General features: G+C 38.9%; 1 protein-coding gene across 6 annotated transcripts; it reads left to right on the forward strand.

Moving 5' to 3' along the window:
• Positions 1-11,161: 11,161 nt before the first annotated feature.
• LOC131245322 (probable pre-mRNA-splicing factor ATP-dependent RNA helicase DEAH9) lies at positions 11,162-54,782 on the forward strand. Of its 6 annotated transcripts, none has more exons than XM_058244685.1 (23): positions 11,163-11,551; positions 11,658-11,802; positions 15,434-15,508; positions 16,221-16,310; positions 16,541-16,620; positions 21,610-21,679; positions 21,864-21,949; positions 22,902-22,971; positions 23,138-23,233; positions 28,546-28,651; positions 28,844-28,890; positions 28,994-29,077; positions 29,188-29,241; positions 32,208-32,308; positions 33,907-33,997; positions 46,074-46,238; positions 48,918-49,007; positions 49,617-49,688; positions 50,261-50,359; positions 50,966-51,052; positions 51,912-51,965; positions 53,160-53,239; positions 53,836-54,782. In XM_058244685.1, exons 1-23 carry the CDS (start codon positions 11,448-11,450, stop codon positions 53,990-53,992), a joined length of 2,103 nt encoding a protein of 700 aa, XP_058100668.1. In that variant the 5' UTR covers positions 11,163-11,447; the 3' UTR covers positions 53,993-54,782. The 6 variants fall into 6 exon arrangements, with proteins under 6 accessions (XP_058100670.1, XP_058100668.1, XP_058100669.1 ...); XM_058244686.1 differs by having other exon boundaries at positions 22,905-22,971; XM_058244687.1 differs by lacking the exon at positions 15,434-15,508 and having other exon boundaries at positions 11,162-11,551.
• Positions 54,783-72,089: the final 17,307 nt, after the last annotated feature.

Below are 72,089 nucleotides of genomic sequence, written 5' to 3' on the forward strand. Positions count from 1 at the left end.
GGGCAAAATTACAAGTCCGAAGACTCGGACTTAATGCCTCGGGACTCGGACTTGATACCTCGGGTCGCCGAAGGATGCGTCAAATCCGAGGCATGGTTCGCTAAACCGAGACAATGGTTGAGTCGGTTCGAACGACTTATCAGCGTTCCGGGCATGTGTCGGGCGGACCGCCTTGCAAGACCGACCGTCGCTAGGTCAGATCTCATCCCGGATATCTTGGGATAAGATCTCCGACCCCGAAGCTCACGGGATCGGATGATGGCTCAAGATGGGCACGATCCTATCTCCGTGATACCAGGAGAAGATCCCGCGCTCAATATCAGGAGGACCCCAGCAGCTATAAAAGGAGGACCCTTGTCACCTTGAGAGGTACGAAACAAATCCCTCCTAAAAACCTTCCAAGACTTTGAGACCCCGAGTCCAGGCCTGACTTTGGCATCGGAGGGTCCCCTGCTCGAGCCAGGGTCTCCTTTGTTTTCTTTCTGTGCAGGCATACAAGGGTCTAGGAGGACGAACCAGATAATCGCATCAACAGGTGTGATAGAATTTAACTTGCAATCAAGCATTGAGGTAGGCTAATATTGTATGTGACTAGAATGGAATAAGATCGTTTGCCTATTCAGTCACTTTCACGGCATTGCTTGACATAATCATACGACTATCAGACAATGAAGTTTGTCCTTTAGAATTTGGTTACACCTCTGCATTTTATATGAAAAGACTTGTTTCAATATAAATAAAGCAAAAAAGAAAATTCTTACGATCGGCCATAAAGAACAATTGCAGAACACATTTCTAGATAAAGAATTTTCTTAATGCTTGAATTGAATACAACATATGAGCATAAACTCAAATTACATTTAAAGTTACCAACTACTTAGTTACTGCTGCATATTACACTGTGAAATGTAAACGACTAAGGGTTTGCTTGGATTCATATATAAAGCGGGATTATATCGTATTATAAGGTTTGATGTGACGTTTGTAGCGTTTGGTTTAGAGTGTATATGCACAATATCCTATGTGCACAAATACATACTATTTTTAAAAAAAACGAAACAATATTATAGTATTGTCAAACGGCACTATTACTGTCATTACTTCCGAATCAATGAAATGTATTCGTTTCTCGAGAGACGTTTGCGATGAATGAATGAAGTTATCTCGCAGGGGAGAAGAAGAAATCTTCATACCAGCTATATATATGACGTATGTGGGTGTGCAGTAAAAGGGAAAGAGAGAATCGAAAAATAAAAAAGCAGAGAAAGCTTATGAGAGAAGAACACTGTAAACATCGTTGCAGGTTTTGCAGACTCTTTCTCTCTTCCTTTTGAAATTCGAGAATACAAAAGAGGGAAGAATAGAGAAGAAAGAACAAGAAAATGATAGAAGAAGAGAGATTTTGATTTTGGGTTTTTCTTGTTCTGATAGCAATGGTCGGATGAAGTAGAGTTTCGAAATTTAGAAATACAGCAATGAAGATAGGACTCCCCTGCACTTCTTTCACCTCCTCAATGAGACTATCATCTTCATCACACAAGGAAGATGATCTGGATGTATGATATTTTTTTTTTCTTTTTTTCTTGATATTTACCATTGTTAAAGATTTGGGGTCTCTATTTTTTAACTGATAATTGGCTTTTTTTTGGAAATTTGGGTAGAATTCTCAAATTTTTTTGACATTTTCCACATACATTTTGCAGAATGAAATTGTTTTTCTATATTCCAATATCTCAAAAAATAGTTCCTATTTTTTTTTCTTCCAAATTCCATTATCACATAGGGAAGATGATCCCACTTCGAGAACATGTGTTTTTTTTTTTTTTTTTTTTTTTTTGTTTTTTGTTTTTGCTCTTCTATTTTTATTTTTTTATATATAATTTTCTTGACATTTACTATTGTTAGGGACTTGGGGTCTCAGAATTCTCTCATTTTTCGACATTTTCCACATACATTTTGCAGAATGAAATCATTCTGCTATATTCTAATCATTGAAAAAATGAAGCTCTTTTCTTTCTCCCAATTCCATTCTCTTTGAAATTTTGTTCTTCTTTTCTTTGGTGGAATTTCCACATTTTCAAATCTTGGAAACTTCTTTACTGGGATTAATCTGAATTTTCAAAGCTAATGCCCCCTTTTCCTCCCTACAGTTGTTCCTTTTTCATTATCATTTTATTTTTTCTTTTTTTTCTTTTTTCCTTTTATATGTTGTAGTTTTACTTTCTAATTTTCTTCTACATTTTCAGAGCTCGAAAATCTTGTCTTTTTATTCAACAATATCATATCTCATTATGATGGATGGATAGGATTTTTCAATGGACGGATCGGATGAAGCATATCAACTGACGGTGGCCACCACCACCTATGAACTGGACAAGAATTGGGAAAAAAAAACAAACTGTACAGCGGTGATTGTATGAATGGACGGATAGGATTTTTCAATGACGATCATGTTGGACGGATCAGATCATGTTAGACAGATTAGATGAAGCATATCAACTGACGGTGGGCATCACCACCTATGAAATAGACGAGAATTTAAAAAAATAAATGAACAATCCATAAAGCAGATATGGTATGTTATATGTTTATACAATACGCCGGCCTAATATGTCGTATCCAAACATTGATCTGTACAAGATATTGTATACTTGCTCGCACAATTCCTCCTATCCAAACATTGATTATGACATGTTGATTTGGATGTATTGTGAAAACCATCCAACGTATACATGAACAGTACCCTAATACAATACAATACACCCTTATACACAAATCCAAATAGGCCCTAATAGTGTCAATTACACTAAGGGCGTGTTTGGCCGGGCGCTGGATATGGTATTAGATGGGATTAGGAGGGTTATTGCGTGCCATCCCATCCTGTCTGCGGTTTGGGATGGCGGGATGCATCTCATCTGCCACGCCCTCGTAAACACCGCCCAAGTCTAAGACAGATTCCGCCAATCCCGGGATGTAAGTTTTCACTGCTATGTGGGGCCCACCGAGAAATCAATGAGATATCCACTCCCTCCATCATTTTCACCAGCCTACATTCAGCCATGAACCTGTTTTGAGGTAGATATAAAACAATGAGTGGGGCACACCACAAGAAGCAGTGGAGATGTAAACCCATCCATTTGTGACAGTCTAAACACACTGCTGTATATCCCATGAGCTATTGCAAACCCATGGGATCAACGGACAAACACTGACACCACCATCATTACCTTAAAATCCATTCCATCCCTCCTGATCCCATGGGATCGGTCCGGCCAAATACGCCCTAAGGAATATAAAAAGCATATGATAATTGAAAGATAGATTTGTTTTGATTTTGTTTGGAATGAGACGCTTTATTCTATTGAATTTCCTTACTATTTATAGTCATAAACTGATTATCTGAATGCTTGGTCATGTTCTTACAGTTATTATAACCGTTTCAATATTACTGACCTTCTAGAGCCCCCCTAATCCTATCATCCATCCTATCATTGTTCTATACTTCCTTATTGACTTAACCATGTTTCGCTCGCCTACCCTTACTTTGTAGATGATGTGGCATTGCTCGACAAACGTCGGTTGTATCACCACAAAATTCTCTTCGTGTATCTTCACATATCTCAAATATACCATGCAACTCTCATAAAATTATATATGTCCCTCTCCGATTGGCCTTCATAGGAACAGACAGAAATAGGGTAGAACAACAGTAGTCGAAAGGCCTTTCTAAATTCTTCTTCTTTACATATCATTTTTTAGTACGTTTCTTCTTCCTAAATATTCTTCTTCTCCCTGTTACGTTTTTTTTTTCATGACTGTTCCTTTTCTCTAGACCAAGCTCTATTTTTTTTTGTCTCTAATCGATTATTGGACACATATTGGCTGCATATCTTTTATTGGTCACTCGTTCATGCTCCACTCAATTGCTCTTCGCATATTTTTTGTTTTGTCTACTTGACCAAGCTTCTCTGTTGTATTCTATTTCCTGGCTTCCCTCGACCGCTTAATCTACTTTTGGACACCTATCGATTGCTCTTTCTACTTCCGTATAGTTATCGGCCGCTTCCTTTGTCAACCAAGGTTAGTTCTGTCTTAAATACCCTCTCACTCGAACTTCTTAGTCACTTGAACTTTGGTTGTCTGATGATCCGTACGCATGCACTCATAAGAGGGTGAAACTAGAGTCCACCGGGTCGGGTGCGGTCACGCTGGACTAGGTTTGGCAGGGCTGGGCCAAAAATTCCTAAGTTGCTTCGGTTCAGGTTGAAAAGTGGAATGGTTGATCTGGTGGTCTGTATGATAGACCCGGGATGTCCAATAGTCTGCTAAGCTAAAACACCCGAACTATGCAATTCAGAGACTCTTTTCAAGTGTTAAGTTGTGTTAATTTACCATTTGCTAGCCTGGCCAAACGCAGTCTAACTCGATCAGACGCAAATTGCACTAGGGTTGAGTGTTGGATGTCTTGAGTTGGATAGCTCGGGTGCGGTTGGGCCTTGGGTTGAGTCCTCTCTCGAGTATAACTTGAATTATGCCCATAATCCAAATTGAATTTATCCCCGTGAATCATGGGCACAATTTGGATACTTTCATGTATGCAATGATGTAACATGGTTGACATCTTAAGACAACTAATGAAATTTTCAATAATCAGACTTGGAAATCGTTGAGTAATCTTATCTTGAGTTTATGATTTACCTAGTGTGGACCCACTATTTTTAAAATTATTATTATTTAAAAAAAAAAAAACTTTTCGTTTGAATTCCATATACAGTTTCCGAGTGAATGCATGTGTGCCATGAGACTTCATCATATCATTCTCAAACTCCCTTGGTCCTTTATTTATTTTTTATCTTTATCCAGAAGATTGCCTTTTACTCTCAAAAGCTGTAGCATGTGGCCCACCTGACCTTTGGGTGTTTCATTGACGTGGCAGACTTACCTGATGAACGGCTTTGATTTTCAATGCGCAGGCAAGCCTGAGTATGGGTATGTTAGGCGACTCTTAACATGCCAGGCATTGCAGGGTTTATTTATTTTTATTTATTATTATTTTTTTTAATTATTTAATTTCCTCTCCCCTCCAAAGTGTGGTGATTCTTGAGGTATATGCTACCGATCCAAACCATCCAACTCACGCAGCCCACTATAAACTGCGCCTCTTATCTTCTCCATTCTCTCCTGATCATTTCTTTACAAAAAGAAGGGAACACATCTCAATATTGAGAGGAACACATCTCAATATTGAGAGTTTCTAAGAGAAAATAGGGAAAAATAATAAACTAATTTTCTAGCTATCAAACTGACCTAATCAATAAACAATCTAAGTCATTAATCATAAGTCGAGAGGCATCTTAACCGTAGAATCAGATAAGTAATAAGACCCCTTCTACTTTTGTAGTAATTAAGTGAACCTTTACTCTTTTACCATTCATCTTTAGCTTTTGTGAAGTTCCAAGATCATGTAGACCATTAGATTATGCACGCTCACCTATCCAAGTCGCCCTACATTGGTATCAAACAAACTGAATGATCATAACTACTTATTATTTGATAATTACCCTCTGATCTTGGACAAATTTTGTCCTAATTCCATTTAAATGTTCATTTGATTGCCTCTAATGGTCCATCGGGATCATCCATTCAACATAATTTTGAGAGAGCCCATCTAGAAAGTTGTCCAATGTTTATGCGATTCGATTTGAGGTACATGTATGACATTTTGAAGATGTGTTTGCACCGCTCTCCTGGGTTGATCACCTTCATGTCCATGAAACCATCATTTCTCCTTGTCATGCGTTGAGTTGTGGCCAAGTCAGCTCACCAGCCTCGAAGTCCATGTCCATCAAGAGGCATTTGGAGCACACAACCCATGACCTATATTTATATATTATTGTTATTGTTGTTGTTTGGTTTTCTTACAAAATATTTTCTTTTGAAGGGTATAACTTTTTCGCATTTGAAGCAGTCTTTTTTTTTTTTTAAAATCATTTTGTTTTATGCAAGGATGTTTTTTGTTGATTGTGTTTTCAAAGTGATTATTATCATTGGGAGAGCTTTTATAATTTTTACCTGACTTTTTATGTTATGCTATTAACAATTTTGCTTTCTTTTCCATTTGCATATACTCTTAATCTATGGCCAACAAAGAAGGTTGGTTACTCATAGTTAAAGATTTTTTAGAACAAATAATCACAAATTTTCATGATGGTGAAATAGATTGCTAAGGATATAAGTGACTTGCATACGTTTGAGAATGATAGTCCCGGCAACAATAAAGTCTTTTATCACCACACAATCATATTATCTTATTCCCTCATTTTACAGGAATTATATCTTTTTATTATGAGTTATAGGTTTGCGTCAGTAACAAAATCATGGTTTTTAGCTAATTGATCATGTGTCATGTCCTTGACTATTTTACCGTTTTGGATGGTCTTGATGACGTGCTCTTTAATGAACACCAACATAATGGTTTTAGCCACTTCATCATCTTCCACTAATTTTTCATGTTGTTTGCCATAATTGTCACTTTGATTTCCTCCTAAGCTTGGCTTCTCATGTTTTAGCACATAACTTAGATTTTATAACAAAAGCACTCAACTCATCTTCTGTTTCCACACATTAAAATTCAAATCGTTGAAGTTTTCTACCTTAAATAATTCATTTGTCACTATCTTAGATGTAATTTTCTAAAGTAGAAATTTGAAAAAAGAAAAAAAGAAAGAAAAGAAAGAACTTCTATGGGTTCAGTGTAACTGACCATGTGTTGTCTCAGTCAGAGACCACTAATTTTATTTACTTAGAAATGTGCAGTTTGGGGATCCTGACGTGTACTCTTTCACTTCAACATGCTACTTTAAACGAATTTCGAATTGGAGCCCTTGTATGCCGAAACAAGTAGATGATTTGCAATGGGGCTGGCCGTGGGCGTGGGGATTATGTACCTGGATCTTAAAATAGGCTGTTATTGGGATTGTGCTTGACTTTGGATAGTGACTTGTGCTTAATAACGTCCAAGCTGGGATGGAAAACCAAACCCATCTTAAAATAAATGCCCTTGATCAATCCTTGGTGGGCCGGATGGGATTGATGCAATGGACCATATGAGCGAACTATTGTTGTACAAAAGCATAAGAGAAGCTAAGATGGTTTTTGTTTTCCTCGTGAGCAATGGTAATGTTAACCCATCATTCCACCGAAAAAGGGACCAGTGAAGTGAAAATAATTAAAAAAGCATTGTATATCTTCTCCCGCAAGCAACTTCTACCAATGGCCTATATTTTCAACTTGTACCTGACTCCTGCGAGATAAAGGGAACACTGACTTGAAAGAAAGCTTTGCTATTGACTCAAAAGCCCAATGCACGGTAAGGAATAGGTTTGGCTTTTGCAGCACATAGCACTCATGGATTGTGGGGGCGCGGATTAGCTACAAAAAGGTTGAGTAGCGAGAATGCTACTGAAGTGACGTCACCAAGTTCCATGGTCCCACCCGGATGTATGTTTTGTATCCATGCCATCCACCCATTTAGAGAGATCATTTTAGGGCAAGATCCAAAGAACGAGGCAGATAAAAGGCTGTAGTGGACCCCACCACAGAAAACGGTGGGTATAGTGATTCCCATTGTTGAAGCTATCCTAAGTCCCGCCATGATGTTTATTTGAAATCCAACCTGTTCAAAAGTTAAAAAAGACATAAAATAAAGGAAAATGCAAATATCAACTTGATGTAAAACTTTTGTGGCCTTTAGAAATTTTTAATGGTGAGTGTCACTGTCCCTGCTGCTGTTTTCTATGTTGGGGTCCACTGGAGCTTTGAATTTAACTCATTCTTTGGATCTTGCCCTAAAATGATCTCTTAAAATGGATGGACAGCCTAGATACAGAACATACATCATGGTGGGGCCCACGGAACTTGGTGACATCACTTTAGTAGAGTCTCGATGCTCAACCTGTCAGTAGCTAATCCGCAGCCTGAATTGTGTTACTCCGGTTAGAATGAACAAAGAAATCCGTGCGGTGAAGCCGGTGGGTGTAGTAGTAAAATGAGTTTATCAAAAAAATGAAATTTTCAAGAGTTAAAATTCAAATGTGCCACCATGAATTATCAATTACCCCACATGTGTCATATATGCCAAATGAGGTAATTTCCATCTTCATCATACCCCACACGTACCACCATGCCACGTGCAACTTTCTCTTGTGCCTCACATGTGCAAAGCATTCACTTGTGTTAATGTGCCACGTGTGCCACTGCATTTTCTCTTGTGCCTTGCCTATGCAAAGCATCCCATATATACCACTATTCATCTTCTCTTGCACCTCACATATGCCAATGTACCACGTGTCATCATCCATCTTCAATTTCTACAAATATGTCATGTGTTCTATTCTCCCGTGCACACAAATGCTCCACCTAGCTTCAAGTTATGACAATGTGTGTCATATGCTACATGTGTCATCGTATATCTTCAAACACTTTACACAAGCCACAGTTTAGTTTTAAACTCTCTACATGTACTACATATGCCATGTGTGCTATTATCCACTTTTAAGCATCCCATTTATTGGGCACATCCTAGTGACTAATTATAATTTTTTCTTAGATTTTTTTTTTTCTCTTTATTTTGCCAAATGCCTAATTTGAAAATTAGATGTTAAAGTTTTAGGAAAAATCTTATTGAAAAATAAATAAAGAAAACATTGTTTTCTTTTCACAATTTCTTAAAAATAAGATTTTCTAAGAAACGCTATTCCATTTCCCATGCTTTTTATGAATCCTAACAGCCCATTCTAAACCATATTTTCAAAATTGCAGATTTGATTACAAAATATATGTGCCTTGTTTGGATGGGAAGAATCCAAAACTCAGTTATGAAAAACCCACATCAAATCCACAACATGTTATTAATATTAGATGCAGGGTTTCATAAAACTGTTGAAAGATCAATTATTCCGTGCTTTTTTTGACATGTAGAGTCAAGGAAAATGAAATGGAAAAACAATAATTATCATCTGATAATTTCCATGATAACTAATAAAGAATGGATTCGAATTGAGTTCCTATTTAGATTACATTCCTCTTACAATGCGCAAATGGTTTATTGTGCCAAGAATTCCAGTCATGGAAAAATGCAATGATTGTTAGGTGGAATCCAACGTAGAAATAAATATATGGTTTTTGACAATTTCTAGACAATTGTTTTTAAAAGATTTTCCAAATTTGAGGGGTTTTTTTTTTTCTTGGGATACTGTCTCAACACAATAAAATTATTTAACATATCTATATCTATATTTGGCATTTGGTAGTGAATGGAGCTGGTACCTCCTCTTTTTTGTGTTTTGAAATCCAAGTAAAAAGTTCTGATTTTGGTGTACTCCAAATGAAATGTCTTTTTTTACACTCATTTTCAAATGTTGGAGAGTCAGGCTATAACAAAGGTGTTGCTAGATTACTAATCCACTATGCACATGGCACACTGATGATACATCAAAATAATTCAAGTATAAGATGCGTCGTTAAAATTACATTAATAGAATGATCCAAATCATCAAAACGTTGGACATCTAGATAGATGGTTAGAAAATGTGAGTTGCTTGCTTGTGATCCTTACATCCGTGGCCCAGACAAGGCTCAAAATTTACTCATTTTCTTTTTGCCAAAGGTATATATTTTAATTGGCTTATTACAATCATCTTATCAAATATCACACACACATACAATAATTTGGGATATGAAAGCTGATTTAGTTAATCAAATTTAGGTGTTTTGAATATAGTGGAGAATTTCAATACATTCTGAATACAAGCTCCCAAATATTTAGATTATAGTGCATTTCAACCCAACACAACTTAGGATTAAGAGACACATTAATTCCAATGTAATTGTGATTTAGATTCCACTGCCTTCCAAATCCAAACTCCCAAATTGACCAGTAGACTTAAAAAAGGAAGAAGATATTTTAAAATCCATTGATATTTTGAAAATATTGAGATAATAAATTGGAACATCTCAAGGTGCATAGTGTATTTTCTGCTACATCATTGTGAGATTTTTAAAATCTTGGCAATTTGCTACATTGGAAAGTAAAACTCTTAAGGGTCATTTGGATGCCAATGATTATTTTAGTTGTAAACGCATTACACCTAAAAGGAGTTCTAGGTGTAATCGATTTACATTCTATTTTGTTTGGCTTTTGTGGTAATACGTTTACAAGTAAATCAATTGTGTTTGGTTAGTACGTAAAGTATTTACAATGAATAAAGTACGTATTCATACATAGGTCCTTTTTTTTTTTTTTTACACACGCACACACACCCCACACACTCACACTATTGGAATTTCACAACCTATGGGTACTTGAACCCTTGACTGGGAGTTGAAACTCCTAAGAGTCTACCACCCGAGTAAGAGTAAGGACCCTTTCATACAAAGAGCTTGGGTGGTAAACCTTTCAAAATCTACAAAAATTATATGAGAAAAACTTTGATTGTTTTATTTTACCTTTCAAAATCTATAAAAATTATATAAGAAAAACTTTGATTTTTTATTTTATTTTATTTTATAGGGCCAGGGGGCCATTAAAGCATGCACACACAACAAATTGAATATCTTCCACCATCGTAATGGACTTCAAATGTAATCTAGAAGTTTTTAATAGTAGATGTCACATTCTTCCCTAATGCAGTTGATTTGATAATAGATAAGCTGTTTTTTTGAAGTCGCAGGAAAGCATCAGGAGAAGTGCATGATATATAAATTGAATATGCCCTGTGCATTATGGTGAGCCCCTACATCATGGGTGTATATTAACCATTGTGTTAATATATATATGCATGATATATAAATTGAATATGCCCTATGCATTATGGTGAGCCCTTACATCATGGGTGTATATTAACCATTGTGTTAATATATATATATATATATATATATATATATATATATATATATATATATATATATATAATATGCATTTTTATCTGTAAAGACTTCTAATATGAAACATGGCTTTTTATCAGGCTTTAGATTACAAATTAAAGATGTAATTTGTTTACATACCGTGAAGCATTTACATCCAAATGCACGCATCCAAACAACCCTAAATCCCTATACAACTTTTAATGACTTGAAGGGCATGTTTGGATGCCTTGGAGAGAAATCAATTCACTCATTTACGTGGAAAATCACCACATCTATCGCAAGGGAAAATCTCACTCACCGAGGTTCATCTCCTCGTTATTACGTATCATATACCCAATCAGTTCGTCGATTGGCCATATTCCCAGGAGATGAATGGTCTGCATCATCACGCTGCGGGACAGCAGAATCAATAAATCCAAGAAACCAAACACACTCCACATCTCATACTCTATCCAAAACCCCCAAGCCATCAGAATTTATATATAAAAAAACAAAAAGGGTAGAGGAAGGAAGCAAGAAGCATGGCTGAGTTCTGGAAGCCAGGGTCGGAGAAGCCTCGTATCCTCGAAGACGAAGAAGGCGGAGTGCTCTTCTTCTCTTCTCCTTATTCATCTTCTTCTTCAGGGTATTTACTCCATTCCTTCCCCCGGCTTCGCTTCTATCCCTGATTTTCCTCTTTATTCTCTCTATCTCATCCTTATTCCATCTGTTTCTATGGTTCGGATCGTCAGTTTTGGGTATTCGAGCATAGAGAAGCAGAGGCAGAGGCTCCCAGTCTTCAAGTACCGGACCGCCATTCTCTACCTAGTCGAGAATCACGCCACCACCATCGTCGTTGGTGAGACTGGCAGCGGAAAAACCACACAGATTCCCCAGGTCCCATTCTTTTCTTGCCATGATCCTTTTCCTTTTCCCCCTTCACTTCTGTTGGAGCATGTCCAGTTTTCTGTGTAATTATGTGAATATTGGAGCATTCTTTTAATTCATGGATGGATTGGAATCTTCTCTCCAATACACACTCAATGGTTTGTGTACAAAATCTCAGAAATAAAATGCAAAAGAAATAATTAAAGAAAGAATGGAATAATTGGTTATTTGAGTGAAGAACGACCTCCTAGTTTTGGGAGCATGTAATTGAATTCTGGTTGTAATGAGTTCTGTTTGATAGCATGAATTTTGAAAATTCTGGATTTCAGAAATTGTGTTTGGAAGCTTGGATTTTGACTCTCGGATTCCTAAGATTATTGTGTTGTATATTCTCAAGACAATGAACCTTATGGATTAATGGGTCGTTTGGATGCTGAAACTATTGTAAAATGTTACTTACCTGCAAGTGTGGTTTTTGGGGGAGGAAACTTACAAGTCAGTTTCAAATTGTAAGCAAGTTACAGGCAAATGTTACAAGAAATTTACATGGCTTGGAGCTATGTTTCCATTTACCTGTAAGTTATAAGTCAGCAGATGGGTTTTCAATTTCGAAAGTTGGAAGGGGAAACACAGTTGGAAGCAGTGAAGAAGCTCATTGATGGGTACCTACCTGGACAGGAAGCAGGTCCTCCCCCATTGAAGCTCTCTCTCCCTCTATAAAAGAGGTCCTCCCTCCCTCTCTCACCAGCAGATAACAAAATGCAAACCCTGAAAGGGGAAGCAACTAGATCAAAGAAAAGAAGAAAGAGATTATTGGAAAAAGACCCACCAATCTTCTAGCCAAATGCTAGAGACTGTGAATGCAAGACTTTGAGTTAGCTCAATAGTCCTCTAGCCTTGAACTACAGATCTCTTTCCCTCATTCAACAACTATTGTAGAGAAATAGAGAATTACTCAAAGAAAATATCAATCAACTTGTCTTATTCCATAGGCCGTATGCCTTATTTATAATTAGTCATTACAATCTACAATAAAACTGTAAAAGCTATGGAATCTAAAGATAGAATTCCTAGCTAGCCAAGATTTGAGAAAATAGGAAACTATCTAAATAAGAAATTACTTAAATAAGAAGAATCTAAGATTACTTCTTTCCTAATATAAAGATATTAAAGGAAATCGCCTATTGTAGAGATTTAAAAGAAATAGAAAGTGAGGATATTTTCCAATGTAGAAATTTGCCTAAAAATAAAAAGTAGAGATGATCTAAAAAAGGAAAGTGGGCATTTTCTTATGCACACGTGTGGAGTGTGCACACATGAGATGTGAATCTTTTCTTCAAATCTTGTTCAATAAGCTTGTGTGGCCATTTGGTTGCATCATACATCTCTCTCTCTCTCTCTCTCTCTCTCTATCTGTAATTGCACGCGGGCCTCTCTCCCTCTTTGTAGTTGTCCAGTAGTGTTTCACATCATTTTTTTTTTTGTTATTTGCATTGAAAACGGGATGGGCCCTGATTCGGTGAGGCTGTGACAGTGGGATCCACACCATCATCTATTGTATGGTCGATCCACACTGTCCATCAGTTTTCTAGCTCATTTTTGGGCTTGGGCCAAAAAATTAGGGCGGTCCACTCATCATATGGGTCAGTGTACAAAATAAAGTGGACCAATTTTTAGCATTCCATTTATTTTGTACAATGTTACACACTAATGAGCAGACCCGCTTGAGGACAGGGAATCCACAAAGCGGCTGGTGGGGCCCACTCGATGGCAACTCAAATTTCCTACACATTTGCCAAATTTGGAGGTTTGTCTGGGGGCTTGCATGTGTTTCTTCTTTTGAAAAATTGTAGGGCTCGGTGGTCCTAACAATGGTCCTCTGGACAGTTCATCTGATGGGCCCCATTGTTGATGGTCCTTAGCCCAAGAATAGCATCCCATCAGAAGATCCTCCAATTGGATGGCTAGAGTTACTTGTTAGTTGGGAATTTTTTCAACTCGTGGCCCAACTGGTGAGTCTTGCTGAATGGATGTTCTAGATAATACGTGGGCCCACTTTTATGGCCAACTTGATGATTGGTTTATCCTAATAATTGGCTCAACTATTAATCTAGATGGCTTAGGAAAACAGTGTACGTTTTGCTAAGCTTTCTTATGTGTCAATCAGGTGTTGAATTAATTCCCTACTCCAAGCTCTGCTTGGTGTGAATATACAACTCCTTACTTGTAATTAACTTACCAGTTATCCAAACACAAAAACCAACTTACTTGTAAGTGATTTACAACTTACATCCAAACAGGATTACTTGTAAGTCACTTATAATTTAAAGAACTTAAGGCATTTAAACGTGCCCTAAATGCTCTCAAATATTCTAAACATGACATATGTGTCAACATAAGACTATTATTGCACTGAGCCTATTGTAACTATGTCAGGTAATTCCAAGATTTTTGTGGCCAATAAAAGTAGGCCAACTAATTTTATAATTGAAACAAAATCCTATATTATTTTGCGAGTGGTTGTCAATTTTTCTTTTCGATGGCCTACGCTATATATATATATATATATATATATATATATATATATATATATATATATATATATATATATATATATATATATTCTTTTGGCTATTTTGGCCTTCTTTGATTGATAAATTCATAACCTTTAATTTTTTTGGTTCCCATAGCTTGGCTCATGTAATGATTGTATGGGCTTGATTTTTGTAGCATCTCATTATCATGGTGTGAATGCAAGTGAAAACATCCAATGGTGTGAATGAATGTGAATAACTTAAGAGAGGAGAAAATGGTAGTTATGTCAGTTGGAGATGGCCTCAAAATTTGCAAGCTAGGAGTCTACCAAGGAATTAAAAAAAAGTGAAAATCCTGGATTTTGTACCATCTTGGAATTGAAATCCAGGATTTTCAGGGGTGCCAAATGACCCAACTTTTATAAATCCTGGATTTCAATTCTCAACTAGCCAAAATCTAGGATTTTGGGGGGTTGCCAAATGGCCCCTTATTTCTTTTTGATTTTCAGGGGGCGTGTCTCTACTTAGCATATTGAAATCTCCAGCTCAATGAAATGTTCTTTTGTTGACTATGGGTCATTTGAATAATAACTGTGAAGTTAGAGCTTTGCCAAGGCCACATGTGTGTACAACACAGCTTATGTATACACTGCATATGTGCCATCATGGCACACCGGTACCAGATCCAATGTATTCATTATAGGGTACCACCATGTAGATCCTCTTGAGCAAGAATCAGCTTAGTCAACTTGTCAGGTGGGTCACATTTAATGAAACAAATGTACAACTGAAAAGAATTGGCTGAAATCTGCCTGCCCATCTAACTGTTTTTAAAATCAAATCGTGGCCAACCCGCCTAATTTACCAATCGTGTGTGTGTGTGTGTGTGTGTGTGTGTGTGTGTGAGCTTTGATAACGCTGTTTCTATCACATGTGGCGGCATGTACATGAGCTACCTTTGCACACATGTAGGGGCTTAGGAAAACCCATGAAGTTATATTGAAAAGAAGAGTTGTATGATTAATCAAATGCCTGTGATAAGATTCATTATACCTTCAAAGACAAACTCTGGCAAATTCACGTTTTAGTTTCAACTTGTCTTTCAGTACCTAAAGGAAGCAGGTTGGGCTGAGGGTGGGCGGGTAATAGCTTGCACCCAGCCAAGACGGTTGGCCGTTCAGGTGTTTTCCTCTTCCATGTTACTTTTCTTGAATCATATGTGCTTGTTGTTCAATTCCTGTTATCCATAATACCTATACATGCGACGATATGGGTAGGACACCTTAGTTCAGTATTTTAAATGAAGAAAAAACCATTTTGATATGGATCAACATACACTTAAGAAATGCACAATTGTATTATCTTTGGGGATGAGGCTGACAGGTGCATCTCTTTATTTTTCTAATTAGAGCGTGTATCCAGTAAAAAGCTTTGTAAGCTTAATGTACAAAGTGCATTTAAGTACATCTAAGTTCGTCTAAGGGCATTAAGTGCGTTTTTCTAAGTTAATCTAAGTACATTAAGCTCATCTAGGTGCATCTAAGGGCTTTGATTTAACGTACATTTAACGTCATGGGCTTAGACGAGCTTAAATGCACTTAGATGGACTTAGACGCACTGAGATGCGCCTAAATGAACTTCGCGCTTTGCACGTTCACTTAAGGTGCAAAGGTTTGTATTGGATCCGGGCTCTTATGAATATGTTGGATGAAATTTTCCTTCTACAAAGCATTGATGACTCTAATTCATTGAGAATTCAACTAAATGCTTATTTTCCGAACATTGGTGTGTGAATATTGAGTCAGTTATGTAACCCAAGTAATTTAAGATCTTCAATAAAGTTCTACTTGAGCTCTTTTCTTTTTTAGTATTTATGGTTCTATTTATGCCCAGTCAGTTGCTTCAAGGGTAGCTGAAGAGATGGGTGTCAAGCTTGGAGAAGAAGTTGGGTATACAATTCGTTTTGAAAATCTTACAAATCCGGTCCAACCTCTCTCTCTCTCTCTCTGTCTATTTTTCTTCAGTTTACGGGCATTCTTTGAGATGACATTACAGACAGTCTGAGACTTTCTATTTATTCAATGCCGCATGGGCATATAATTTAATTGTTTCTTTCAATTGATTGGGATTGAATCAAAGTAATGACCCTTTCTTGTGTTTAATGCTTTTAGCATGTCTTAAGTTTTGGAATTATCTTCTGTTTGGTATTGCAGGGTGTAACTATGATCAAATTTCTCACAGATGGTGTGCTACTTAGAGAAATGATGGATGATCCTCTTTTGACCAAGTATAGGTACTGGTAGCAGTTTACATTTGGAAGCCAATAATCTCTAACACCTTTTGTTTTTATACGATTCCCTTCTATTCATACCTACTATTAATGTCGGCATCTCATCCTCATCATCTAAACCTTGACCCAACTAATTGGGGTCGGCTAAACGGATCCTATTCCTCCATTTCACTCTTTCCAGGACAAGAATGCCCTGGCATGAGCTCGAAATGTCAGATGGTCAGGATTCATGATAAAAGTTGGTGAATTTTGATGCTGGCTGCCAACCTGACACAACTGTCCTCCTCTATCCAAGCTTCAGATTGACAATGAGAACACACAACTCTGCTACAATCCTGCGATTGCACACCCAAGTGCAGGTAGCGGAGTAATAAAGTACTCGGTAAGACAGAGGTCGATCCATTGAGGACGAGAGGGTTGGACACTACTAGAACTAAAAAATTTGAATTTTCCCGTTAGGCCGAATTTGAAATTGTGTAAAAACAATAAACGAACACTAAGGCGCTAGGGATGCGCTTTTAATAAATCCTTACTGTAATTCGTCAATTCAACATGATAACTCAATTGGAATCGAATAAGGATTCCTTCCAATCAGAAGATAAAACAGTTAAATCAATCTATAATTTGAAAACAATGTATGAATCTCAATTTATCGATCTCTCATGAATAACTAAGTAATTGATCATAGGTATTGTTCACAGCCCCAAGTGTAGGGTCGCGATGTAGTAATAACTCGGTGAGAACGAGGTTGAATTCACAGGGAATGGGGAACACGGTCTAGAACTAATCTAAATCTAATTTAGTTGGTCTGAGTTTTTAATCCAACGAGATAAAAAGAGTTTTGAATAATAAAGATAAAAAGACTAAGGATCTAGGAATCTACCTATAGTAATCTCAACATTAATCTACTTGATTCAATGGTAACTCAATTAGAATCAAAGTCTTATCCTATCCAATCGGATGATGAAGCAATTAAAACAGAATCTTAACATTGACTTAGCCACACATAAAGGAGTATTGTGATGATTGGAAGGGGTTCCATCATCCTACCATGCCCAGGAGACGATGGTGAACAACAAGATTTACCGATCTCACAATTTCAAAGGGAAAGAAGATATTCAAAGCTTTCACAACATCTATTGTAATTTGAGTCACAATAAATCATAGAAAACTGAAAATATTCCTTAAATCAAACTAGAGATCAATGAAGTTCAACATAAACTTGAATCAAAGCAAGATAAACATTAAAATAAACTATAGGTTTCATCTCTTAGCTAGTCTTAGCTAAGAGATTAGCCTAAGAAGACTAACATTCTAGAAGAAGAACAAAAAGATCAACTACAATCCGTGAAGAAATCGAAGTAGAAGAATGTTGTTGGCGCTCCACCTAGGCCTCCTATCCCTTTCCAAACCCTAGAAGATGATTTGGAGTATCCTAGGGACTCCTATTCATAGTTAGGGAACTCCAACTTTTGCATCGAGTTGGAGAAATCCGGAAACCGCCTCAAATTTACGCACTCCGTGTCGGCTCTGCGGGACGTGCGTAACGCCTTCGATGTCATTGACCGTAAGTCGAATCCGGAAGGCGCGCCTTTTTGCATTATGTAACTTTTCACGTCATCGAACCTTCCTTCGATGTCATCGAACACTCCTTCGATGTCATCGAAGGGTGTTCGATCAATCGAGAATGTGTCCAGAGTGTTCCAGTGAATTGCTCCAGAAATCTTCAAAAATCTCGATGTCATCGAAAACTGCATCCAATTTGTCCAGCAACCAAACTCACAATTTCAAAGGGAAAGAAGATATTCAAAGCTATCATAACATCTATTGTAATTTGAGTCACAATAAATTATAGAAAACTGAAAATATTCCTTAAATCAAACTAGAGATCAATGAAGTTCAACATAAACTTGAATCAAAGCAAGATAAACATCAAAATAAACTATATGTTTCATCTCTTAGCTAGCCTTAGCTAAGAGATTACCCTAAGAAGACTAACATCCTAGAAGAAGAACAAAAAGATCAACTAGAATCCGTGAAGAAATCGAAGTAGAAGAATGTTGTTGGCGCTCCACCTAGGCCTCCTATCCCTTTCCAAACCCTAGAAGATGATTTGGAGTATCCTAGGGACTCCTATTTATAGTTGGGGAACTCCAACTTTTGCATCGAGTTGGAGAAATCCGAAAACCGCCTCAAATTTACGCACTCCGTGTAGGCTCTGCGTAACGTGCGTAACGCCTTCGATGTCATTGAACGTAAGTCGAATCCGGAAGGCGCGCCTTTTTGCATTGCGTAACTTTTCATATCATCAAACCTTCCTTCGATGTCATCGGACACTCCTTCGATGTCATCGAATGGTGTTTGATCAATCGAGAATGTGTCCAGAGTGTTCCAGTGAATTGCTCCAGAAATCTTCAAAAATCTCGATGTCATCGAACTTCCTTCGATGTCATCGAAAACTGCATCCAATTTGTCCAGCAACCAAACTCGATTTTAATGTAATACTTTGATGTCATTGACCGGTAGTCAATGTCATCGAACACTAGCTTCGATGTCATTGACTGGTGGTCGATAACATAGACAGTGAAGTTTAGTTCTCTGAATTTCTGCACTTTGTACTTCGACTTCCTTCATTCTCCTCTTAGTTTCCTTGACTGTTAAAGTCTTAAAATCTTCAATCTTGGTATCCTAAGATCCATCCCTTGCCTTGGTGATTCTTGAGCATTAAATCCATGCTTTTAATATTCTTTTCATTCCAAGCTCTCAGATTCACCTTGCAAGGTAAACATGCATAAATATACCAATTAAACGTTATCATGTTTATAAGATCAAGATATAAATAGGAGAAAATATACAATATTTGATACTCAACAGTAATTCCAAGCATCTATTGTACCTGGAGTTAACAATTGATCAATGGATTTTACAGATCAATACTTTCACTAATACTAAGAATTAATCAAAATGATTTTAATTAATCAATCAAAACATAATCCTCGAATTAAAAATGAATTAGCAATAAGAATTCATCCAAAGGTTCACCCCGTAGCCTTGGCTAAGAGATTAGCCAACCAAAGCTAATAGAAAACTAATATAAAAAACAGAAAAACATAAAAAAAAAAAACAACTAAAACTGATAGATTGAAGAAGTAGAATGACATCGAAGACACCTCTCTCTCTCTCTCTCCCGCGCCCCCCCCCCCCTCTTCTTGATGCCCTAGGTATGCTAATTTGTGTTTATTGACCATCCTTAAATAACTTTGCTTCCTCCGACTTTGAAAATTCCGCACTTAGACAAAACCGCGTGCATCGTTGATTGATGTCTTTGATCGATTGAGTGCAATCGATGGACCGTCGATCAAATCGAAACCTCCTCCTCGATCAATCGAACATGTCAAAAAACGTTCAGCAAGTTATTTCAAAATTCCTGTTTTTCTCGATCGATCGAATTGAAGGTTCAAAAAGTGTCTAGTAAGTTTTCTCTCAATTTCGGAATTTCTTCGACCAATCGACTTCCTATCAACTCCAATCAAAGGTCTCTCGATTGATCAAAGTTTACGATCAATTGATTGAAATCTCTGATTTCTTCACTTTACTTCAATGCACTTGATTGACTATTTCCTCCATATAAAATGGTTGATTCTCTTGATCTTCAACACTTGGGTTCTTCAACTCCTCAAATCTCCATCTTCATCTTTTTTGGGCTTCTAATTCTTCACGAATGGCTCAGATTATCTCGAATTTCCAAATTCTTCTGCACATTGAAAATCACCCAATCAGACCAGTTTACCATTCATATGCAAGGGACAAGGATGCAAAATTGAGGATAAATATGTAATATTTAACAGTTATCAAACTCCTGTTGGCGGATTTTATCATTCCTACTTTTATGGACAAAGAAATATTCTTATTATAATTTTTTCTGACACACACTGGTGGTTGACATGTTTCTGGTGATATGGATAATCGACAATACAGTGTATGTATTACTAGAAAGTTACAATCTCAAACATTTGAGATTTAATCATCAACGGTGCTGCTCATCCTTTATTTCACCTGACACACTCTAGTGGTTGACATGTTTCTGGTGATATGGATAATTGACACTACAGTGTATGTATTACTAGAAAGTTACAATCTCAAACATTTAAGATTTAATCATCAATGGTGCTGCCCAGCCTTTATTTTCACCTACTAAATTGGTCTTTGTGAATGTTTGGGCCCCCACCATCACTGCCCTTTATTCATATGCAAGTATGAACCACCTAGTAAATGCTTAGGTGGCTTGATATCCACATCCTCGCAGGGACACTTCTCTCATATCATCTGTACACTCTTCGGAGCTTGACTGAAGCTAAGCTTGCCTGTGAGTACCTTCTCCTCACAAAATGGTGGTGATTGGTGAACTTAAATATGATATCTGCAATCACAACGTTATCACACTTGAGTGCCATTGAATAATCAATGGTCTGCATCATATGCCCAGTGAGTCACATGGCCACAAGATTATCACACCAAAACACCATTATATAATTAACAGTCTTCATCAAATCCCAATAAGTTGTATCAATTGCATTGCCTTACTAACTTTTGAGGTTGCTGCAGGGTACTCTATCTCATGGTGTGTGCATGTGTTCCATTCTGACAACTAGTTGAAACCTATTTTGATTTCTTGAGATGAGGATGACCTGCCCAGTCTACCTGCTAAATACTTTGTCCAGTTGATATTCGGTGCCCATAAAGTATACAATGATCTATCATTCCTTTTAAGTACTTGAGAATCTGGGTTGAAGAGGCTAACACTACTTGCAATGCTTCCTCTTTGTTCTGTCAATATGATCTCTCAGAGAACTTTTTGGTTTTGATTACTGGACCTTTGGAACTACTCTTATTTAGTATAGATGTATTACTTCTAATTTCTCCCCTATTTGGTTGGGACACATACTGGATAATCTTTTCTTCTCCTTCTTTTTCCTTTTGTCTACCTTCCAGTGTTATAATGGTGGATGAGGCCCATGAAAGATCTCTTTCGACAGATATATTGTTGGGCCTCCTCAAAAAGGTATTTTATTCAAACAACTCTGATAATAAATTGTGTTTTTGTTGTCATTAATGACAGCTTCAATATATATATATATATATATATATATATATATATATATATATATATATATATATATATATTGTCATTAATGACAGTTTGAATATTTCATATGCAAGCTAATTTACTAGCATGGATGTTCCAGATCCAGCGCCGTAGACCTGAGTTACGTCTAATCATTTCATCTGCAACAATTGAAGCAAAATCCATGTCCTCTTTTTTCAGTTCCAGGTTTTGTCCTCTTCACTAAATAGCAGTTAGATACTGATATCTGTTACTTTAAGTTGGTGTTAGGGTTTTGTTGGATTTTATTTTTATTTCTATAAGCAGTTTGTTATGAGGCTTTTTGAAGATGGTTATGTTTAGATCAATTTGAATTGCTTACCTAAGCCTGATAACAATCATAGTCTGTCATGCCCATCTGCAATTCTCTTTCTTGTGCTCCTTGTGCTAATATCCGATGATGTAAGATGTATCAGCAAAGTCATGTAGTGGTCGTTTCTAGCTGGGATGTAAATGGCTTGCTTTGTAAATTGAGCTTTTTGCTCCCTTTAATAAAAAGTCTTCACCTTTCAAAAATAAATAAAAAATCAGCCAAGTCATGTAGGTTCTCTATGAGTTGCAAGTTAAACAGGACTGGTGTTGGTTACCTTTAAAACGGAGTTGACTTGGCCCAGTCATGACTCGGCTGAGAATCCCAACCATGCCAGAGATGGCAATTTTGTAATTTAAGTTGTGAGGATGGAAGTGCCAGTTGGGAAGCTAGTAATTTTAGTTGCTACAATGGAAGTGTTAGTAATTTTAGTAAATTTTGGTGACTGTTCTCTCTCTTCTGATTCTTGGGTTTCTTTGTAATTCTTTTGTCTACTTTGGCCTTGATCAATAAATTTGTTACCCCCTGATGGAAGTGTTAGGGTGCAAGTACAATATTGCTTTCTTGGAATGACTATATCAAGGCTGCACCTATTTTTTGGAACACATAGTTCTCAGTAATCACAGAATAGTCACGAATGTATGCTGTTGTTTGATTGAGAGTTTGAGACCACTGTTGTTTACTCTGTGCACGCGTGTGCACATGTGCGTGCATGAGATTTAAATACTGTGATTTAGTCTTTGGCAGAGCCTTTGTAGTAGGTCACCTAGAATATTGATCTAAACTTTGTGTTTTCCTTCTGTTGACCAGCAGAAAGCGTCAACAGGACACAGGTGAAGATTGTGTACCTAGAACGCTTCCGGCCATACTCTCTGTTGAAGTAAGAGTTGGGATAATATTTGTACTTTCATCCATTGTTTCTTGTAAAGTCTCCCATCCTTTTCTTGGCGTTTTGGTGGCCTTTTACATCTTTATATTGCATTATAACAAAATCAGGATGACCTAAGTTTAAATCTAAGCTACAAATTTTTTTCTTGATATGTCAGGGTAGAGGGTTCAATGTACAAATTCATTATCTTGAGGAACCTGCCCCTGATTATTTGCAAGCTGCTGTTTCAACTGTGTTGGCAATCCACGATGAGGTGTGGCAGCTTGTTGGACTTATTTATTTATTTTTTAAATGTGTTAGAGCCTAAAAGCAAAGCATATCTAGACCAAACGTTCCTGACATCTGATACAGTTAACAGAAATAGCCTAACAGTTAGCTGCTCACATCACTTCATATTGTATATTGTTTACCATTTCAAGATATGCTAAATATTGTACTGTTCAGCACCAGTAACACATGATGGGGATCTTTAAGTTTGAAAGAGTGTGCACCTTTTCATTTTGGTGATATTTATATTCCCGAGTGCATCCTCTTTCTTCTTCTTCTTCTTCTTTTTCCGTTTCTTGTAGGTTATATTGTTTAAGAGAGGGATCCTTTCTGTGGTTGTAGCTTGATTGTTAGAGTTAGTAAAGATTTTGAAGGATTTTATTGGGAGTCCAAATAAGGTCTCTTTGGTAAGAGTTTGCAAGTACGAGGAGTCCTATCGGTCATTGGTGCATTAGTAGTTTTCCATTTTAGGATATTTGTGTCTTGAAGGATGTTTAAAGTTTAAAGGAATATTAAGTCATTAATGGTTTTCTATTTTGAAAGATTTAACTCTCAGAAGATATCTTGGGGATCTTTATTATGATAAGAAAGAGCTAGGCATAAGAGAATAAAAAGAATGGAGAGATTTAGGTGAATATATGTTTGGTAATTTAGGATTCTTTTCTTAATTTATAGTAATTGGGTTTGTGTGTGTAGATGCCCTATAGTGATGAGATTGGAATAGAAAAAAGTGTGATTTTTGGGGCAAATTATTCTATTGCAAAGGGATAAAACCATAAAAAAAAAATCAACAGCGTGTATTTAAAAAATCCGATTTTCCTCTTCTTTTCTTTTCTCCTCATTTAAATCCCCATGTCAAATTTGTATTAAAGCAAGTTTATCTATGGGCTTATTTGAGGAAAAGATGAAATTAAGGCTAATTTGGGTGAATTTGGTTAAGGGGATTGATGGATTTAGGTATTGGTAGAGGGGAATTAAGGTTTTAGATGAAGGGAAGTTAGAGATTTTGGGTCAATTAAGGAAATTAGAGATTTATGGTCTGGAAATTTGGAGAAATTAAGGAATTAGAGAATCTAGGGTTAGGGTTTATAGGTAGAGTTAGGGATGAGGAATCAAATGGTTTTGATGGGGGAAGCAAGGGGAAATCAATGAATTGACGGGTTGTTCATGCAGTCATCTTAGGGGCTCGCATATGTGGCCGTACAGCCACACGTGTGGGTCGTTGGCTAGAGTTTTGGGGTCCTCAATGATTGATTTCGATTGGGATTGAATTTGGATGATGTAAAGTTGAAGAAAAAGATGATTTGGATAGTTTTGGATAGGAAGGGAAGAAAGCTGAAGTTTTTGAAAAAAATACCTTTTTTAAAAAATAAAATAAAATAGAAAGGAAGATGATAGATAGAAGCTTCTCACATCCGTTGAATGGGGAATAGAATCACACTACACCAAGCTCCAAATCACATGAAGTATTCTTCAAATCGCATGAAGAAGAGAAAACACATCTTTTTTTTTTCTTCAAAATAATGGCATTAGGGCTCCTCACAACCCCCCCCCCCCCCCTCTTTTCTCTTTTATAGTCTCAGAGAAGACCTTTTAAAAAAAGTCACTCTTAAATAAGATTATCAACATAAAAGACACTTAATAAATTAAAAGTTATTCCTAACTCCCCAATAACACAAATATAAGCTATACAAAAAATAACGAAGCATGTAAACAATCTAAACAACTAAACTATTTCGTGGCCCATGAGGGTCCATGATCAAGATGTCTGATCATCGTGTCCACTCGATCTAATGGTCCAATGTGTTTATCAAGTTCCTATATGCAGCCTACGTGCATCTTCCCAGTGTACGGTCTTTGAAGATGCATTAAATGCATGTGGGGTCTTTAATGTGGTTAGGAATATGAATTAGGGCAAGTGGGCCCCATGTAATGGTTGTTTAGCTATAAAGAGACCGGCTTAGCCCTCTTCCGGTATGGTGCTCCAATGTCCTCATCAAAGAGACAATAGATACAACAAGCTAGGGTGTTGAGGGGGTGACCCAACTACATCCCAAGAAAATCCAAATTACATCCCTTTAGCTTTGCCATGGAAGAAGCCCATTCAATGATCAGCATTCTAGCTCTTTGGGAAGTTCCTTCCATCGTCTTCTTGGTATTGTCAAAACACCTAGTGTTCCTTTCTTCCCAAACCATGCACCATATAGCAAGAAGAGCCATTCTCCAAAGCACTTTCTTCGGATTTCCAAGCCTTGCTCCATGCCAAGCAAATAATAGCCAAGTCACCGATTTCGGATTAGACCATGCCATTTGGAAGCAACCTAAAATATCTGCAGGAAATTTTTGCTGCGTAATTGGAAAGGGGTAATTAAGCGCCTTGATCTTGTGAAATTTTCCCTACTAGGCAAATGGGTTTGGCACTTCGGCTCTGAGGAGTCCAGATTGTGGAGATTTGTCTTATCTACTCGGTACGACTTGTCCCAGATGGGTCAGTGGACCAAGGACTCTTTCCTTTATTGTTCCTCTGCCTTGTGGAAGGAGGTTGCCCATGTGGTTGCTAAGGCTTTCCAAGGTGGTTTGAGTTTTTTGTTGGTAACGGTGAGAGAATTAGGGTTTGGGATGATGTTTGGGGTGGAGAATTGTCCTTCAGATCATCATTTCCGACCCTAGCTAACTTCTGCCTCGTGGTGAACATTTATGTTGTTTATTGTTTCTTGGGTCTTGGTTCCAATGGGATTTGGATTCCTCCATCTAGGTAGAATCTTTTGGACTATGAAATAGATGATCTAATCAGTCCCCCTTTTCAATTGCAAGGGATCATGCTGTCTCTTGGGGTCGAAGATTCGTTGTTTTGGAGATATTACAAATTGGTAGCCTTTTCAGTGCGATTGTTTTACGAAGTTTTGTCGCATCCTGAGTCTCTTGGTAGCTCTTGCCACACCATGCCAGTTTGGTTGTAAGGAGCCCTTTCGAAGATACCGACATCCACTTGGTTGGCAAGAGGGAACTGTGTCCTCACAATTGATAATCTCTGGAAAGGAGGCCTCATGCATCCTAATGTTTGTTTGCTTTGCCTTGCCGACGAGCAGTCTGCTGATCGTCTTTTCCTTCACTACCCTTTCTCTTCGGTTATCTAGGCCGGTTTCTTATTCTTGGTGGAGGTCTTGTGGGTTTTGCCTTCTTCTATCGATGAGCATTTTTGGTCTTGGCACATAGGAGGAAGGGGGAAAGCTTGGTAAAAGGAGATGGAGGCTTGCTCTTTTAGCAGCCCTTTGGGCCATTTGGGAAGAAAGAAACAATAGTCATTTTTGTAGTAAGTGTTTCTTTTGTGGGGGTCGTCTTTAGTTGTGCTTCTTAGTTTCTTAGGGACTAGGTTCCTTGAGGGTTTGTATTGTTGGGTGGGGTCTTCCAGCTGTGGGGCTATTCTGTTCCCTCGTATTTTTTTCTTTCTTTTCTCTTTTTGCTTTGTGTTTTTTTTTTTTTTTTCGACTTTAGCCTAATAAAGTGCTTAATCTTTTAGAAAATAATTCCATCACTTCTAATAGAAATTTGAGGTTTGAAACAACCTTGGAATGATTGCAAGAAGTGTCAGAGGCCCCAAGAGGCCAATTCGTGGTCTTATGAGTTGCCTCGGGGAAAATTTTAGTAGTTGTGGATCCTTTGCATGGTTCTAGCTCGATTATTTGGAGTCTTTATTTGGTAAAGATTTTGTGGGCTTTTATTAGAGGTCCACAAAATTTGTTCTCCTTGGTTGTCTTTGGTAATACTTTCCAAGTATAGTGTCTTTTGTTTCATTAATCAATAGTAGTTCTAATCTTCAAAAATAAAAAAATAAAATAAAATCAATGGTAGTTTTCAATTTTAGGAGATTTGTGTCTTAAGGGATCTTTAAAGAGATCTTTATTGGTTTTCTATTTTAAGAGATTTTATACCTTAGAAGATCTTTAGAACGATATATTAAGACCTTGGGGGATCTTTATTACCGTAAGAAAGAGATGAGCATTAGGGAATAGACCGTGTTCTTATTCGCATCCTACATTAGTATTGCTTCATAGGAATGGTGTTGTTGACAAATTGGAACAGGTTTGGTCAGTGATGTTCCTAATGTCTAGGCATGTTTAGGTAATGCCCCCACCCCCCGTTCTCGCTCTTAAAGCATGCCAAACATGGAAGAAGCTATTGATCGAAAGAGGCATCACCCAAGAGATATTGGCTAACTGAAAGATTCCAGACCTCGCCACCCTTGAGATACCAGCCAAACACAATAAACAAGCGTTGGGAAGCACCATATTTCTTTTACACAGATTGTCTATTGTCAAGATCCAGATCTTCCAAGCAAGCCAAGCAATTTCTGTAACCTTTGGAAGGGTCCATTCGACCAAACAAAAGCCATATGATGACAGTCCTCCATCTGCTCCAGCTGAGATAATCGTAGTTACAAGAACTGAATTGAGAATCTACCAAAATTTCCAAGACACCACATAGGAGAGTCTGAGACCATTTGGAGAGAGCATGAGATCCTGCAAACGAGCCAAGAGACAAAGCAAGTCATCGAATTTAGAATCGTTAAGGTCCCTATGGCAAGGGGGAACTAATACTCCCCCAAAAAAAAAAAAAAAAAACTACTGACTAGAGAAGAAATTGGCGAAGTGAGGAATCCTCAAACCAAACATCTTCCCAAAACCTAACTCTAGCTCCTTCCACAACCGAGTAAGCAATCCCTTCAAACACAGCAGGAGCCGTCCTGGCAATCCCTTTCCACATGAAGGAATACTGGTACAGAGTAGAGTCTTTAGTTCACCATCCCACAAGAGATGGACCATACTTAACAAAAATGATCTTCCTCCAAAGTATATCATCTTCCACCCTGAACCTTCACCCCCCCCTTTCCATAGTAGGCCAACAAACCTCTTTCCAACTAAGGAGGTGAAAGTTCCTACTCGACGCTCCACCTTGCCAGAGAAAGTCTCTCTCAAGAAATTTTCAAAATTTGAGGTTTTTCTTGGGAAAATATTGCCAAAAATAAAATATTTAATACACGCACATGTGCGCGCGCGCACACACAAAATTCCTCAATTTTTACCATTTGTCGTGTTGCCAACATGATACTATCTCAATAAAAACATGATATTTTAATACAAGATTTTGAAAACATTGCAATAATATCGCCTATAATGTATTTCTTGCAATATTATCACGAGATTTTCAAAATCTCAGTGATATTTGTTACCCTGTTATTAACTATAGCAAACATGATTTTCTCTCTCATTGATTCCCCACATTTCATTGGTGATGTAGGAACCTATTGGTGATATCTTGGTATTCCTTACAGGTCAAGATGATATTGATGCTGCTGCTCAGTTACTTACTGAAAATGCTCAAAACCGTGGAAGACATTCTTCAGGTGTTTTGCATTTAGCATCCTTCATCCTTTGCTTCACCCCCAACACCCCACCCACATTCTACCATGCATTTGTGAGCTGAAACTGTTGTAATTTAAATTCCATGTTTCTTCTTTGAATGTTTTTCCTCCTCCATTGTTTTACCGACATGGTCATATCCTTTACTTCATGTCTGATGCATGATTCATTTTCAGGCTTGATTGTTTTGCCGTTGTACTCGGGGCTTTCGCGTGCAGATCAGGTTAGTGATATATCATATAATTGCTGTGCGTAGTGAAGGCCATGCCCAAAAGGTTTGGTTGGTGGTTGCTTACTATTCTACAACCCATTTTCTTTGATCTCAGGACCTTGTGTTTTCTCCCACACCTAAAGGAAAGAGGAAAGTTGTGCTATCAACTAACATTGCAGAGACATCATTGACTTTAGAGGTAACCTATTAGCATTCTTGAACATTCTTCCTAAAATATGATATTTAATGTCTGCATCTAGGTGACATTTTATGTTCGCACCTTCTCATTTTATACTATCAACCATGCAGGGTGTGGTTTATGTTGTGGATAGTGGGTTTTCAAAGCAGCGGTTCTATAATCCGGTATTTCCTTGTACATTTGTTGTGTGTTTTCATGTGATGGATTAGTTAATGCAATCCTTTGGATCCCTTTACACATGGAAGTTTGTTTTTAATATTTATGATCTTACTACTTCACTATCCCGCCCTCTTGCCGCCCTCTTGCCTATTTCTGCCGTCCATCTTTCCTACATTGTTCTTAGAAGCTTGTGCATTTTTTTTTTTTTTTTTTATATCATATTGTTTTGGGGAAATTAACAATTGTCAATTTTAAATATACCACATCATCACCACCATAGCCCTGTCACAGCTATGTGGGGTTGGCTTTGCGAATCGTGTGTTGTCAATCATTCCCAAGTCCCTATTCTCGCCTTGTTGGTAAGTGAAAAAGACTTCGTATTTATCATGATTCGAAACAGGAATTCTCATGATTGCTTGGCAAGAGTTCAATGAACGACTTTTGTAATATTAAATCATAAATAACTGCATGCCATTATTCTTTGGACAAGGAAAGGAAGAAAAGTTTGGAAATCTCATAAACCATGTGACACTTTAAAAAAAAAAAAAAAAAAAAGAAAGAAAGAAAGAGAAAACAAAGGAAAAATAAAAGAAAAGAAAAAAGAAAAAAATGTGACTGTTGAAAATCATACTGCTGGCAAAAGATTCCTGGTAAATTTGATTATCGTGTAATGGGAAATCCTACAGGCATCTTTAAACATTTGGTTTATTATGTAGAATCTGTTTTTTAAAAGAAATTATAGTGTAAAATCTGATATGGGTGCCCCAAATGTATGCTTCACGGCCCATTTTTGTTTATCAATACCCCCCTCTTGGCAGTAGTTGTTTAATGCACGGCAGTCTTGGTTGTTAGGTCTCCTATGCAAGGTTTTCCTTAGCGCATGTTTGAATTCACTGAAATAAAAATTGAGGAAATTCCATTTACATGAAAATAGCATTTTGTTGTTTGTTTCTCTAAATTTCCTGGAAATGTCATTTCCATTTCCCTCTAATTTCCTAGAAAACACATCATTCTATTTTGTGATCATACTTGGGACGTAATTTCCATGAAATTGAGGAAAAGGCCCCTCCACAAAGTGCCCCACATGTGCTACTGATCTTCTTCTAGTGCTCCACATGTCCAAGTGTCCATCTCACATGTGCCAATGTGCATGTGCAACATGTAACATCATCCATCTTAAAGCACCTTACATGTGCCAATGTGCCGGATGTGCCACCACCCATCTTTTGAGCTCCCCGTGTTTCAATTCTCACACATCCCAATGTGCTGCTTGTGCTACATGCGCCTCCATCATCTTCAATTTTCTCGCATGTCCAACATGTGCTGCCACCCATTTGTAAGTGCCTTGTGTGTCCATATGTCACATTCCCAATGCGCCATGTGCTGCCATCATCTTCAAACGGACCACATATGCCAATGTGCCACATATGCTATTGTGTGATGTGCCAAATGCACCGCCCTCCATCTTCAAGCTCTCCACATGTGCCCATGGATGACATGCGTAATATATGCCACTGACCATCTTCGAGTACCGCACATGTGCTACGTGCTACGTGTGTCACTATCCATCTTGAAGTGCCCATATATGTCAATGTGCTATCTGCGCCATCATCCATCTTCAAGTATCTCACATGCCAACTTGACACATTCGCAACACATGCTACTGTCCATCCTCAAGCTTCCCACATGTGTGAATGTGCCACTGTCTGTCCAAGCTGCCCACGTGTGCAAATGTGCTACATTTGACAATTTGATACATGTTCCAATGTCCTTCATGTGCTGAAGACAATGCAACATGTGTGATGTGTCACAATCCATCTTCAATGCCACATGTGTTACCCTCTTCAAGGGAAATTTTCATGAAAAGTTCCTCTTCTCCAAACAACAAATTTGGAAATAGAGGAAAAATTTCCAAGAAAATTTTGTTGAAAAAGAATCAAGGAAAACTACTTTTCCTTTCTCATCATTTCTTAGAAATGTTATTTCTGTGAAACATTGTTTCCTTCCCTTGTTTTTCCATGGATCCAAGCAGGCCCTCAAGAGAAACATTCAAACAATGAAATTCTTTACCATAATCACATGGTCACCTCTGATTATAGTAACCAAGCATGTTCAAAGGGCCCAATCCAACACTATCAGGAAATTAACTTAACAAATTGGGAAAGTTTCAAGACTAGCCTCAAGGTGCTGCTAGAGCAAAGTCTAAAAACTGCTAGAGGCACATTGGAAAAAATTGAACCTGATCGGTAAGAGAACAGCTGAAGAAAGGTTCCATCTTGTAGAATACTGAAAGACCTCTTGGGAATGGGGTCATTGTGTGGATTTACTTGGAGAATGAAGAAAGAAGAAGAAGCTAAGAGGAGGGAGGGACCATCTTTATCTTCTTTTTTTTTCTTTCTTTCTTTCTGGAGGTTACTATCTTGGTATATTTAACTGTTAAATAGTTATCTTGTTCATTTGATTCATTCATCATCATTGAGCATTGTCTCAGCTATTTGAGGTTGGCTTTACGAACCCTGTTTCACAATCAATCCTATCTGCGGCGCCATCCTCTCCATTTGTTTTTAAATGGTGGGTGCTTACCATCTCATTCGAATTTCAAATGATACTGGTGCTGATCAAGAATCAAATTACTTGAAGATGGCAAGCGACCATCAGGAACAATGTTTCTTTTGATCATTATGATGCACTAGGTTCCTGGGCTGACTTTTTGGCAAAAGACGGTGTAATGAGACAATTGTTGTTTGTTAGCACACTTATCTATTTGCTTAATGTCTTGGATTCCTGTTCTTATATTTTAGTAAATCATTATAACTCATACAAAAAAAGAAAAAAGGAAAAGAAAAAATTTGCACAGACGTCCGTTTCATTCTTTACTTGAGGTTGAATTTTTCTTTCTTGAATTTCCTTCAAGAAACAGCAAACTTTAAATTCTATGAGTTTAATGATTTGTTTCACATTTCTCATATAGATTTCCGATATTGAAAGCTTGGTAGTGGCACCAATTTCCAAGGCATCTGCAAGACAAAGGGCTGGAAGAGCTGGAAGAGTACGACCTGGGAAGTGTTATAGGTATATAATAGATTGCTGATTTACATGAGCTATGTTTACTAATGTATTTCCTTAAAACCTACTACCCAAAATGATTAGTAGCTGGTTGTTAATTGTTTAGAGGTTCAAACATAATAATCTTGCAACATTATTCTCTAAAACATTCTCTTCTGATTGTTTTCATGTTGTGACCATGGAAACATGGGTTGGGGCATCTACCCAAAATGAGCTTCATAAAGTTTAAAATTTAGAGCGAGGTTTACCTTTATACTTGAAACTTGAAACTTGGGCAATCATGTTCTTTCATTTGGAAAGTTTGGAAAGAAAAAAATTTAATCGCATTTTCCATTGTTGAACATTGTCTGAGCACTATGCTTTCTTTGTAATGAAGGATTTTAACTGTCACAAAGAAGGTTAAGACCACTAACTACAAATTTTCACAGCTCCCAAGTATACAACAACTCATGAAAATTGGCATTTGCACAAGCAAATGAACCTGATGATTAGAGGAAGGATAAGTCTCATAATGAGGCAACTTTGTCTTGTCGCATTGATCCCTTGTTAGAATACATGAATATGAATTTCGGATGCAAGAATCGGTCCTGGCCAAAAAGAAAAGAAAAGAAAAGACAAGGATGCAAGCCAAGTGAAGCAAACACCTTCCTAGGGGGAAAAAAAAGAAAAAAAGAAAAGAAAAAGAAGACAAAGATGCAAGCCAAGTGAAGCAACCGCCTTCGTAGTACCTGCTAATGATGATTTCCAGTAGACCAGCGCCATCGTTGCTAGTATCCCTCTCTACTGTGCAGTAGATGAGTACAAATCTCCATCCTAAGACAAAATGCAAGTTGACCACCATAGAACTCAGTTGCAAGACTATCCTATGCGAATTACCCATGACCTGTAATCCTGTTCTATCATTTTGAAAACTTATTTCGCAATAACTAATAACCTCACCGAACATCCTACAGGAAATGACTATCCTCTGGAGAGAGCTATAGATAGACCTCCCTTCACCAAACCCCTAAGTTAAAGACACCTCCATCCTGGACTTTATATGTAATAATCTGGCTCCCATCCATTACATTCCAAACACCAACCACCAAGCCCTCGTCTGCAGTTTTTTCTCATTTTTTCTTCCTTTGTTTTTTAATGTGCATACTGCATATGCATAGTACTCAAAAGCTTGGCGATATGTTATGCAAATCAAGTTGGCTGGTCAAAGTGGCATGCGATTTTTCAGTTCTCCACGTAGTTACTTCGTTATTCTAAAATTCATAGTGCATCACAATGCCTGTAACTTATTAAACACGTCTGTGGGTCTGTTTTCTTCTTCTTAATGTTCTTCTCCTCTCTCTGGCTTAGCATCAGCTGACATGGAACTCCACAGATTCCATTGGATGATGCCGCGGGACCCCCCTTCATTTGCATGGGTCCGCAATTATTCCTATTATTGTTATTTTGATAAGTAAAGAGCTCTCTGTCAGTCAATTGGTCTCCTAATTACTCCAGTATGCAACCTCCAATTGCACAGCTCATTTAGCTGGTTCTCATTTATAACAGTTTGACCTGTTGATTATTGGCCTTTACGTTCTTTTACAGTAGACTTGTATGTGTACCAGGCTATATACTGAAGAATATTTTGTCAAGGAAATGGCTGCAGAGGGGATTCCGGAGATGCAAAGATCAAACCTTGTTTCTTGTGTAATTCAAGTGTGTGCTTTTGTTGCAAAAATTGATTTTTGTTAATTTTCAGGTCATTATCATTGGCCATTCCTTTTTCTATGGCATATGTGTAGTCCAAGTTAGTATCCAGTGCATTTTCATTTTCTAGTTTATCACTAAAATTTGTTGATTGGATGGCTGGATCTATTCAGCATACTTATTGGTTCTTTTGTGCATATAACCCCACTTGTATGTGATTACTTTGTAATTGCTCCAGAAAGAAGTCACATGCTTTGTGTTTATGCAATTGATTGTTTAGTTTGTTCCAAGTCCTTTCAAGACTATCCTTGCATTTAGTAACCAGCTATTGTCCCTCTAATTTTTTAGCATAGTCTTGAAATTTCCATTACCATGACCTTCATATCACATAAAAAATCAAAGCTCCCATTTATCCTCACATAGAATGATGATGTCTTAGATATCTTAACTGAACATAATGTGAAGGGGTAGCTGAGTCAGCATACAGTTACTATTGAAATGTGAGGATCTGAAATAAGAGCTTCCATTTTTTGACGGATACCTTTCTTTTCTGAAATATTAAAAAAGTCAGATTGTGGAAATAGAAAGCTATGACAAAATCAAATTTGGCAACGCTTTAACAATGGATCATTGGAATTGTTTGCTTAAAATGGATTTGTAACAGTAAATCGGTAGCCCACAACTGATCAGTTTCAAGATATGCAAATGTTTCTGTTGGACAGAGGCATGGCTGTGCTCCTTACATAAATCTATTTCCATTATTTATTCCAACAAGTTGTTATGTGCTCATCCTGCTGAAACGTTCTCCTTTTAATGATGCATATGTCCCAGATATTAGAATTTTAGATCCATGGTGGCCAACAATCATTTCTCTTGTGGCTGAGCATGTGGTTTTGGGTCCATTGGACCACTGCATGTGAGGACATGGAGTTGGGCATACAACCAGGTGCGACTTGAGCAGTCCCAATTATTAGAATTTGAGATCCATGGTGGGCCAAGAATCATGTCTCTTGTGGCTGAGCATGTGATTTTGGGTCCATTGGACCACTGCTTGTGAGGACATGGACTAGAGAATACAACCAGGTGTGACTTTTTTTTTTTTTTTTTTTTAAAGATCGCGAAAACTGTATTAAAAAGAGAAAAGATACAAAAGAAAGGAGAGAGACCTTGGGTGACTTGAATGTTGGGCACCTCTTAGGCAGCCTTTGTAATTATGATAGTATGTGGTATTTGGATCCTTCAAATACCTAGGGTTTCCAATGTTGAGAATGACAAGACACGAGCACAGTTATAGGAATCCATGTTTTATATGGCTTAGCCATACCTTAATATCTTTTATTTGAAAGGTTATAATACATTACATATATAGCTGGGTCCCATTGTCCACATACCTCCGATTTGGGAGCCAAGAGAGTCTAACTGACACTTAAGCGTTGTACCCATACTTGAGAAACATAGATTTCATGGTTCTAGAAGCTAGGAGATCCAATGAAAGCAAGTTAAATGTTCTAGACCATCCAATTTTGGATTTCATTTTAAATATTTTCCTAGGATTCGTTTGTGGCCATTAGGTGTATGGAACAGACAGGACTATGGTCTTTGAGATTGATGAGTGTCCATGCTGAGCCCCACCAAATAAGGCTCAATGATCGTCAAAATTGCTCAAGGGCTAATTAGAGAACATTGAAAAGTTCTTGGAAAATTTTGCTTTATCTGAAATACCTTTTTTACGTTAATATTGGGAAATGGGACGTTTGGGAGCTTTTCCATTTCCTTGTAAAAACAGTTACTGTTAGGACTTCTCCTGACATCATACCCATTAAATCCATTTGCAAGATTTACTGAAAATACCTATCAGTTGGTAAGAAAGCTTTGATGACACCCAACACATTTCCAAAATGGAAATGGAAATCGATTTATTAGGTGTCTGGCAGAAATCTAAAGAATGCTTTTTTGTTGAAATGAAATGGAATGGAAATTAAGTTTCATTGAAGTAGGACATCCACCAACTCAAAAATGGCTATATCCAGTTTCTGCCAGGATGCATGTCTATAGAAACATTACAACACTCCCAAACTGACCATGAGGGAATGATAGGGAATTATTAAATTACCTCCAATCTAGCGTGTCATGTTCTTGGCTATGGTGCACAACATAGTGCTAAAGCTTGTCGAGTTAATCTGTACCTTGGCTGCATCAACTGAACTCAAATTTCAAGCCCAATCCAGCACAAACGCAGTTTATTCAAGACTCAATGATCAGGTTGGAAAACTCATCAAGTCAACTCAGAGACTCAATCTAAATCTACTCAAACTGAGTTTTTCAGGGTATTTTTGTCATAATGGTGTTTCATATATAAACAACTTATAACTTGCTCTTCTTCTCTTCCTACTCTTCTATCCTTGTTTATGGCCTGGCATGGTGTGGTAGTCGGGAAGGATAGGATCGATCTATGGCAGCTATGTTTGTTGGCAAGTCTTTGGCGATTTGGGAAGAAAGGAACGGAAGGTGCTTCTGTAATACTAGCCATAGCGTCGATTGGGTTGTTGGAAGGGTTTAGGGTTTTGCTCAGGAATGGGGCTGATGTTTTTTCAGAATACTTTCTAAGTGTGGGTAGTTTTTTTCCCTTTTCTTTTTTGTTCCTGTGGGGCTTTTTTTTTTTTGGTCGCTTGTTGGTGCCCTTTTAATAAAATTCCTGTCAACTTTCAAATAAAAGAAAAAAAGAAGAAGACAAGGATTCGTAATGTAATGGCTAGGGGCAGATTCAGACATGATATCAGCCAAGATGAAGAACCCAAGTTTCTCTTGACAAAATTCACCTTAAAATTGCTCTCACTGTCTGATGGCCAAGCCTACCGTATTTTTTTCCTCCTCCCCTTTCCTTCCAAAGACTTCAACATTATGAGGTTGAAGAGGGCTTTGATTAGTGGGAGGAGAGTTCAAATTGTCACTCTCTCTCTCTCTCTCTCTCTCTCTCTCTCTCTCTCTCTCTCAAGGACTTATTTTGCCCATCAGGTCCTCCGCAGCGTCCCTTTTGACTTGGAACTGAAATATGATTTATGTTATAATTGCTTTCTCATGATAATTATATTTCCATGACCGTCCATGATTTTTTATCTTTTTTTTTCTAAATTTCTCTCTTAATAAATTTGATGGGGACATCACGAGCGCACGCATACGCGCGCCGCCACCCCTATGCACGTACACAAGGAGAAGGAGGACCCCACCGTCGATCTGGATTGATGACGACGTCCAAGGATGGCCTCCTAGTTAGAAGACAGAGTTTTGGTTCGTTGGAGTGAGCCCGATAATCAAGTAAAGCCCATCATGGGATCTTATGATCGTGCCCCATTAGTCTGATTAATCTCATATTTTAGGTTTTTCTTATTAATGTTATTTAGAGTATCATGGACTGTTTAGATTTCTTTGATTAGTTTTTATTTTTATTTACTTCATTGCCAAATAATAGGTTGTGCACATAGCACAAGTTTTGGGGTATAGGGTTTTCCTATAAATAGGCACCCCTTGTAGGTTTTTTTTTTTTACTCATTGAAGCTTAATAAAAATTCTGTGTTTTTCTACTCTGAGTTCTCGACCTGTGGAAATCCAATTGGGTGTAAAGCCCTCCCTTCATCGAAGGGCTAACTACCGTGGTGCGAAGCCACATCGATCCCGATTCGCCTCCATCCTCTACCATCTCTATTTCTTATCTCCTACCACCATCCACGCTTCAAATCTATCCTTTATTGCAACACTTTTTCACTTTACAACAGAATTCCAGATTCTGGTCCTACAGGAGGGCTGAAACTTTGGCGGAGCACTACGCACAGACTGCGCATCTGATTGGCACGAAACTTGGGGGGTTTTGAAGCCTTCCCTTGACCGACCAGAGCCAAGGAGGCGCTTTCCGCGTTTGGCGCCCCCTTGCACATGTGGCCAGACCCCTGCACACGTGCGATAGGCTTGGCTCGCTGTCCGCACGCGAAAACTATCTCCAGGTTCAGATTTCCGCTATTTTTACTCCTTTCATACCTATTCTCTCTAACCCTAACCCTAAATTGCATTACTTCTAATTTATTTGTCCCTTTTATTACCCTAGAGTTCTCTGAATTGAAATTAGTGAATCCCTTGGATTAGGGACTGATTGTTGTGCATATGTGGATGATTTTTACTTCCCTTTGAGTATCGTTTGGTCTATAATTTTACTGATCCAGCCCTAGCCTGTGTAGGCCTGGACCCGCACGGATTCCTCTTGCTTGATTGTTTGAACTTTTGTGTGGGATGTGGAATTTTATATGATTGTTTCTAAATTAGTATAATCTAAAGCTCGAGATCTTGCATATCATATTTAATTTTCATGTCCTGCATCAAATTTGGTATCAGAGCCTAGGGTTCTTATAGGGGAATGCATTACATGTTTAGGGTAGTTTGTTTAAGTCCATGCATCCAGTTTCATCATATATAGTTGTTTAGAAGTCCGTAGTTATTGATATTAGTTGCTGAAATTTCTGCTATCAGGAAGCTAGCAATTCACATTGCTGTAACTTTCTGTTATTCCCTTATTTTGACATCTATATTGCTGGATTTTAGTAGCACCGCGTAGTTTCCCTTATATAGAGTCTCATAGGATCATTTAGTCCCATTTAGTTGCATATAGTCATAGTAGAAAGCCCTTAGGTGGAGTTAGCAGTTGTATGCCCACTTGTGCTGGTTGTGGTTTTGGTTTGCACCCTATACTAAACATGGAACAACTACAAGAATCAGTGAACAAGTTAACCCAGCAAGTTGATTCTTTTAGTAAGCACTTGGAACAACGCATAGATCAACGCCTTGACGAATTTAATGATCGCGTTACCCAACTAGAGGCCTTCCTCGAGGCAAACCCCACCATTGGGGAAGATGTCCAATCTCAGGCAGGTGGTCAGGAGGTTAGACCAAGGAATGGAGGCGGCCATGGAGTTGGTCATGGGCGCGTACCTGTGCACCCACCCCGCGAGGGACATCATGACCAATATGACCCAAACGTGTAACTCCTCAAGAGAGTTAGAGTAGATGCTCTTACGTCTGATGGCCACTTGGACCTTAAAGCCTTTTTAGATTGGTTGGTGGATATGAACCATTATTTTGAGTGGTATGACATGTCGGATGCTCGACAAGTCCAGTTCGCCAAGATGAAGCTTGTGGGCCAAGTAAAGAGGTTTTGGGCGACGGTAGAGCGAAAGAAAGAAAGAGCGAGGGAACTCCCAATAGTCCACTGGGGAGAAATGAAAGAAACACTTAAAGAGAAGTACCTCCCTTTCTCTTATCACTTGCGGTTGGTTGAGGAGTGCCAGTCTCTTTGACAGGGTTCCATGAGTGTTGCTGACTGCATTGAGAAGTTCGGAGAGTACTTGACCGTTGCGAGTTGATGAGGACCCCGTACTCACCCTTGCTCGTTCTAAAATGAGCCTCTGTCTTGACATTAGGAGAGAATTGCTCGCCAAAGATATAAACACTATTGAGCAGTTGTATCAAGTAGTGTTAGACATCAAGCAATACTTCAAGGCATCTGTGGGAAGGCGATTTGACTTTCGCGATTCTAGTGCTAAGGCCAACCCCTCTGGGGCTAAACCTAACACTGGGTACCAGAACAAACCTTCCAACAGTTTTCAACATAGGCCCAAGGATGATAAGGGTAAAGAAATTGTCGTGTCTAGCTCACGTGGAAGTGGAGCAACTAGGTGTTTTAGGTGTCAAGGGTTTGGTCACTTTGCCCATTAGTGCGGCACGAGAAAGGGCACCAAAGTATTCCTTATTGATGGACAAATAGAAGTAGTGCCCCCAGAGAGTGACTGTGAGAAGGAAGAATATGAGCCAGTAGAAACCCCTAGTGATGATGAAGAGGGGGCGCAAGAGTTTGCGACCCTCGCAGTTGTGCGTTGCGCCTTTGCTCAAGCCAACAATACTGACAATTGGCATCGTAACACGATCTTCTATACTTACGCAAAGTGTGGAGAAAAGAGCTGTAAGATGATCGTGGATAGTGGTAGTTGTGCCAACGTAGCATCGACTAGCACTGTGAGCCGTTTAGGCGTAAAGCTGAAAGTCCATCCTCAACCCTATAGAGTCTCCCGGGTTGATGAAACTTTCATTCCAGTTTCGCATCGTTGTCTTGTTCCGATCCAGTTTGGGTCATATAAAAACACACTTTGGTGTGATGTTGTTTCCATGGATATTTGACCATATCATTTTGGGTTGACCATGGCTCTATGACAGGGACGTTACCATATTTGGTCGTTCAAATGTGTGTACCTTCTAGTTCGAAGGCAAAAAGGTCAAGCTAAATCCATTACCACCCATGAACACTATTGGAAAGGAGTCCACCACACAGAGTGGTGTGAATGGCTTAAAAGAATTGAAGGAGTCGAAGTCCAAGCCCAAACCTCTCCATATTCTGAATGCCAAAGACTTTGAGCGAGAAACGGAGGCGGACTCGATGGTATATGCCCTTGTGGCTAAGGAGAGTGTACCAGAGGTTGGTGTAGAGTTACTCACTGAGGCCATTCAGGTAGTGCATGAGTTTCGTTATGTTTTTTCTGATGATATACCGAATGAGCTTCCCCTTATGATGGATATACAACATGCCATTGATTTAATCCCTGAGGCGACTCTTCCAAACCTCCCGCATTACAGAATGAACCCAAAGGAGTACGCTGAGTTGAAGAGGCAGATTGACGAGCTCATAGAGAAGGTTTTCATTCGAGAGAGAATGGGCCCGTGTGCCATGCCCGCCCTTCTTACACCTAAGAAGGATGTCACATGGAAGATGTGTGTTGATAGTAGGGCCATCAACAAAATTACAGTCAAGTATCGGTTTCCCATACCGCGTGTGAATAACATGTTAGATATGATGGCCAATGCTACATCTTTTAAAAAATTGACCTCAAAAGTGGTTATTACCAAATCTGTGTACGCCCTGGTGATGAGTGGAAGACGACCTTCAAGACAAAAGACGGGCTATACGAGTGGCTAATTATGCCTTTTTGGTTAACTAACGCCCTAAGAAATTTCATGCGTGTGATGACCCAAGTGTTGAGGCCCTTCATGGTGAAGTTCATGGTCATATACTATGATGATATCTTGATTTATAACATTACTAAGGAGCAACACCTCAACCACTTGAGACAAGTTTGTGGGATCCTTAGGGCCGAGAAGTTGTACGCCAACCTAAAGAATTGCGCGTTTTTGTCTAGTAGTGTGATCTTCTTAGGTTTTATTGTATCAGCTGAGGGCGTATTGACAGATCCCGAGAAGGTCAAGGCCATTGTCAATTGTCCTGAACCCCGCAATATTCATGAGGTGCGCAGCTTTCACAGCTTAGCCACCTTCTATAGGCGGTTCATTTAAGGTTTCAGTTCCATTATGGCTCACATCATGGATTGCATAAAAAAGGGAGAGTTTCAATGAATAAATGCAGCCTCGAAGGCCTTTAAGGAGATAAAGGTCAAGATGACTGAAGCTCCAGTTACGCGACTTTCAGGTTTTTCAAAAGCTTTTGAAGTCGCATGTGACGCGTTAGGAGTCGGCATAGGACGAGTACTTAGTTAGGGAGGGCACCCTGTCACCGTTTTTAGTGAGAAACTGAATGAGGCGAAACAAAGATATTCCACCCATGACAAGGAATTCTATGTGGTAGTACAATCACTGCACCATTGGCGTCATTACCTATTGCTGCAAGAATTCGTATTATTCTCAGATCATGAGGCCTTGAGATATTTGAACTCTCAGAAGAAATTAAACCCTAGGCATGCCAAGTGGGTTCAATTCCTTCAAGAGTATACTTTTGTGCTTAAGCACAAAGCCGGCGTAGAGAATAAGCCTGCCGACGCATTGAGTCGTCGAATCGCATTACTCAACTCCATGAGTGTCGAAGTTACAAGCCTCGAGCGCATTAAAGAAGATTATTCTGAGTGTCCAGATTTTGGAGTTATGTACGCGTCGTTATTAGAGAGTCTATCACGAGCTGGCAGTGAGTATTTGATTTTAGACGGATATTTGTTTAGGAGTGACTGCTTGTGCATACCACGCACCTCCCTCTGCGATTTTCTTGTTTGAGAGTTACATTCAGGAGGGGTCGCAGGTCATTTCAGTCGAGACAAGACCATTGCCCTAGTGAAGGATAGGTTTCATTTGGCCAAGCCTCAAGCGAGACGTGGCCAAAATTATAGGGCAATGTCGTCCTTGTCAACTGGCAAAGGAAAATAAACAAAATACATTATTATACACACCTTTGCCAGTCTCATTCATCCCTTGGCAAGTCATCAGTATGGACTTCATGCTTGGACTTCCCAAGACCATTCAGAAACACAATTCTATATTTGTTGTTGTGGACCGTTTTTCTAAAATGGCCCACTTCATTCCTTGTTCTAAGACCTCCGATGTATCTCATGTTGTCAAGCTGTTCTTTAGTGAGGTCGTCAAACTGCATAGGTTACCAAAAACCATAGTATCTGACCGTGACGTGCAATTCATGAGTTACTTTTGGAAGACTATGACACATGATGAATACTAGGCTCCTATTTTCTTCTGCCTACCACCCTCAGACTGATGGTTAGACTGAGGTGGTTAATAGGAGCCTAGGGAGTTTGCTCAGATGTTTAATGGGGGAGCATACCGGGACATGGGATGCCATACTACCCATAGCCGAGTTTGCATTCAATAGTTCTGTCAATAGGTCCACAGGTATAAGTCCTTTTGAAGTCGTTACTGGTTACAAGCCTAGGAAGCCTATTGATCTTGTCCCCATGTCATTGTCTCATAGGCCATTAGAGTCTGCAGAGTTTTTTGCGCATCACATCCATTCATTGCATGAAGAAATCAGGCGAAAGATCACTCCTAGTAATGAACATTACAAATTTTCTGCAGACCAACATAAATATTTCAAGGAATTTAATGTAGGGGACTCTGTGATGGTCCGCATTAGGCCTAGCGGTATCCTCAGGGGGCCGTTCGTAAATTATACGCGTGTAGCGCTGGACCCTTGAAAATTATAAAACAAAACGGTCTCAATGCGTATGTGGTAGATTTTCCACCTTCTATGGGAATTTGTTCCACATTCAATGTGGAGGATCTAGTTGTTTTTCAGGGGACCCCAGATACTTTGTCCGGCCCTTCGCCCACCCATCCTGATTCCCCAGATCTGTCCCTTGATACATGGTCTCTTCTCAACTTTTCTTCCCAGCCTCTACCTCCCATACCTAACCTTCACACACCCAGAGAGGAAATAGAGGATATTCTGGACCATCAGATAGTTTCAATGTCGGACGACGGCTTTCAGAAGTACCTGGTTAAATGAAAGTCACACCCAGCTTCAAACAACACTTGACTCATTGAGGAGGAGCTTCAAAGACTTGATCCTGACATTTTGAAGCGGTTTAGGAGTTTTGTTTTGCCAGTGGTGAAATCTTCGCAGCTGGGGAGAGTTGATAGGGACATCACGCGCACACGCACATGCACGCTGCCCCCCTACGCAGGTACGCAAGGAGAAGGAGGACTCCACCGTCGATATGGATTGATGACGACGTCCAGGGAGAGCCTCTTAGCTAGAAGATGGAGTTTTGGTTCGTTGGAGTGGGCCCGATAGTCAAGTAAAGCCCATCATGGGATCTCATGATCGTGGCCCACTAGTCTGATTAATCTCATATTCTAGGTTTTGCTTATTAATGTTATCTAGAGTATCATGGACGGTTTAGATTTCTTTGATTAGTTTTTATTTTTGTTTACTTCATCGCCATGTAATAGGTTGTGCACATGGCGCGAGTTTTGAGGTATAGGGTTTTCCTATAAATAGGCACCCCTTGTAGGTTTTTTTTTTTTTTTTTTCTCATTGAAGCTTAATAAAAGTTCTGCGTTTTTCTACTCTGAGTTCTCGAGTTGTGGAAATCCAATTGGGTGCGAAGCCTTCCCTTCATCGAAGGGCTAACTACCGTAGTGCGAAGCCACATCGATCCCGATTCGCCCCCATCCTCTACCATTTCTATTTCTCATCTCCTACCACCATCCGTGCTTCAAATCTGTCCTTTATTGCAACCGTTTTCTACTTTACAACAGAATTCCAGATTCTGGTCCTGCAGGAGGGCTGAAACTTCGGCGGAGCACCACGCACAGACCGCGCATCCAATTGACACGAAACTTAGGAGTTTTGAAGCTCTCTCCTGACCGACTAGAGCCAAGGAGGCACTTTTCGCGTTCGACACTCCCCCGCACTTGTGGCCAGACCCTTGCGCATGTGTGACAGGCCTGGCCTACTGTCCGCGCGCGGGGACTATCTCCGGGTTTAGATTCTCGCCTATTTTACTTCTCTCATACCTATTCTCCCTAACCCTAACCCTAGATTGCATTACTTTCAATTTATTTGCCCCTTTTCTTACCCTAGGGTTCTCTGAATTGGAATTGGTGAATCCCTTGGATTATGGACTAATTATTGTGCATATGTGGATGATTTTTACTTCCCTTTGAGTATCGTTTGGTCCATAATTTTACTGATCCAGCCCTAGCCTGTGTAGGCCTGGACCTGCACAGATTCCCCTTGCTTGAATGTTTGAACTTTTGTGTGGGATGTGGAATTTTATGTGATTGTTTCTGAATTAGTATAATCTAAAGCCTGCGATCTTGCATATCATATTTAATTTTCATGTCCTGCATTAAAATTTAGATTAATTATAATAAAATTTATAGTTAATTATTAATCACCAGGTGAGCCACACAGACTCAACCAGGCCTTCCAGTCGACCCAACTCAACCGGAAAGTGAGTTGCATTAGAGTAACATGTTCTTGAATGCTGCTGTACAATAACAAAGCACCACATTGAAAATTGACATTAGGCGTCTTTTTGCAATCTTCCAATCTTTTCGTTATTATGAAATTCATTCGACTGTTTTTCATTCTATTAAATGAGTCAATGACCAATTGAATGTTGGGGTTAACTTATGTCACTCAAGTTTTGTGAATAAACAGGGTACCAGTACAAAGAATTTGAGCATGATCAGGATTGTTTTGTATACTATAGGCCCTTTATGTATGATTATCTCAAAGTATTTCCTTGAGAATATTTAAATGTTAGACTGGTTGATCACTTGGTATAGTTCACTAAAAAATTCTTAATAAATCTTTACTCTTGAGCTCAAACTGTGAGTGTGTCTGAAGTTCAAGTCTCCAAGAACAGGCATCCCTTGTCATATCCGAGTATGTGAAGTGAGGTACTCCTGGATTATAAATGTTCCTGATATCTTATTCATGCGACTAGTTTCTAACTGAGGACTAGATTTGGGAAATAATTGGAGTATTCAAGTCCCTTCATGCTCTAAAGATGGACTTAGTAAACAATATAAATATGTTGGTGAAACAAAAATTTATTTTGTAGTGTTGTGTAATTACAGTACATTATGGTTGAATAATACAGTTATCATTGTGATAACTCTGTACCAATCATTTGCGATTGGCAGATGGTTGAATGTATAATGCATAATGTAACAATTTATCTTGAATAAGTCGAGTATATGTATTTTACTACCATATCTGAGCCTTTCCATGGACGGTTCTAGAGCCTAAACGTAAAAGAGGAAGATCGATATGTCATTGGGATATTTGTCAGTGTATTCCTTTTACATTAATATCTCACGGGGTTATGACTGTACTATATTACCGACAAATAGGTTAGCCTAAGTCTACTATCCAAGTTGTTTGAGACTTGAGTATTATTTTTTGGCTAATGATATGCTTTGTACAACATGTCATATTGTAGATGGCTAAATGTTTGAACAAATTTAAAACGTGTACCATCTTTAAATTATGATATGTATAAAAGATATTCCATCTTGAGATGATACTGTGTTGCATCAACAGTTTCTTATGGCTGAAACAGAAGATGCTTTTATGATGAAAGTATTCTTATCTTATCGTCCTGCGTGTACTTACACTGCTTCCATCTTACCGATAAATTATGGGATTATGTAAAATTTTCTTGAGTACATGTTCCTTTGTATGATCCTTTTGCTTCTGCAGTTTAATATTCAGAGGCCTGATTCTAATGCCTCAATGGAACAGTTGAAGGCGTTAGGTGTTGATAATATCTTAGGCTTTGATTGGTTGGCATCTCCAGCTCCAGAGGCAATGATTAGAGCACTCGAGGTTCTTTACTCACTTGGAATTCTCGACGATGATGCCAAACTTACATCCCCAACTGGATTTCAAGTTGCTGAGATTCCATTAGTATGTTCCCTCCGTCTCTTTCTCTTTCTAAATATTCATTAACCCGAGTTTGTTTTGTGTATTGTTGGTGCTGTATCTTATATTTTTGTAAATCAATATTATTCCCTGGGAGAAAATGGTAGGATGGATGGCATAATCCAAGTCAAGATTATTATGATCTGAAAATCAAATTTGTATGGTCAAGAAGGGGAATGCATTATAATTCTTTCCAGCTCTTTTGTGGTTTATCTTGAATAAGAAATATGCATAAAATGACATCTCTGTTTTGATCGGTGAACCTTTGAACTACACTAAGACTTTACTGTCATGCATATGTGATGTCCATGCATGATAACAATCTTGTTTCTAACTTCCACGTTCCCTTACTAGAAACCCTTGTGTAACTTTGCTATTGAAAGATTGTAGCAGAAAATAATCATCACAAAATGGTACTCTGTACATTGGAGGATCTTTCAGTTGATCAGTATCAATTGTTGTTTTGACATCAATTATCTGTTTAGTCCTATTAATTACTGATAAAAAAAAAGGTAATTCTTGTGTCTTTTGGTGGGTCAATCGTGGACTGAAGTTCCATGGGAGGTGGTGATGCTTGTCAGATCTTGATACAAACTTCTGATCTCCTTGCTTTATTTATTGCCTTTTTTCTTTTCAATCAGTAAGTTACCTGGGTCATAGGTTGCTACAGTGTGCTGTGGGAACAGGGAAAAAAGGGTTATTCTATTCATCCAATAGATGGCGGGCTATTCGTTTTACTTGAAATAATAGATATTATGATAGCGTATATTATGTGCACGGTATTATGTTATACCTTCATAAATCAAAGTATTACTCTCTACATTCTAATTAGAAAATTAAAATCAGGCTATTCGTTATACTTGAAATAATAAATATTATGATAGCATATATTATGTGCATGGTATTATCTTATACCTTGATAAATCAAAGTATTACTCTCTACATTCTAATTAGAAAATTAAAATACAACTTAATCGACAATAATGCATGGAACCATAATTTTGGGTTGGTAAAACTAGCGAAATGGATCACTAATGACCCATAATCCAGATCGCACCATTCAAAATGGAAGAGTAACGGGGTTTGGTGATCTAGGCAATATAGACTACATGCTGGATAAATTTTCCTTAGGAATTTCTGATACAAGAATCTCACTAATTGAAGAACTATGACCATGATGATCAAGCGGTCCAGTGCTAGGTCCATTTTTTTGGGGGTTTCTCACATTTGGATATTCTGGATGAGTGGAAGGAGTAGAATAGGGAGGCAGGTTTGGGGATGAAGGGCCTGACAAAGAGAAAAATGTCAGGTGGGAATCACTGTAGCATAGATGCAAGTTAAACTATGACGGGTGCTACATGGGCAACCATGGTCCTGCCAGGATTGGAGGAGTTCTAAGGAATGATTGTGGTAATGTGGTGGGGGCTTCCTCTGGACCTTGTGGTGAGGGGGGTCCTCTTGTTGTCAATGCCCTCGCGCTAAGAGGACTCTGGATCTTTTCAGCTTCATATGATGGAAGGCTTATTATTGAAGGAGACTGTCGAGATATCTGTCAGTGACTGTTGGGTAGGGGTTTACATCGAGTCGAACCGAGTCGAGCTGGCCTCAGCTCGACTCGGCTCGGGCACAAGCTGACCTCAGCTCGAACTCGGCTCAGCTCGGTCCTCGAGCCTGACTGGCCAGCTCGGCTTGGTTCGGTCAGCAGCTTGGGCCAATTCGAGCCGAGTTCAAGCCAAGATCGAGCCGAGTTTGCCATTGCAGCATTTTCACAAACAACTGGACTGCACCTTCAAAATCTCACTGTATTAGAGACAGCAGCAATGGTTTTACAGGTGTTTTATCAAACACTTTCTAAGCAACATAAAAATCAAGAAAAAAAGGGTATTGGTTTCATATACATACCTTCCTTGCCACCAGCCACACTTCATTGAGTCATTTCATCAAACACTTGGTGAGCAACGTCAATATCAAAGTAACCAAGTCACCGAACTGGTTCGATCCGAGTTTGATTCGAGCTGGGTTCAATCTGAGTCGAGTCGAGTTGGGGCCAGCTCGAACTCGGTTGGAACTCATTTTCGAGCTCAAAAAATTGGCTCAACTCGGCTCGAACTCAGCTTTGAACCGAGTCGAATTGAGCTTTTTCGAGTTGAGTTGATCAAGCTAACCAAGCTAGCTCGGTTTGTGTACACCTCTACTGTTGGGTTAAGCCAGGCCCCAGGTGCGTTGTTTCTTGTATCACAAGTATATCATTCTATTAGCCAATTCTTGAGCAGCATACTCTGTTGTTCTGAAGGTTCCTACAGCTGCCCAAAGATGGAGTGATGAGAATTTCACTTGTCATTGTGCTCTCTCCTGAATCAATTTGCCACCTTTCAAAAAATAAAAATCTAAGCAAAATGTATGCTGTCATATCCTGGATTTTATCCTCCGCTCTCAAGTGCTTTAAGCTGTTTTCTTCCTGGTTATTTCACTTTCCTCTTTCACTTGAGTCTATTTTACTTTCTAAATTTTAGATGAATGATTATTATTATCAAGAGATGCATGTTCGCACCCTAGTTACTCTAGTGGATGCCTCTATTAGTGGGAGTTGACATATACTTTATCATGAATTGTTCACTCATTGGCATATTTCATATCTTAATACTTTTTACTCGTATTTTCTAGGATCCAATGATCTCGAAAATGATATTGTCAGCAAATGCTCTTGGATGTTCTGAGGAGATAATTACTATAGCTGCAATTCTCTCTATTCAGGTAATTGTTATGCCTTTGGCGCACATTCGATGGCCTTATTTAGGTTATTGCTTTCTTATCGGAGGTTTAAGATCCATCGTGCATCCAATAGCATTTAGTAAAATGGTACCAACCTTGAAATGCTTACTGCTCAATTAATGAACCACCTTTTTTTAATTACTGGACCACCTCCTGGATGAGCCATAGCCCAAAATCACAGCAATTGGGAGTTCATAATTATCTGGTCTATCACCCATTTTTTGGACATTCAAGGAATTTTAGAAAAAGTCGATTGAATGATTAGAAATAGTCAATAGCTGCTTATAAAAGACCAAAAAAGAGAAGAAGCAAGCAATTGCTGCAGTTTTTTTCCATTGGCCCATCCATGAACTGGCCAGTCTGGCCTATCATTTGACCAGTTTCATTAATTGAAACATTCCCCAAATCTTATCAGTAATGGATCTTATGAGATTTACTAAATTGAATTGGACACACTGGATCTGTCTGCCTTGCTAAATTACGTAAATCACTGTAGTTCCATAACCTTGTATATGATATTGCTTTGCGTCATATCAATCATGCAATTACTCTTTCCAAATTGTAGTTGCCATGATCACGTCTTTGTTGCAGTCTATCTGGGTTTCTGGCAGAGGGGCACAAAAGGAGTTGGATGAAGTCAAACTGCGATTCGCTGTTGCTGAGGTTCTTGAATGAAAACCTAACTCATGTTCAATTTACTGTTGCTCGTTTGCTGAGGATCTTGTCTTCAATACCTAATTGATACGCACATAAATCAGTGTTTCATCTTCGGTCATTTATTTTTGTTGTTAATGATGTTATATTGTGATTAATATGTTTCCCAATTTCCTTTCTCACTCTTCTGGCTGTAATATATAATCCCACTTGGAACTTGGGACCTACTTTTGGCGTTTATAAATTATAGCTTTAAACTATCAATCCTTTTTTCCCCCTCTAATCAGTATATTTTCAACTATCAGTCACACTGTGGACTGGGTATTTTAGGTTTTTGATAAATGCCCTACATGATAAGACCATTCCTTCTTCAAAAGCAAAGAAGGAAAAGGTCCGATCCCTTCATTTCCGAAAAGTTTTTGTAAGAGTGGGGCCTTTTCTGAAGAAAGCTCATATTGAACAGTTCAAAGCTGCCTATTTTATCAAATTAAATTCTCAGAAAAATGGTTACTTAGCGTTTAGGGAGTTTTCTATGGTTCACTTTTTCAGTTCAGTTTAATGTGATCTTTTGTGATATGCAGGGCGATCACGTGACTTACCTGAATGTGTATAAAGGATTCCTTCATTCTGGAAAATCTTCTCAGTGGTGTCACAAGAACTTCATAAATTACCATGCTATGGTGGGTACCTCTGTTTCTGTGGCTTTACACTGGGATAAGAAGAGAAATACCTTGATAGTGTGATGGATGATATGCAAGCAGTTGGAAATTACTCAGAAATTGTTTGCTTGGCGTACAATTAATTCAAACTAAACTTTCCAAATTATGGGCAGCAGTCTAGATGTATCATGGACAGAAAGTTACTGTTATTTACCTATCGAAATATTAGATTGCTGGACATTTATTGGATGGTTAGAAATGAAAAATATCCAATGGTCTTATTTAAAAACACAAACGTGTACAAATCAGAGGCTTGGATTGTTCAACCAACCTAATTTTTGTATTGTGACTTGACGACAGTGGGTTCCACAATTTAGCCACTTTAATTTGGGTTAATATATGGCACGTGTACCATCTCTAATTGCCTGCGTTGCAAGCATCATATGTAGCCAGAGTATCAAATAACTCCCTGGGATAAGCAATGGTTAATGCTGTCATTTTCTATTTCCACTCTAATTTTTAACATGTCTCTTTAGCATAGATCTCCTTGCTTCCGGAGGTTCTCTGTCTCCTGCAGTTTGTGGATATCTTGTTAATGCTGATATAGTGAATGTAATTCCTGTGCAGAAGAAGGTTGTTGAAATTAGAGAACAACTCAGGAAACTAGCACAGCGGCTGGGACTAGCCATAAAATCTTGTGAAGGTGATACACAGGTGAGTTTTTATGCATTTACTATTAATCATTGGAACCAACTCCTGTTTTGTGTTTTTGTCCTCATTTCATGGTTGACCGATCAAAATGCACATAACAAAATATGCCAAATGGAAGACCCTCAAATATCACATTTACTAGTTCTGAGTCTCAGGGCTTGGTTTAATTTTAATAACTTTGGCATTGGCTGGTAGAAACTTTTGTTTTCCAGTAGTTGCCTGTTTAAAGGACTGAATATTGGACATTTTGCGACAATATTTTTTTTGGCTTGACCACGAGATTGCCATGAAAATTTGTGTAGAAATTTTTGCAGTAGTTCCATTTTTTGTCTCATCAAGATATGGTTGCAGCACTTTTGAAACTGTTAAAACATAGAAGACTTCGCGAACCCAACTAAGAAACTGAGTGGTACCATTATATTGGTGTGTTTTTGTTTGAGCAATGGATCATCTATCTTATAATAATGGAGTGGAAACATTCATCCATTATATATTATTTTGTATTTGCCGCTCCTCTCTTCAGAAAGGAGTCATGAAGTCACATCTGTGACTGGAATCTATAGCAAGTGCCTCAGCCTTTTTTAGACAATTTTCAGAACTTCCACTTTATACACACACACACACACACACACACACACATACATACATACATATACATACATACATACACACACACATACATACATACATATACATACATACATACATACACACATACATACATACATATATATATATATATATATATATATATATATATATATATAATGGCGTTCTATTTCAACTATCTTAGTTTTCTCCCAAGTTTTATTTCAGTTTTACTCCCATTGCTTCATGTAGAGCTAATTTGTACTTCTTTCAGGTAGTAAGGAAGGCAGTTACTGCTGGATTTTTTACCCATGCCTGTCGCTTGGAAGTAAGTAGCCTATTGCGGCATTTATCAATGCATGAAACTTTCCCCTTTTGAGCCAGCTTATGTTATGCATATTAATCATTTCAGTCTCCTCATTCCCACTTTTGAGAATGCATGATTACTGCAAGGAACAAGGAAAATCATTTGAATAGAAAAATGATCCAATATATTTTCATCAAATTGAGTGAAAGGTTAGGACTACATATATGCAGAAAATAAGTGGCTGCTACTTTGATTATAAAAAGAAGAAGAAGAAGAAGAAGAAGATAGTATCAAAATAAGCATATATGTTAATACAATCATACCAGAGATTGTATAAGGGTTAAGGCTGTCTCCATACAATCGCATCTGTCTATGCATATGAATTTGCTGCTGCTAATGACCAGAAACAGGGGCGTTATCTTGTTGCTCATATCTTGCAACGACTGCTGTTGGTTAGAGACCACTCCAAAATCCGGAATTCTGAACTGTCGAAAGGAATTTATCATTTAGACTTTGAAGCTGCTATAGATCCTCTTCTGAAAGAGATCGCAGTAATTATTTATATTCAAAATCACATCACTGGATTTGGTTTGATTGTTCACTTGTATTGTGCACTGTCTATGTTGCCTGGGACTCCCATCCAATTCAAGGTTTGACTTTTGTGCCTCTTCAGGCAATGCTATTTATACTATTTCCAATGAAATTTACATTTCACTATGTGATTTCTTGTGTTTTCTAGGGAAAATAAAAGTTTCTTATTTGATGAACATCCAATAAATTCTTATATAAATTACTTATTTAACTCCGCCTGGTAATGATGTGCCAGCCGGTCCCAAGCCCCAATAGAGGTTTGTAGTGGCCAGTCAGCCATCAAGGTTTTGCCAAGCAAATCATGAAAGGTGGACCCAAATAGCAGGGAGAATGCTATATGATGATGGTGGTGGTGGTGATGATTATTTGATGATGGTGGTTATGATGATGATTTGCGAATGTCTAGTAGATTCTTGTTCTTTTTCCCCTCTTGAGCACTTGTGGATATTTATCTGCTTTGTAAACACCATATAATATCATCTATTCATGGTATATCTCTGTTTATGTTTATTGTATTCTATGAGCATTGTAACTATGATCAAATTAATGTCCAGTTCTTTAGTTATCATCTATCTCACTGCCATTGGTAGTTTACTAATGCAATAACATGATCATTTGTCAAAGGCATTCAGTCAGGGCGGAATGTACAAGACCATCCGGAGTTCACAAGAAGTATATATCCATCCATCATCCATACTATTCAGGTTAGTCTACAAGAAAATCTCAGTTTACCTTCTCGAGTTATGTTGGTTTCATTTTATACTCCACACACAATGCTTATGTCGATAAACAACTTTCGAACCGGAGAATGTAGCATGCCATTTTCACTTCCTGTTTCTGCTGAAATTATCAGTTATCATCTGCACATATTACAAACCTGTACAAGATCCAAACCTATCATCAGGTTGTCTCTATACTCAATGGGCTATACCCCAAGCATCATGCTTAGCAGATAATCCTAACCATTCCGTCAGATGCCTTTCGGTGAAATAAAGACTGTGAATGGATTGTTGTCAACTTTGATAGTCCATTTTTTTTCCTAAAACGAAATCCAATACAATGGTTAAGATTACTATCAGCGTGATTTTAGGGAATATTATGATCCATCCAAGATAGGTCCAGTGTGATGACTGGTTCAGATCCCTTGCACTTTTGTGAATTGTATGAAAAGCAAGTCAGTGATAAGTCAAGTGAAAGAAAAAAGTCACAAGCAATCTAGGTTTTCTCTTGTTTGATTGATGTGACTAGATAAGTGATGCTAAAACCATTGTGCCCAAACAACTTCGCCACTTCCTTGCAGAGTTAATCCGAAGTGGGTGATCTACTATTCTCTCATCTCCACTGACCGGCACTACATGCGCAATGTCATCGCCATTGATCCCTCCTGGCTATTAGAGGCGGCACCCAACTTTTACCAACAGCAGAAGCCCAACCAGGCAGCACATGGTCTCATTTGAAGCCTAGATTTTCAGTTTTTCTCATAGGGCTGGAGGGTGCAGTATGGGCCATAAAATGCTTTTTTTTTGGTACACTAATATGGGCTACAGAGGTTTGCTAGAATACATCCCGATGTGTTGCATTATGATACCTCGGGACTTTTAGCTGTTTAAATCGTGGCCCTCACCTTGGATAGTGGGTATCTAAAACATCAAATCACTTAGATTGGAATATTTTAACCCTTTCATCATTTGACTTTTCTCCTTTCAACATGAACGGTCTCCATGAACTTTGAAATTACCTGAAGGGTTGAAATACTCTAGGCTCAGTGTTTTTGGTGGGCCTCCCATCTGCAGTGAGGCTCACCACATTAACAGTTAGAGCAATCGAAAAGGACCCAATCCAACAGCTAAGGTCCTGAGGTATCATCGTATTGCAATACCTTCTAGCAATACCTCTCAAGATAGAAATCCCAGAAATCAGATGGGGTGGCTTGTGCAGTGAGGGTTTCCTGCATCTGAGTGCAGAAGGATACGCTGATATGAACCCACCCTATTCACCTAACATTTGGGAGGATCCCAAAGAGTGGTCTTTTGCACATTGGTGAGTCATAATATTTTGGTTGATGCATCTAGTTTTCTATAGAGCTTGCTGTTGACCTTCGGAATATGTATTGGCATTGATCATGTTTTAAAAATATTTTGGTCCCTTCTTGAAGGGAGAAGGTAAAGGTGCGAAATCTGTTTCTCTGTCTGCCTCCTTGAATTTACAACGTTTTAAAGGCCTTCAATATTGTAGTCCTCTTTCAGCGTGACGTTCTAAAGGCCCCTTCAATATTTTAATCCTCTTTCAGCATGCATGTGTAGATTTCTCGACAGGACATCAGAAAAAGCTCGATTCTCTTTTGGCTTTTGATTCTACGTGTTTTTTGCGTGTAGAGGTTTCTTTGCAAGTTCCCTTAGATGACTTCATTTCTGGGGCTAGACTCGTATATTCTGCATTATTTAAAGAATGGGAGTGACTCTTCAAGCATGGATATACCATAGTTATAAACCGATCCAGTCTGTCCAAATTGGTTACCCAACTGTGGTTGGGGCATAGCTGCAAAATTGCAATGAGAAGATAATATAATAACTATCAAAATTTCAATTTGAATCCGGACCCCCATTCTCTTAAATGATGCCCAAGTAAGATGGGAATCTAGCGTATCCTTACTCTTGCTCCGGTGGTAGACTCTCATGAGTTTCAACACCCGGTCAAGGGTTCAAGTACCCATAGGCGGTGAAATTCCACTACAGCGTGAGTGTATACAACCATCGTCCATTTGCTCTTCACAAGGCACTGAAAAAACCTAGATTTTTTAGATGCCCCCCTAAGCATGTGCGTGGTGATTCTGATGCATAGTCTGATTAAGAGGTGGGGCCTGATTGTGAAGATCATCCTTCTCAAAGAACAGGCGCTTCCCGCTGATTAGGCAGCCACATGTGTACATTGATTCAGACCGTTGATGGGCCTGACTTAAACGTCCGTTTATGCTGAACTGGATCGCCTTTCTGATGACTGGTCTGGCCCCTTTTATCGCTTCAGCTAACTGATCACCGAGAGGCACCTGCACTGCTATTTGCAGTGCAGTGCAGTGCTTTTCTGACCATAAGATGCATTAAAATAATTAATAATAATAATTATTATTATCTATCTCCGGCTAAAAAGAAAAGGCCCTGTAACTCAAATAGTGGTACAGACTCTTGTAGGTGATCATTTCCCAGTTGCCGCTGATGCCTTTTGAGTTCTGTCCCGAATTTGAGTAGAAATGGATTGCGAAGCTCTAGCTTCAGTATGATATATGCATGAAAAATCCTTTAAATGCCGTCTGGGAACTTATGCACGGTAAGCGAGCTCAGCTTTAATATCTCCAACCGCCGGGAGATGGTTAGGGGGAATTAGCAGCCCTTTTCAAATGCAAATTTTCAAAGAGCTGTGATTTTATTTTTTACTAAAAAATTCCTCAAGAAATTGAATTTTACTAAATAATGCGTTTGTGAATTGAAATTCTCACACAACGCTTTTCAAGTGGAGAAACTGCCATAATATTATCACATAGATACGCGCACACATAGACGGAAGTATATATAACTGTTAAAGTGGGGAGTTGTGGGGTCCGCATGATGTGTATGAGATCCAGACTGGCCACAATGCACCCGGTCATGATAATCAAATGAACCAAAAATTCGGGGAGTTGTGGGGCCCACATGATGTGTATAAGATCCAGACTGGCCATGATGCACCCGGTCATGATGATCAAATGAACCAAAAATTCTGTCGAAATTATTAGATCTAGCTACACATGTATTTTTAAAAAAAAAAATTTGTAAAATTATTTTTACTTCTTAATTTTATTTTTTTTTTATAATGTTTCTATGGTAAGGTCCATCTACTGATTGAATTTGCCAGATTCTTGGTTTCTAATCAACATCATGGGGTTTATCTGTCGGACATATTGGATAACATGCACATCATGGGGTTTATCTGTTGGATACTTTTTCCTTTCAACACGTAAAACTCTAAAGTTTGTGGGCTTATCTAAGTTGTATATGTAAAATGGACGCCGTTTGCGTCCTACGCCCGTGGCGAACGGGCAGTTGCCCACTGTGATGTATCTTTTTATCCACGCTGTCCATCCCTTCTCTGAGATCATTTTAAGGTATATGCACAAAAATGAGGCAGATCCAACGTTTAAGTGGACCACACCAAATAATAAGCTTGCTGCATTAAATGCAAGTTGCACTGAATGCAAGAGTCATCTTTGGTGTGGTCAACTTGAGCGTTGGATCTGCCTCATTTTTGTGTATATACCTTAAAATGATATGAGAGAAGGGATGGACTGCGTGGATAAACAGATACATCCCGGTGGGCCCGCCCACAGAACTGCCCGTTCGTGGCTAGAGACGTGCGTAGAATCCACTGTCTATCAACTTTTATACTTGTAGTTAGGCCCTAAGGCCAAAATTCAGCTAAATGAACAACCCAGGTGGACCACCAGATGGAATAATGGGGATGGGAGCCCTTCATGGTGTGTATCTTTCGTCAAACCTCTTGGTCAGGTGATGAAGAGAAGTTACAAAAATCAGCCTGATAGCAGCTTTTACTCAGGCTTGTTTTATGTTCGTACGGTCCAAATAATGCTTCTCACCTGATGAACGGAGTTGATTTTTTATATATACAGTATGATGGGCCCCACAGAGCGTGGGTGTTTTAACCGCTGCCCTAACACGTGTTGTATATGATTCCGGTCCGTTGCCCCGCAGGGTGCGTGTGGGTGATCGGTTCTCATTTTAAAAAGCAAGCGCTCTTGGAATGCATGTTGATAATCCCGCCCACCACGATGGATGGTGGGATATGCGTGTCCGCACCTACTTCCTGTTTCCCTATCTCCTCATTTTTGGTGTGGGAAATAAAAACGTGGAACACCATCGCTCAAACGTGGAAGGATAGTCGCTCCAGACTTCCTTGACAAATAATCGTCATGGTGATTGATATCTACACCCCCACGACTGGTAAATGCACCCTCTTTCTTTACCTGTAGTAAAGATAATGATACAAGTTCCCTGCTGATGTGTTATACGATACTATGGCTGTGTACTACGCTTGATACGCAGGCACACAGAAATTATACATGGTACGTTAACTCATAATAAACCGACTAATTTGTGTAAACCGCTGACGTTAAGTCACATCCATTAAGATCGGATTTTTGGAACAATTCTAACCATTGATTGATAGACATTTGTTTGTTGAAGTAGGTCCATTGGATGCTTTCCATTTTTGACCGTCCAATAAATGTCCACCCATCTGATAGTCACATGATCAAGTAATCTTAATTTTGGGTTCATGACATGTCTACACAGGGACACATAAATTGGACAGTTTGATTTGAATTAAGTGTATTCCACTTATGCAATTAAAGTGGTTTGTAAATACCTGCATGTCATCTGTCACACGCTGCTGAGTATCAAAGGGTGTGGTTGTATGCGTGGCGCATGCGGCTGCAAGATAATGTGGGTTAGGTGGCACTCTTTAAAAAATTATATATATATATATATATATATATATATATACACACACACACACACACTTCCGCACACTCACACATCCTGAGAGTCTACCACGGGAGCAAGAGTTAGGATCTTAAATAAATAAATAAAATGCCGAAAAATAATAATTTCTGAACGAGGATCAACGACTCAGTTTCTAGTTTTTTAAATGCCGAAAAAAGAAATAAGAATCATGTGGTTACACTTGGACGGCAGATGATATGGTGGTTGAGCTATAATGGAGAGAGCACACGTATGCATAGATTGAAAATTTCTCATGAGAAACTTTTGATAACTCATCCCCGTTATGTGTGCACGATATCCAATCCATCTACACACGTGTCACCTCATGAAATCCTATCAGCTAGATTCAAAAATCAGATGGGCCTTAGCAAAGTCGGAGTAGGGTTCACCTGAGTTCTCAAAAGGTCATGAAAACCGGTTGGTATGTCCATCTACTGGGCATGTGGCGCCACCAGGATGTTTATATGTCATCTTGCCCATTCACCAAGGTTGTCTTACCATGAAAATGGGACACCCCAACAGTCAGGCAGAACTAACAATTAGGGAAGTCACATCAAGAAAAATAATGAAAAACCACTTTAAAAACTCTTCATTCATTCACGTGGGGGCACATGTAATACTTGGATTGATTTGAATTTTGAGGCATCCCATTTTCACGTTGGGACAAACAACTTTGCTGAGCATCCCATCACAATATGAACTGCCCATCTAGTTGCCTTGTTTTTGATAATCCTATCCATCTTATGGTTGGCCTTAAATGGATGGTAGAAAACAAAACTGGTGACTAAAATACCATGTATTTCCAGACACAGGATTGGATGGCTAAAATACCATGTATTTCCAGACATACAATCATTGTGCAAAAATAGTGTTAAACCCCTCTAATACAATTCGATACCATTTAATCCCACGGACTAAACATGCCCTTAATCTTCCACGTGTACAGTGGAGAGATAGCTCTACCATATTCCAATTCCAGCTGTATATGGAACGTAGATACATTCAGACTTAGATATGCTTCAACATCTAAGAGTAAACATCATGTGCCAGCAGCAAACAAACTTTTGGCCAGAGAGGGTTGATCACCAGCAGGCGAACGTACCACGACTTGTGGTCCCATACCATCTTTCCCTGCCAACACGCCACGTGTACACTAAATCAGTACCAGGAAAAGTATAACCTATTAAGATGATCCACTTACTAGGTGGGCCACGCCTGTATATTAAGTCAGACGATTGGTTTTATCCTTTGATTACATCAGTTTAGCCTATGTGGTGAGCAGACGGGCCTAATTTTTGTGCCATTGATCTTTATGGTGGGACCCACCATTTTCTTGCTACTGATGTCTTGTACAAGTGAAACGTTGGGGGTACCACAAGATGTGGTACCTTGTCTGTGATTGTTCACTTATCCACACGTTTGGATAAAGTGCTAAGATAAACCCATCAGCACACCCTGATCCATAGCTCGAAGTGATAGACTGAGTGAAAGATACCTCCTTTCAATACTGAGGTCTTGGTATAGATTATCTAGTGGGGTCACTAACGGTGAAGTGTCAACTGGGACCTATTTCACGGGAGCGGATTGCTTGTGCCCGGCACTCTGTGGGACCCACAGAGATGTTTGTGACAAATCCACTCCATCCATCTATTTTAAAAAACACAATACGACAGGATCCTAAAAATCAGACGGATCCTAAACCCCACAGCCCTGAGCACAAAGATATCTATATGCCTGGGTTCACACCTTATCCGCTCCCACATTTCATGGTGCTCTAATACTTGTTTTCAAAATGCCATCAAGTACCCTGCGGTGGATAACCACGTGGCTGGCCCACATGCCAAAAGGGAATGGAGGTAGCTGTCAGGTCAGTCGCCTAATAAAGGAACAGTTAAAAAAAGCAGTTCACATTCAACCAAAATAACTATGTTAGGTAAGCTGCATGTGTTTGGATACGTAGGAATACAATCCAAAAAGAAATTGAATTCCCACTGTTTGGATGCCTCTATTTTTTTTTAGCTGTAAATCCGTTATATATTGTAATCAATTTATATGTTATTCCGTTTGACTTTTAAGTGGTAAAACGTATAATGTGTTTGGCTGTAAAGTGTTTACAATAAATAAAGGAGGTATTATACCATAGAGCCTGGGCAGTGAACCTTTCAAAACCTACGAATCACGAAAGAAATATCTGATTTTTTTGACCTTAAAAGAGCATTAAAGCATACACATGATAAACGGATTTGATGTCTTCCACCCATCATAATAGGCCCCAAATGCATTTTAAACGTTTTTAATGGTGGTAGTCTCATCCTTGCCTCATGTGGTCCCTTTGACAATGGACGAGCTGTTTTATAGGGCCATAAGAAAATATCAAGAAAAGTACATGATGGATGGATTAGACATACCATAAGAAATGCATTGTACAAGCCCCACATATGGTAAGTGTATATTAACCATTGTATGATAAATGTGTATTAACTACTGTGTTCTAACATGTATGATGATTTTTTACCAATAAAGACTTTACCAGTTATTTGAAACATAGGTTTTTACTCAGTTTCAAATTATAGTTAAAAGTTATAATCTACTCACAGCATGCAAAAGTTTTTACAGGCAAATAATGCATCCAAACAGCACCAGTAATTATGTTACTTGTTGTTGATGCAGAACATTGGTTAGCCTTCCTCGAACCCCTACACAAGAAACGGATAAAAGAGACCCTGGCTTAAACAGGAGACCCTACGATGCCTAAGTCAGGTCAATTATTCTGTGTGTAGTTGAGAATTAGATTTAAGGCTTAGAATTGTGTGTGCATTTCATGATTAGAGATATCTTTATTTATAGTTGAGGAGAGGCAATGACGTAGAGGGGATCTTCCTTATTAAGTAGGCGCGTTTTGTAGAGAGATTTGAGTCCCGAGTATGTCCTAAATATTCTCTGAGATCTTCGGCTGAGATCTCAGAGGGATCTGTGTTGTGGTGGTCTTCCGAGATTTTCGATTAGGATATCTGGTAAGGCCGGTTTGGAGTAAGGTCGAAACTTTCGAGGGCAATATTGTGCCGAGCTAGGGTTGTGCCGACCTGAGGTTGTTGTCCCTTTGGAGTTGTGTCGTCATGGGGCGGTGCTGACTTGACTGTTTTGCAAAGGACGATCGAGGCCTGGCCGACCTTAGGCTTCCCGACCTATCCTTGATGGTGGTCATGGGGCCGAGTTTGAGCTAATTCGTTGGTAAAAAATGATCTTTAACCGAGTTGGTTGTTTGATTAGACTTGCTCAACCCCTTTTACTTCACCTTTTATTGGCTGGCCCATTCTTCCGTAACACTTTTAATCCCTTTACAACTTAAGGGGATGTTTGGCGCATGAATTTAAATGGGATTAGGTGGGAGTGGGTTTTGAAAATCAATGGATCGTTGTAATGTCCTATTTGGGACTCACATAAGGTATGGAATGTGAAACCCCTTCTTGGAATCAGCGCTAGGGCAAGGGTTTATACAATCCTACTTTGAGTTTCGTGTGACTAGTGGTTGGTGATATGTGGACCCAACCATGATGTATGTGTTTTATCCATGCGGCCCATCCATTTTGAAATATAATTTTAAGGCTTGATCCCAAAAAAAAGGTAGATATAAATCTCAAGTGGACCACACCATGGGAAAATAGTAGTGATTGAATTACACCATTAAAAACCTCCTAGGGCCAACTGTGCGGTCCACTTGAGATTTGGATCAAACTCATTTTTGGGCTCATAACATAAAATGACATGGAAGAATGGGTGGACGGCATGGATGAAATACATACATCATAGTGGGGCCCACAGAGCACCAACCGGTAATGGCAAGATGAGTAGCCAATCAGTTTCCCAAACATGGAGTGAGAAGGCCTCCAAGCATATGGCTTAGGAGACAATCTCTGACACAGTGTAATCGTTACATTCTGGTGATTCCATCCCACCTAAACCTATCTCATCCCATGCTCCAAACACACCTAAAAGAACTTTAAAGATATCCAAATGACCCATTACCAAGGTGGATTTGATTAGATGGAGGAAAAACTGTGAATCGTGTGATGTAATTATAACGCTTGTCTCTGCCATGGCAATTTTGTAATACCATATAGAAATAGAATTGCCTATTAGTTACTTCCCTTTATCGTACTCAATAAACATCATTGGGTTAACCGGAGTGCACGTGGTTTATCCACACTTTCCATCCAATTTTAAAGCTCATTTTAAGAGTTGATCCTAAAATTTAAGCACATCCAAAGCTCAAGTGGACCACACCAAGGAAAACGTGGGAATAATGATTTCCACCGTTGAAACTTTCATAAGGCCCACAGGGATGTTTATTTGTCATCCAACCTGTTCATAAGATCACAGGTGAAGGGAATACACAAGTATCCGCTTGACTTAAAACCTCCGTGGCTCCCAAGAAATTTTCAATGATATATGTTCAATTCACACTTTTTTCCTGTGGTGTGATCCACTTGAGCTTTGGATATACTTCATTTTTTGGCTTAAGCCCTAAAAGTATATAGTAAAATGGATAGACGGAGTGGATAAAATAAATAAATCATGGTGGGCTCACATAGTTTACTCCGTACACAATCCATGGTATTTTCTAATTTTAAAATCTTACTTTCTATAAGGAAAAATTGAGACGATCATCACTTTCTCCGGTAGAGATTGATTATACATTATTCATATCCACACCTTGAAATTCCTCAATTGAAACAGGGTTGAGGGTTTTTTAGTGGAAAGCCAATGCACAAGGGAGTCGGATACGGATTGCCTACCACACCCGGGGGTGCAGGGAATTCCCGGGGTCAGGGTAGGGTATCTACTCTTTTCATATTTTGGGTCAGCTCATTTTTGGACATACCATCTCCTTTGGTGTGGTGTACTCGGGCTTTGGATTTGACTTATTATTATTTTTTATGCAAAATTATGGTGACTCCATCTGTACCCCGATGGTTAGCTCCGAGCCCTGTGAAGCTGCACAAGAAGAGGACAAAGGAGAACCTGGCTATGAGCAGGGGACCTTTCGATGCCTAAGTCAGGCTAAGAATCTGTGTCTAAGTAGTGTAGCTGAGGGTTCGGAATGTCAAATGTTGTTTACCTGTTGCAATGGACTCCTCTCCTATTTATACTTGTGGATTGAAGGAGTCGTGGCCGTTAATCTCGACATGATCTCTTCCATCAAGCATCCGCTACATGTGCGCAGATGTCGACTATTATCCTTGAATCATGCACCGGAGAACTCTCCAACATGCCTCATTGGGACTGATCCCTGGGCGTGATCTTCGGCCATGTATGCATTTGAGACAACCTTGACCTGCGACCCTCCGAGCACATACTTCCGAGTCCACGAATATCTATCTGAGCCGACCTCGACCCGTGGCTCTTCGAGCACAGTTCTTCGAGCCCACGAGGGAGTTACCCTTGTTCGGACCTCAGATAACATATGTCGGTGTCGAATACTCGGCCTTCGACTCCATACTTCACTAGGGCCGAGCCTTGTTTACAACCTTCCATGCTTATAGTCGGAGTTCATGAGTGGCGCATTCTGATTTCTTCAAGGCTCCTGGTTGAAATCAAGGCTCGGGGGCCCAATTTAGGGCCATAGTTCTTTTGATGAGAGTTCCAGACGTCCGATCCAGGGCCGTAGTTCTTTGGATGAGAGTTTCAGACGTCCGATCTAGGGTCGTAGTTCTTCGAATGAGAGTTTCAAACGTTCGATCCAGGGCCGTAGTTCTTTGGATGAGAGTTCCAAACGTTGGTGTGGTCCGAGTTACCTCTCTTCCATAACCCTAGCTTTGGAATCGTAGTCCGGAAGTGTGGTCGCTTCGGATGTAATGCCACTACGCTGAGACTCTGCCCATTGATTTCTCCAAGTCGGCCCTTGTTGGACTCAGCTCAAATTTTCCCATAATAATTATTTATATTTTCACAAGCGCACATACCCTACACACACCCACACACTTAGGCATCTCACCACCTCTGGGTGCTCGAACCCTTGATCTAGTGTTGAAACTCTTGTGAGTCACCCATGGTTTGCCTTATTTTGGAGCTTGGATTTTTAATTTTTAATTTTAATTTTTTTTACACACACACACCCCCACACACTCACGCCATAGTGGTATTTCACCACCTATGGATACTCGAACCCTTGACCGGGTGTTGAAACTCCTAAGAGTCTACCACCTGTGCAAGAGTAAGGATGTGTTCTCCTGACCTTGCTAGAGGGGAGGCAAGGTGGGGCCTACTATGATGTTTTTCATAAATCCCACTTAAATATGAGGTAGATCTGAAACTCAAGTATGCCACATGATAAAAAAAAATAGTCAGGATTGAACATCCAGTACAGCTGAATCATTGGAGGTACAAATGAACTTATGAATGCTATGGATTGTATATAAACATCACAAGAACCAGGGATTGCTTGATGACCCCAACAAAACCTATGTGGATGGTGTTAAGATGTGTTGGGTTTTGATGGGGCTCGCATCAATCGATTGGACGTTTATTGCATCCAACGCGTCTCACCATATCTGTGTTGGAGCCCACCATGATGTATTTGTTTACCCGGGCTTTCCATTCCTTTTTTTTAATATCATGTCCAGATATAGGGCGAAAATTAGGCGGATCCAAAGCTCTACTGGATCACACCAAATAGTAATCCCGGGGTGCATTAAATGCAAGAGTTATCTTTAGTCTGCTTTATTAGGGCCCGTTAGATTTTCTAATTACGGAGGTAATTCGAGGTATATGGGTAATAATTATTTACCGTTGGATTTCTGATGTTGACAGCCACCTTTCATTTATAGCACTTCTTACCTCATTTGAGAATAAAAATATTAAATCTTGGGGTTCTCGCGATGTTTGTGTCTTATCCACACCATCCGTCCCTTTAGTCAACTCATTTTAGAGCATGAGCTGAAAAAGAGGCAAATCCAAAGATCAAGTGGACCACACCACAGGAAACCGTAGGAATTAAACTCCTACCATTGAAAGCTTCTCGAAGACCCCATAAGTTTTGGATCAAACTAATATTTTTGTTTCCACTTTATCCATGACTGTGTGACCTTATGAAAAGGTTGGATGACAAATAAGCATCAATGTGGGCCCTAGTGAGAAAACAACTTTTACCTATTGATGTCTTAATGATCCTTTTTTCCTAAGGTGTGTTCCACTTGAGCTTTTGATTTTTCTCATTTTTAGGCTCATGCCTTAAAATATATTTTTTGAAAGGATGGATGGTGTGGATAACTTACATATACCATGGTGGAGCCCACATATTTAAATCAATAATAACAGTTTGTATGAGCCGATTTTCGAAACATAATTCCCAACAAATTTCAAACAGGTGGAGTGACTACTAATTAATTATTTCCGTATATTTCTCAAGGAAATTAAAAACCAAACAGCCCTTAGAGTGTTAGATCAGCCTTATTTTTTATCCTATAACTTATCATAATCTTAGAAAAGAAACGGGCGGTGTGAATAAATACATGCATCACAATGAGAGTCACACAGATGTGATAGTACGATTAAAAATCTATCCGGCCTTGTCCGCGTCCCCCCATCATGTACCTCACCATGCGGACTAGGTGTGAGGCACACACCGCCGTTGTACGGTAATGTGGTGAAATGTGATTGGTGAGGCGCATATTTGTCAGGGTCGGCTTAACATCTTCTAAGATTCTTTGGCCGTACTTGGCTAACCTTTGCGGGTACGACCCACTTGTCAAATCTCACCACACTACTGCTGAGAGTGATGAGGGCCTCGCTCCCTAAATCCATCGCTTTCTACGGAAACGACCGATGTGTTGGTATAGGTGGATTCTGACGGACACGAACGATGTTTGGCGGGGCGCGGATTAGGTACTACCCCCGCCTCTTCGAAATCGAATTGCGTACCGAGTAACTCAGTACGCTCTGATCGTACTGAGTAAACTCAGTTGGGGCCCACCTTGAATGTATGTGGTCTATCCACGCTGTCCATCCGTTTTTCCAGCTAATTTAAGGCGTTGAGCCCAAAATTGAAGCATATCCAAAGATCAAGTGGATCATACCATAGGAAACAGTGGGGATAATGATTTCCATTGTTGAAACATTTCTAAGCCTTACAGTGATATTTATTTGTCATCTAACCTGTTAGTAAAATCATACCAACACAGATGAATGGAAAACACAAATATAAGCTTGTTCCAAAACTTCCATTTCCCTCAAGAGTTTTTCAACGGTAGACGTTAGATTCAACTTTTTCCAATGGTTTGGTCCATCGGAACATTGTATGTGCTTTATTTTTGGGCTCAAGCACTAAAATTATCTATTAAAATTAATGGACAGAGCAGATAAAATACATAAATCATAGTGGACCTCACAGAGTTTACTCAGCACGCTAAGCGAAGTGAGTTACTCACTAAGCAATCTGCTTCCCGCCCCTTCATATCTCGGGATTGGCGGAAGCTCCGAGGGCCATTGAGGGGGTAACATAATTTATAAATTTTATCCATACCGTCCAACCATTTTTCTATATTATTTTAGAGCACTAGCCAAAAATTAAATCAGATCTAATTCTAAAGTGGAACACACCACAAGAAGGAGCTGTGCAAAGGATGCTCACCATTGAATACTATTTAAGGGCGTGTTTGGCCGGGCAAATCCCATGGAATTACGAGGGATGGGATGAATTTTAAGGTAATGATGGTGGTGTCAGTGGATAGGTTTAAATCCCATGGGATTGCTATATCCTGAGACAAGTTCACAGGGTCTTTTTGGCACGCCTGGTGTATCTCGGGATTTTACCTTCCAATCTGTCCAACCAGGGATGGGATCAATTTTAAGGTAATGATGGTGATGTTAGTGGATTGTTTTAAGATCCATGGGATTGCTTATATCCTGGACAAGTTCATCGAGTCTGTTTGGCTCGTCGTGCATATCCCGGGATATCGCGATCCCACCCCTCCTAATACTGTGGGATTGGTCCGGCCAAACAGGCCCTAAAAGGTCCACTGTGTTATTTATTTGACATCCAATATGTTGATATGGTCATATACACCTGAATGAAGTCCAAAAACAAATATTATTTTCATCCAAAACTTTTGTAGCCCCCAAGAACTTTTCAACGATAGGATTTTTAATCCCCACTTTATGGTCTGTTTAAGCTTTTGATACTTACTATTTTTGTTTTAATAATCTAAAATGATGTGTAAAAATGAATGGGTCCTTACTCTTACTCGGGTGGTAGACTCTCAAGAGTTTCAACACCGGGTCAAGGGCTCGAGTACCCATAGGTGGTGAAATTCCACTACTGCGTGCGTGTGTGGGGTGTGTGTGCATGTGAAAAAAAAAAAAGATGTGTAAAAATGAATGAATGATGTGGGTAAAATTAATACATAATGTTGGCCCCTCTGTGGCCCTCAGAGCCTCCCAAGCTCTGAACAAGCGGGGCAGTACCCCCATCAGCGCTCGTTTTGTGAGGCGCAGATTGCCCGCCTCGCAGTACAGACGGGAGGGACGCGGATTAGATACTGACAAGTTCAGTAGCGACACTTTGCTATTGAAGTGACGTCACCAAGTTCTATGGACCCCACTGTGATGTATGGGTTGTATCCACAACGTTCATTCATTTGGATATATCATTTTAAGGCATGACCCAGGGAATTAGGCAGATCCAAAGCTTTAATAGACGTCACCAAAGAAAACAGCCGGAAGATTAATGCCCACCGCTGAAACCTTCCTAAGGCCCACCATGATGTTTTATCAAAATCCAATCTGTTCAAAAGTTAACAAAGACATTAAAGAAGGGAAAACACAAATATCACGTTGATGTAAAACTTTTATGGACTTTAGAAGTTTTTAACGGTGGTGTCACTCTCTCCACTGTTTTCTCTGGTGGGGTCCACTGGAACTTTGGATGTGACTCATTATTTGGATCTTACCCTAAAATGATCTCTCCAGATGGATGGATAGCATGGATACAAAACATACATCATGATGGGCCCACAGAACTTGGTGACGTCACTTCAGTAGCAGTCTCGCTGCTCAACTCAACTTGTCAGTAGTCAATCCGCTCCCAGACAGGAGCTCAGATGGTTCACTATGATGGGTGGGTTTTATCTACACCATTCATCCATTTTGCCATGTCATTTCAGGTTTTAAAATAAAAACTGAAGTAAATCCAAACCTCAAGTAACACACGGCTGGAATCAGTGGTTTACAAGGACAGTTGAAATCTTCCCAGGACTCACCATAATGCTTCTTTCCCATCCAACCTGTATACAAGGTCATGTAGGAAAAAGGAAAGCAGCAATACAGTGCAATCCAAAACTTCTATGGCTAACAATAAGTTTTTCGCAACAGCCTTTTAATCCAAGACTTCTATGGATACTAAGAAGTTTGTTATATTTTGTTTTAAAATAATATTAAAATTTGAATTTTTAAATTTTCGATGATTTCCCTCCACATTTGAAAAGCTTTAGTACTTTTGTGTTGTAAGTTTGTCTCACATTGGATTTGAAAAGGTAAACTATCTTGTATATAAGATAGTCTTTTTGCCTAGGGCTTGAGCCTTTTTCAGGGGACATCTGAATTTGGTCATGTGTGGGGGGGGGGGGGGGGGGGGGCTATGCTAATAGCTCTAATCTATATCATTTACCACACACGCGGGCGCGCGCCGAGCCGAGCCTGAGTCCGTGTGGGTGTGCACATGCGCGGCGCGACCCGACGGGATGGGACGGGCGTGGGCGTGGGCGTGGGCGCGAGTGCGGGTGCGGGTGCGAGTGTGAGTGTACTCACGTGGGTGTGTGTATGGGTACTCGCAGGACTGTATGTGCAAGAGTGTACTCGCACTTGTGCTTTTTCATTTTAAACCAGAGAGATGCATCCCTTCCGGTTGGTCGCCCCTGTTGGGTTTAAACCTAACGTACCTAACCTTTTGTAAAGGGTGCTTATGCACCACTTCGGAGTCAATATAAAGACTACCGATTCTAGTTTTAAATATACGAAATTATTATCTCTCTTATAAAACTCTCTCTGATACAATTTTAAGAATTTTACTGAGTTCATCGCTGAGTCAACTCAACACTTTCGGATTAAACTGCAAATAGTTTGAGCCCGTGTACAGTGAGTGCACCGTTGAGACCGGGTCATAGTCGTTGTATCCTTGAGGTCGATTGCTCTGGAAACCTGTTGCACTTGGGACACTGTCCAAGGGGAGCAAATTCGATTTCAAGCCGAGTGACTCAGTCACGCCTCGACTCAATTCAATAAGTTCTTCTTTCTCAAAATTTATTTTCCTTTTTTGGTTCTCGATTTTTAATAGTCTATTTAATTCAACCAAATATTCCAACAATCTTGAAATCGAATTGTTGAATTACATAGACTATGGCTACAGTAACAGTAAATGCTTCTACTGAGTTAGCCAAAATCGAACCGTTCGCTGGACAATGCTTTAAACGGTGGAAACAGAAACTGATGTTCGCTCTGACCACCCTGAAAGTTTCATACATTTTATCTGAATCATTTACTATAGATCCAGCAAATCAAACTGAAGTAACAGATGAAAATAATTGTAAAAATTATATTTTAAACTCTTTATCCAACGAACTATATGACGTGTATGCTTCTTACGTGTCTGCTAAAGACATATAGACTGCTTTGGAAAAGAAATATATATTAGAAGATGCAGGCGCTAAGAAACACGTAATTGCTAATTTCCTTCATTATGAAATGACAGATGATAAACCTGTCACAAATCAAATTCACGATTTTCAAAGTCTAGTTCATGAACTATCGACAGAAGCAATTAAGTTGGATGAAGTGTTTCTGTCAGGAGCACTAATAGAAAAGTTACCGCCCTCCTGGAAAGAATATAAGAATAGCATGAAACATAAAAAGAACGGTGTTTCTTTGGAAACCACTATCGTACACATACGAATACAGGAGGCCAATAGAATCAGGGACCAAAAAGAAAATAAAAATGAGATAGATTCAAAGGTGTCAGGAGCACTAATAGAAAAGTTACCGCCCTCCTGGAAAGAATATAAGAATAGAATGAAACATAAAAAGAACGGTGTTTCTTTGGAAACCACTATCGTACACATACGAATACAGGAGGCCAATAGAATCAGGGACCAAAAAGAAAATAAAAATGAGATAGATTCAAAGGCAAATCTTGCAGAATCAAGTCAGGCAAATAATAAGAAAAAGGGCAACTGTCATAACTGTGGCAAACTTGGACATTATGCAAATGAATACAGACTCAAAAAAAAGAATGCAAACAATCAATTCAAGAAAAAGGAAAACTGCTACAATTGTGGAAAACCTGGGCATCATATCAAAACCTGCAGGCTTAAGAAAAACAAAGATAAGCCGCAGGCTAATCTTACAGAAACAGGTAATGAGTCTAAGATGATAGTAGCTGTGGTGTTAGAAGTCTTCCTTGTAAACAACTTGGAGTTGGTACTAGACACTGGTGCAACTAGGCACGTGTGCAAGGATCGTAGCATATTTACCTCCTACCAAATATCAGGAGATGATGAACAGGTGTTCATGGGTAATGCTAGAACGTCTCCAGTTGTAGGGAAAGGGAAAGTACTTCTGAAACTCACTTTTGAAAAGACTCTGATGTTGAATGATGTCTTACATGTGCCCGACATTAGAAGAAACTTGGTCTCTGGTTCACTCCTCAATAAGGCTGGTGTTAAGTTAGTATTTGATTCAGATAAGCTTGTAATGACTAAGAATGGAACCTTTGTTGGTAAGGGGTACTGTAGCGATGGTTTATTCATTATAAATGCATCCAATGATAATAATAAGAAGACATTCAGTTCTGTTTATATCGTTGAACCTTTTTATCTATGGCATAGTAGATTATGTCATGTAAATATAGCATCTTTGAAGAAAATGAAAAGATTAGGTTTATTACCTAATATATCTAATAAAGAATTTGACAAATGTGAGACATGTGTCAAATCAAAATTCATTAGAAAACTCTTTAAACAAATAGAAAGATCATCTGTTCTATTAGAGTTAATACACAGTGACTTAGGTGATTTTAGAAATCACATGTCTAGAGGTGGAAAAAGATATTACATAACTTTTGTAGATGATTACTCTAGGTTCACTAGAGTCTATCTGTTAAGGAACAAAGATGAAGCTTTAGATGCTTTTTCTAAATATAAAATTGAAGTTGAAAATCAGTTAAATATAAAAATTAAAAGACTTAGAACAGATAGAGGAGGTGAATATAAATCTTCTCAATTTAGAGAATTATGTGAAAAGAATGGAATAGTTCACGAAACTACAGCTCCTTATACACCAGAACAGAATGGAATAACAGAACGTAAGAATATAACTCTAAAAGAGATGATGAATGCTATGTTAAATAGTTCAGGCTTACCCTCAAATATGTGGGGAGAAGCAATTCTATCTGCTTGTTATATTCTAAATAGGATTCCTTCTAAATCTTTTGAACAAACACCATATGAACTTTGAAAAAATCATGTTCCTAGTGACAAATATATTAAAGTGTGGGGGTATCTTGCTAAAGTAGGATTACCTGAAACTAAGAAAAGAAAGTTAGGTCCTAAAATGACTGACTGTGTATTTATAGGTTACGCACAAAACAGTGCGGCCTACAGGTTTCTAGTTTTAAAAACTAAGGATAATATTCTAAATCCTAATACAATTATAAAAGCTAGGGATGCAGAGTTCTTTGAGAACGTATTCCCTATGAAATCTAAATCTATAGAAATAGAGGAAGTCAATGAATCAGATATTGCGTCTACTAGTAAAAATGCATACGAGAAAGTAGTAGAAGAGATACAACCAAGAAAAAGTACTAGGGTTAGAAGAGAAACTAACCTAGGAGATGGTTTTTTTTTTTACATTCTTAGTAAAAGATGATCCTACAACCTATATAAAAGCAATTAACTCTCCAGATGCAACCTTTTGGAATGAAGCAATAAATGATGAGTTAGAATCTATTATATCT

The sequence above is a fragment of the Magnolia sinica genome, chromosome 5, assembly GCF_029962835.1.
Source record: "Magnolia sinica isolate HGM2019 chromosome 5, MsV1, whole genome shotgun sequence".
In the NCBI taxonomy this organism is placed as follows: domain Eukaryota; kingdom Viridiplantae; phylum Streptophyta; class Magnoliopsida; order Magnoliales; family Magnoliaceae; genus Magnolia; species Magnolia sinica.

Bases quoted from the DNA above. Each gene is read 5' to 3' on its own strand.
- LOC131245322 (XM_058244685.1), top strand. From the start codon at position 11,448: ATGGCTGAGTTCTGGAAGCCAGGGTCGGAGAAGCCTCGTATCCTCGAA. The intron at 49,008-49,616 runs GTAATTGTTATG...TCTTTGTTGCAG, and splicing joins CTGCAATTCTCTCTATTCAG to TCTATCTGGGTTTCTGGCAG. The intron at 51,053-51,911 runs GTGAGTTTTTAT...TACTTCTTTCAG, and splicing joins CTTGTGAAGGTGATACACAG to GTAGTAAGGAAGGCAGTTAC.